This window comes from Chenopodium album, chromosome 9, assembly GCF_948465745.1.
Source record: "Chenopodium album chromosome 9, dcCheAlbu1.1, whole genome shotgun sequence".
In the NCBI taxonomy this organism is placed as follows: Eukaryota; Viridiplantae; Streptophyta; class Magnoliopsida; order Caryophyllales; family Amaranthaceae; genus Chenopodium; species Chenopodium album.
Genome location: NC_137842.1, coordinates 43088274 through 43160362, shown reverse-complemented (window position 1 = coordinate 43160362; position 72089 = coordinate 43088274).

Genomic DNA, 72089 nt, shown 5'->3' with positions numbered 1-72089 from the left:
TCCATAATGTTCTCCTGCTCCCACTCTGGGATACACCATGTTAAGTAATAAGGTTTTGATGATTGTAAACTAATGATGATTATCTATCTAACGTGTTTGTTAAGTTGTGCATAGAAAGAACAAGTTATACTTGGAATAGGATACAGGGAACCTGAGCAATGACAAGTATATAAGGAACTTAAGCAATATATGATAAGCAATAGAAGAACAAGAACAATGATGAGTGTTATGGTTGATAAGCATGATGATGGCTAAGGAACCATGAAGGTAACTATGTAAATAGGTGTTTGCATAAGTTAGATTCATGAGGTAAGTGCACTATGCATACATGAGTTGTATATGTGTAGGAGTATTTACATAAGCTTTAAGTTTAATTAGTTCTCTCACTTGAAGTTTGTTTATGACAAACAAACTTAAATCTAATGTTTCTCTTAAGTGTTTATGTGAAGACAAGAACTGACTTAGGTGAAGTCAATGGGTTGGAACATAGAAGACTTCAAGAGGAATAAGAGAGAATGAATGAACCTAAAGCAGGTTCTCCCATGAGAACCAAACCACGAAGGAACCTGAAGGTATTCTCTAACAAGATCCAGAAGGAACTTTCGGCAGGCTTTCCCACGAAAGACGGAGCATGTTCCCTAACAGGTACATGAAGAGTTCCATGTTCCCTAACAGGTACATGAAGAGTTCCCTAACAGGAACTTAGTTCTCTAACAAGAACTATCTAAGTTCCCTAACAGGAACGTTCCCTAACGGGAACTTAACGTTGCCCCGAGATCTAGAATAGATCAATACTACTACAAGATTCCAGAACAAGAGTTTCAAAGAAACAACATGAAGACGGAGAAATCGAAGTATATAGCTCTAGAATTCATGTAAGTATGTTGGACATAAAAGTCGGTCTGGAACTAGTCTAAAGAACCAAGGTGAACTCATGATAGTCAATGAAATTAGAGTTACTGACTTGTTAGGAACTCAGAGATTGTCAGAGTTTCGAAACCTAATAGGAACTTAGGTCTGCACATCGTTAAAGGTCGCAGGTCGAAATTAATAATATAAATATTTACCTAATACGTGCATATCTTTTAGGGATTTGATTTTACAGAATAAAGATATTTATTTTCTAATAAATCCCTATGGAAAAAGATAAGTTATTTTTGAAAAATATTTTCAGCAAAATAAGTTTTAAATAAAATCTAATTTTATGACAAGTATATCTTTTGTAAAAAGATATGGTAAGTATATCTTTTGTAAAAAGATATGGTAAGTATATCTTTTGTGAAAAGATATGGTAAGTATATATTTTGTAAAAAGATATATTAGTATATTTGGAAAATATATGATTTAGATAAAATCTTATTTTCTGGTAAATATATCTGTTTCGAGTGTACTTTGATGGGAATATCCGAACCACTGACTGCACTACTGGAGTCTTGGGCCGCCTGCTAGGGTCTCGGGCTGCCTGATGGGACCACGGGCTGAACCTCGGGAAACTTCGCCAGCACCACTAGAGGACCTACAAGAGAGAGAAATTAAACTGCCCTCGGGGGTGGTTTCGAGGAACCCCCCTTCCCCCCCCCCCCCTCCGATGGCTAAGTAAGTGTTTGGCTTTTGGGAGAGTATAAAGCTTAATATGCTTAAAAAGGGAGAGAGAGAGATTGATCAACCCCCTTTATGTGGCATATGCGGGGGTATTTATAGTGTATGATAACCCTAATTCTAGTGGTCAGCCTGTGGCCAACTTACTCTGTCGGGCTGGCAGCCGGGAGCCTGTAACCGACTTACTCTAGTCGGGCTGGCAGCCAGGAGCCTGGAGCCGACTCACCCTGGTCGGGCTGGCAGCCGGGAGCCTGGAGCCGACTCACTCTGGTCGGGTGATAGAGGAATAAACTAGTCGTTAATAGCCTATCCCAAAATTAATCAAACACTATTTATAAAATCCTAAACAAACCTAAAACAAGTATAGGTAAGTATAGGGTCGAACCCAAAGGAGTTAGTTGGTGTTATCTTTAGCCTAAATCAAGCTATTTCAGATATTAAAGAGAGAAAATGATTGGTGTTATGATAGCAAAATTAGACTAATCAAGTAATTCAAAAAGCTAAATGCTCGGGATATTGGTTCCACATGCTAATTCAATAATCGTGCTAATCGAAAATTTCTTCGTTTGATTCAGGCATTGCAAAAGACAGACAATAGTAGCAATCAAGAGAGTTCAAGAGCTATCTCCTAGAGGCCAAACTAGGGGTCACTATGAATGGCTAATCAAGGAAATTCACAATCAAACTCAATCAATTAACGCAATTCTCAAATTGATTGGTCATGTCATTAAGAAATGCAATGCAATCTAGATTAATCTTATAGGTTTATCATTCCTAATCTAATTAATCACATGCAAAACTATGTCAACCAATTTAATTGCAACAATTTAATCAATCAAAGATCATCAACTAGCACAAATTATCAATCAAGCATGCTTCCCCTTCTCCCTAACAACTAATCTACTCAATAATCATGGTGTAACTCAAGAACAAATCACTAGACTTCGCATTGATCATCATTCTAAACCAAAATCAAGAGAAAGCAATATCAACCACAATATCCAATTCAAATCCAAGCAATACAAACAATCAAAGATGAAACTAAATCAATCAAGTAAGAGATGAACTAGAAGGAGAAAATTTTACTAACATTAATGATTGAAAATGAAGAAATCCAAGCTCAATTGATCTAATGTTGAAATACAAATCCAATACCAAGAACTTCTCTCTCTAAAATTAAGCTAATAAAAATTATCTAAAAGTTATCTTCAAAAAAAGGAATTACAAGTGTATTTATAGGCAAAGAAGAAAAACGGGATTCCCATGCCCTCTCTAATAAACCCCGAATGGGTACGGAACCCATCAAAAATTTCGCGGGTTTCCTGGGCAACACCCGCACCCGCGGGTCTTCTAGCCCGCGCCCGCGGCAAAAGCACCCGCGCCCGCGGCGTAAGCGCGGTGAATCCTCTGCTCCCAAAGGATGATCAGAGGGTCGCGGTCTCTCTGGTACGAGCGGGCACTCCAATCTACCCGCGCCCGCGGCAAGCCCGCGGCCAGTCCGCGGAGAGTTCCTGGTCGAAATCTGCCACTTTTGTGTATATGAGCCCGCGCCCGCGGCAGACTGTTAGGGCTTGATGCCCTCTTCATGCCCTCTCTGAGCCCTCTCTAAGCCGATTATTTCCTCCTTGCTTAGTCAATATAGCCCATCTTGATTCCCTTGCAGAGACAAATCCTATGTACCTACAAAAAACAAACAACGAAAAGGAATAAAAGGGAAAAAGAACCAAATAAAAGGAAAACATGAAGAAAACACGAAAACACAAGGAAAGAAAGAAAGAAAGGAATTAAAGGAAAAAGGACCAAAAATAAGATAAGAAAGCATAAAAAGGAAGATGAAATCATCCTAAAAGACTACCCTATGAGTGCCATAAATGACACTCATCAAATTCCCCCAAGCTAGACTTTTGCTCGTCCCGAGCAAAACAAAGGCTAAAAAGGAAAAAGAAGGGCTTGTTCAAAATAAGAAAAGTAAAAGAAAGAGGTGAGAATATACACTAACTCACTTTCGTAGAAATCACGGTCAATTTTAGCAACAAAAGACAAGCCATTTAAACCCCTAGATCGCTCTAGAGGACGAGTGATGCTCTCGTAAAGGTTTCCTAGAGATAACCTATAACTCTTATTAAACAAAAAAAGAAGGAAAAATGAGGCAAAATACAAGAATAAAGAGCAAATAAAGAAAAACAAAATAAAAATAAAAATCTTTGTGAAATGGACTTTACAAAGTGACTATAGTTCAAATGAATAACAACCTTTCTAAAGAAAGTAATGGTATGCACATTATAAGATACCTAAGGTTGATTGAAGCATGAATATGCTAAGCATAGGAACTAGTTGTCACACTCCACTTTCACTCCACTTTCATCCCAAACGATCTTACCGCGTTCCCCCTACTAATCTCATATCTCTCCTTAGTGAGCGTCTCATAGATTCCACGAAGGAACCGGAAAAAGATTGAATTTTGTTTTACTCGACATCTTGACTTCGCATCCTCTTTCCTTAGGCGATAACCCATGATTCCCTCCACCGATGAGTGACTCAACCCCTAGGTTAAAAGGTCTTTCCAAAGGTTGTAACGTAAGGCAAAAAGGGTTAAGGTAGGCTAAATTTAAAATTTGGTGGTTAACCTAAATTGTGAAGCAAAGATTGCGCATTTCTTTACACCATAACCAAGTAATCACCAAACAAAAATACCAACACCCCCAAGCTTATTCAAAGCTAAGATCACAAACATATACACAAAAAGCGTGAGAACGTTTCCCCCCCAAGCTTAAATGGAGCATTGTCCTCAATGCTCAAAAAGGAAGAATACTCACATAAAAATATTTTTGCAATTTTCACTTTTTTTTTTTTTTTTGTTTTTCATATTTCATTATTAGTGTTTTGTCCTCGCCTCTTTTAACTTTGGACGGCTTTTTCAAATTTGCACTTGCCTTGTCCATACTTTTTTTCACTTTGGACGGCCTTTTTATTTGTTCACTTGCCATTATTCACAAAATATACACAACACAAACTTGCTTTCAAGAGAACCAAATATCCAAACTCCTCCACCACAAACTCCAACAATAATGAACAATTGCTTCACAAAAACCAAGAATGGAAACGAAAATGAAACAAAAGGCTCAAGATCTAGAGATGGGGCTTGAAAAGAAGGGAAAAAGGCTCCAAGGGTTAGCATGTAGGCAAATGTATCCCCAAACCCAAAAGTAAAAATAAGGAAACTATCCTAGAAAAAGGAAAAATACCTCCCCGAAAAGATGCCTTTGTCCTCCCTAGGTGGTTCGGTCTCGGTCTTAGGAATCATACGTTAAGATTCAAGATTAAGTTTGCGAAAGTCAAGGATCCATGCCGCTCATGCAAGAATATGTTGAAAGCTTAAAAAGTATGAATCTCACATGATTGTAGCAAAAACTCACTAAGGTTGTCAAATCAAAGATAGAAAGCAACTACCAACATGCCACAAACAAGTAGAATCCGGCTTCATGATCCCCCTAGTTCTAGACAACTACCCTAGCCTACTTTATCCTAGAATCAACCAAACGTATTCTCAAACCGTGCATACCATGACCACCTAGTAAGGTGATTATTCAAAAGCAAGAGTCCAATGTTTACAAGTCCAAGTCAAAAAAAAAAAAGAATGAAAGAATGAAAAATAAAGCCTCAAAAAGCTATGTACAAAACCAAGAGCAAAAAGAAGAGAAAGGAAAAGAAAATAAAATATGGAAAACCAAGATAAAGGAAAAGTTGGAGAACAAAGAAAAGGACAAAGATGCAATCATAACACGTATTTCCCAATCGACAAACAAGCGGTCAAATGGCCACATTGCCAAAGACCCCAAACACACTAGGTGTTATAATCATACATCCTCGAACCGTTCAACTCTTCTAAAACTAATCCTAATCTAAGCACCAAGAAAATTAAAGGAAGAAAAGTAAAGAGAAGCGTCCAAGCAATGCATCAATAATAAAGGAGCAAGAACGACCTCCTCTATGAAGCTTCGAAGACCAAAGCAGTGGCTATGAGCAAGGTGAGCAAAAGAAAAGAAAAGGACTATATACAAAATGAAATTGTTAGTAACTTCCAAACAAAAGCAAACAAAAGTAAACTTACGCGAAAACTATGTACAAAGAACAGAGGAACCATCATCATCATCATCAATAGAAGGGACCACAGAACGTCATCATAAAAACCAAAACAACAAGATAGACAACATACCAATGAGACTACTAAGAGCGAAACAAAAGAAATCCATTAAAGCCCTTTCAAACACATCCCCAAGAGTCCAAGGTGCCTCCCCACAAACCTACCCGGTAGTCATAATGACCGGACTCATCTGGGAAGTAACGCCTTGGCTCATCGGGGTTCTCAACCCCGGGCCAATATGGGTACGTGGGGAGGTTGTCACCACCCCTAGATGGCACCGGCCCTTGTTAGGGCGGCACATAAGGGTAGTTCTCCGGAGGGGTGACCTTCCCCCTACGCACACTAGCGTCATATAGGGCGCTAGTTTGAAAAGACAAAGTTTTATGGTTCGAATACATACCTTGCATGCTCAATTGCATGCGCTCCATATGCTCACGCATAGCATCCATCTCAAGGAGATATGCATCTCCTTGGTAGTCTTGTTGGTGATGTTGTTGTCTTCTTCTTCCTCTTTGTTGCGGTTGTTGTTGTTGTTTCTATTCTTCATGTTCACCACCTTCTCCTTCTCCACCCTCACCATCATGCTCATCATCATCATCATCGTCCTCATCACCATCATCCTCCTCCATAACATTCTCAACCCTCCAATTATCCTCGGGAATCCTCCAAACAATCTTAGCCTCTCGAGTGATTAAGGTGGCAGCTGGGTTTGGAAGCATACAATGGTGCACATTTCGCACTAGCCAAGAGTACCCACCATTTCCCTTAGTCTTAGAAATGAAGCGCAAGGTGTTAAGTTGCTTCATATCCAAATACATGTCTTCACTCTTTCCTATTGGAGTGCAAGACCTCAAGAAACGCTCTTGCTTGAAATAATACACCAATCTATTAATCATACCACCACAATGAATCTCACCCGTCTTCTTCCCAGTGGCGATCAACTTACAACAATTCATGAAAAGATACCCAAAATTCAACCTTGGCCCCAAATCCGACCTTGTAGCCATCCAAAGCACCAAGATCTCCTCCCTCGAAAGCTTCCCAAGATCTTGCTTACTAAACACTGTATACCCAAAAATCCGATGGAGAATACGAAGAGTCGGGTGAATGATCTCGCTAACAAGCGATTCCTTAGAGTCAAACGACCTCTTCCTATATATTGCTCTCCACCAAGCAACCTCATTGTAATCGGTCCTTTGAAGGGCAACCAAGGGCTCAAATATGTCGGTATTTGGGTTGAAACCAAGGGCTTTGTTGAATTCCGCAAGGTTCATTGTATGCTTGGAATTGAAAAGTTGAAAAGAGATGATGTAGTCGGTATCCCTCGTCATATTAAACTCAAAGGTGGAGAAAAATTCAATGCATGGTTCAAAATAAGTTTGGGGGGATGAATTTACAAACTCATCCAAACCAAGATTACGGAGCAAAATGTTAAGATCGGCATCAATACCCAATTTTACCATATCCTTGGGAAAATAGTTGCGGGACGGTCTAAATTTTCGGGATTTCATTTTATTATAGATAGGGGGTGTGTTTAGCCCGGTTATGAAATTTGAGAGCGGGTAAAGGAGGAGCTGAGGTGGGGCATTATCTTGAGTAGTTTGGTTTTGAGGGGGTTCGGTGTTTGAAGGTTGGCCACGAGAGGATTCCCCGGGGGATTGTTTTGAACTTCTCTTGCTACTCTTAACTCTTCTCAACAAATCCATAGTTTCAAGCTCAACCAATACAATGAATCACAAAGAAGACCCAAATTCAACACTACCACCAACGTGAACAAACCTCCGTTCACAAGACCACCCAAAACCACCACAAACTACAAAGTACCTGTTACAAGCATCAAACAACCAAAAATCCAACAACAACCAACAATATTAACAATCCATTACAAAAAAGAAGCACAAAAACATCCAAAATATTTCCAAAACCACCATACAAACAACCAAAAACATCATACTCAAGCTTAATCAAGGCCACTCACAACCAATGCATAAAAATCAATTGAAATTGACAAAAATAAAACAAAGGTGAGAAGTATACCAAGATTGAAGACTCAAAGCAAGCACAAAACCGAGTAGACTCAAAATTCCCGAAGAAAACCACGAGAAAGAAGAGCAAACTTGATGAAAATGGAGTATGAAGGAAGTTTGGATGGTAATTTAAGGGAAAATAAGGGTGAATTTGAGTAAAATTGAGTGAAAGATATGATTTGGGGGTTAGGGTTTGAGAGGAGGAAGAGAGAGAATGGGGAAAATTAAAAGTGAAAGGGAAAATAAGAGAGGAGAGAGAAAGAGAGAGGAACCGGGTTAATTAGAACTCAGAACCCCGCGCCCTCTCTCGACAAAGCCGCGCCCGCTCCTAAACTTCCGCGCCCGCGGAGAGACCGCGGAGACTTTCTGGAAAAATCCGGAAATAACATACCTGACCATGTGTCGCGCCCTCTCTAATTCGCCCGTGGCCGCTCCAAAATTGTCGCGCCCGCGAAGAGACCGCGGAGAGGCCGCGGAGAGTTCCTGATCCAATTTTAGAAATTGAGCCACGCCCTTTCTAAATTTTTCCCGCGCTCTCTCTAAGGCACCCGCGCCCGCGGGGAGCCCGCGGAGAGATTGCGGAGAGCTACTGATACGATTCCCACAATTGAAAGCAAGGGCACCCGAGGCCTCTCCAAGTGCCCTCTCCCCTACACTCTAAAACCTCTTATTACCCTCAACAAACACATTTAGTCCATATATGATGAATGAAGGCACCCTACAAAAAAAACCCAAAACACAAGGAAGGGTAAGAGCAAAAATCAACAAAAAATCAAAAATAAAAGAAAGAAAGGAAAAGAGAGTAAAGGTGAGAATCCGGGTTGCCTCCCGTTAGCGCTTTTCTTTAACGTCGTTAGCTCGACGTTTACCACCCCACTCAAAGTGGTTTGAAAAGAATCATTTTATGAATAAGGCCAACAAAGACTCCATCAAAATATTTCTTAAGCCGATGACTGTTAACCTTGAAAGAAGATGAGGAATCCAAAGGAGAAATCTCCACGGTGCCATTAGCAAAAACATCTTTCACCAAGAAAGGACCACTCCATTTTGACATGAGCTTTCTGGGAAATAACTTCATTCTCGAGTGGTAGAGGAGGACTTTATCACACACATAAAACTCCTTCTTTTCAATAAGCTTATCATGAGCTTCTTTGGAACGAGCTTTGTAGGTGCTAGCACAGTCGTAAGCATCAAGGCTTAGCTCCTCTAGCTCATGAAGGTCCAACCACCTTTTCTCCCCCGCACTTTCTAAATCAAAGTTTATCTTTTTGATTGCCCATAAAGCACGGTGTTCAAGCTCCACCGGGAGATGGCAAGACTTTACATAGACAAGGCGATATGGAGTGGTACCAATAGGCGTCTTGAAAGCCGTCCTATAAGCCCAAAGAGCATCATCTAATTTGTCTGACCAATCCTTTCTATTCCTTGCAACCGTCTTCTCAAGAATGAGCTTTATTTGACGATTGGAGACCTCGACTTGGCCACTCAATTGAGGATGATATGGAAGGTCGAACCGTTGATGCACTCCATGTTTCCTCAACATCTTTTGGAAGGCGTTGTGAACAAAATGAGATCCGTTATCGCTTATCACAGCCTTAGGTACGCCAAACCTTGGGAAGATGATTTTGTTGAACAACTTCAACACTACTTTGTGGTCATTAGTAGGAGAGGAAATGGCCTCAACCCATTTAGAAACATAGTCCATAGCCACAAGTATGAATTGATTACCATATGAAGATGGGAATGGTCCCATGAAGTCAATCCCCCAAACATCGAACACCTCTAACTCAAGAATGGGCTGTTGAGGCATTTCATTCCTCTTGGAGATATTCCCAACCCTTTGACATCGGTCGCATGACTTCACAAAGCCCCATGAATCTTTGAAGAGATGCGGCCACCACAAACCACATTGAAAAACCTTAGTGGCGGTTTTTGAAACGCCCATATGACCGCTACTTGGATCCGAATGGCACATCTTTAGAACACTTGGCACCTCTTCATTCGGGACACAACGCCGAAGCAAGCCATCCACCCCGCGTTTATTCAAGATTGGTTCATCCCACAAGTAATGTCTTCCCTCCCTCTTGAGCTTCTTCTTTTGGTTCTTGGAGAACGAAAGTGGAAACTCCCCACATGCTAGAAAGTTCACCAAGTCGGCATACCATGGGAGATCCTTAACCTTAATGGCATACAAGACATCATCAAGCATTCTATCTTCAATTGGTAGACCATCATCATGAATTTGATCACCCTCAAGGCGAGAAAGATGGTCCGCCACAACATTTTCCGCACCCTTCTTATCCCTAATCTCTATTTCAAAAGTTTGTAATTCAAGCACCCAACGAATCAACCTTGGCTTGGACTCTTTCTTGGCAAAGAGATACTTGAGAGCCGCATGATCCGTGAAGAAAATGGTCTTGGAACCCAACAAATAACACCGGAATTTCTCGAAAGAGTGAACAATGGCAAAGAATTCTTTTTCCGTTGTTGTGTAATTCTTTTGGGCCCCATTTAGTGTCTTGGACATATAGTAAATGACATAAAGCTTCTTGTCCACACGTTGTCCCTAAACTCCTCCAATTGCCCAATCACTAGCATCACACATCAATTCAAAGGGTAGATCCCATCTTGAGGCTTGAACAATGGGGGTAGAGATTAGGGCCTTCTTCAATCTATTAAATGCTTTCAAGCATTTATCATCAAAAACGAACTCAACATCTTTTTGAAGAAGATCATTAAGGGGCTTGGCAAGGAGTGAGAAATCCTTGATGAATCTTCTATAGAAACCCGCATGACCCAAAAATGATCTCACTCCCTTGACATTCACCGGAGGTGGAAGCTTCTCAATAACCTCAATTTTTGCCTTATCCACCTCTATTCCTTTATGAGAGATCTTATGCCCAAGCACTATCCCTTCCTCCACCATGAAATGGCATTTCTCCCAATTCAAGACAAGATTAACCTTTACACACCGAGCCAAACATTTCTCAAGATTAACTAGGCACTCTTCAAATGAAACCCCACCTACGGAGAAATCATCCATAAACACCTCCATTTCTTCCTCCAACATGTCTCCAAAAATGCTCATCATGCATCTTTGGAATGTTGCGGGGGCATTACAAAGGCCAAAGGGCATTCTCCTATAGGCAAAGGTCCCATAGGGACATGTAAATGTTGTCTTCTCTTGATCTTTGGGGTGGATTGGAATTTGGAAAAATCCCGAATAGCCATCAAGGAAGCAATATAACTTGTGCCTTGTTAGTCTCTCTAACATTTGATCAATGAATGAAGGGGAAAGTGATCCTTTTTGGTGGATGTATTTAGACGTCTATAGTCTATACACATCCTCCAACCGGTGACCGTCCTAGTTGGAATGAGCTCACCACTCTCATTCTTGACTACGGTCATACCCCCCTTCTTAGGAACGACATGAACGGGAGAAACCCACCTAGAGCTTGAGATGAGGAATATGATTCCCGCATCCAAGAGCTTGGTGATCTCTTTTTTCACCACCTCTCCCATTTGAGGGTGTAGCTTTCTTTGTCGTTCAACAGAAGGAAGGGTGCCTTCCTCAAGCGTTATGTGGTGCGTACACAAAGCGGGGCTTATACCTTTAAGATCATCGATAGTATAGCCCAAAGCACCTTGGTGCTTTCTCAAGACACAACATAACGCTTGAGCTTGGCTCTCGCTCAAGGATGCACTAACAATTACGGGGTAAGTGGAATTTGGGCCTAAGAATTCATACCTAAGGTGTGATGGTAGAGGTTTGAGCTCTACCATAGGAACACCTTTACCTTCTTTTGTTGCGGCCGCTTGCAAAGCTTCATGGCTTGAGATCTTCAAGCACAATTGTTCATCCACTTCCTCCATGCTTCCATTAAGCAATTCCTCATACAATGCTACCTCCTTGTATGGTACACCTAGCTTGTCTTTGTTCAACCAAACATTCTCAAGAGCATCGTTAGAGGTGAGAAAGTGCTCATCCATGGAAGACACAACATGATCAAGAGAGTCAATCATCACGCAATTTTCAAGAAAAGAACTTGGATATTTCATGCTTTCATTCAAATCGAATTCTATGACCTCATCTCCTACCTTAAGGGAAATCTTTGCACACTTTACATCTACCATAGCACCCGAGGTAGCAAGAAAGGGTCTACCTAGAATAATTGGAATGGTAGCATCTTCATCCATTTCCAAAACAACAAAATCCACCGGGAATACAAACTTCCCAACCCTCAATGGAACATCTTCCACTTTACCTTTTGGAAACTTGATTGACCTATCGGCTATTTGCAAGGTAATGTTAGAAGGTAAGAGTTTCCCCAGATCAAGTCTTTGATAAACCGAATATGGCATTAAGCTTACACTAGCTCCTAAGTCACATAAGGCATTATCAAATTGCATCTTGTTAATAGCACAAGGGATGGAAAAGTTTCCGGGGTCTTTCAACTTGGGTGGCATTTTGTTCATGATGATCGCACTACAATTTTCAGTCAAATTGATTGTCCCCACAACATCAAAAGTCCTCTTTCTGCTCAAAATGTCTTTGAGGAATTTGGCATAATTAGGCATTTGGTTGATCACATCGGTGAAAGGTAGAGAAAGGTGAAGTTGTTTGAGCATATCAATAAACCTCCCAAATTGCTCATCCAATTTGTGTCTCATGAATTTTTGGGGATAAGGGAGCTTGGGTTTCACAATCTCTTTCTCTACTCTCACCTCTCTTGGTGTCTCAACCACAACCTCATCTAAAGATGCTCTACTTCCCTCATTCTCAACCAAAACTTCCTTGGGGACCTCCTTGTTATCACTTCTCTTAGGAAATCTCTCCTCAAGAACCTTACCACTCCTTGTAACAATAGCATTCACGGGTTTCTTGGGATCTAGGCCTTGGGAGGGTAAAGAAGAAGGGGTTGCTTGGTCTTTCAAAGCACTATCAAGTTGAGAAATTTGGTTTTCGAGCATTTTGTTGTGGGTCATCATTTCATTGAACTTCTTGTCACTAACGGTCATATATGTGTTCAACAACTTGGTTTGATTTTCAATTATTTCCTCCAAATTGGTCCTAGAAGAAGAAGATTGTGAATAGGAATTTTCACCTTGAGTCTTTGGAACAAATCCGGGTGGGGACCTCTTTGAGAATTATTTTGAAAATTACCCCTACCTTGATTGTTCCAATTACCCCTATTTTGATTTTGACCATAACCTTGATTATGGTTTCCACTACCTTGGTTATGATTTCCATAACTTTGGTTTTGATTACCATAATTTTTGTTTTGATTTTGACAACTATAACCTTGATTATTATAGTTGCCACGAGAACTTTGGTTCCCTTGGTTCCTACAACCACCACCTTGGTTATAGTTGTCAAAATTACCTTAGTTTTGGTAATTCCTATTTCATTGACCTCTTTGATTATCAAACCTTTGCACATTATTATTTGACACATAATTCACATGCTCACTCTCACTATTATCAAAATCATCACCACATTCCGGAGAAGTATGAGGGCAATTACAAGAGTCATGATCATAAGATCCACATGCAACACAAAACAAGCAACCACTAGGCATATTATTTGAAGAGGGAGGGGTTGAGAGTTAGAAAAGGTACATTTCCCCTTAAATTGGGAGGGAGAATTCGAAGCTTGAGAAGGAAAGGTACCTTCCAACTTGGCCTTGATTGCGGTCATTTCTTTCCCCAAGTTTGTCATTTGTAAGGATAAGTTGTTTATCGCATTTAGATGGTCTATAGAGTACACCGAAGAACCACTCTTGGTAGTTGAATCCCTCTCACCATCTTGCCAATCTCTATAGTACTTAACCACGTCCTCTATAATGTCCAGCACTTCCTCTTCCGTCCGATTCATTATGGGACCTCCGGCACCCCCATCAAGGCATGATTTGCCTTGAGGACTTAGGCCACCATAGAAAATTTGGATGACTTGATAAGTTGGAATTCCGTTGTGGGGACATTCCCTTTGATACTCTTTATACCTCTCCCATGCTTCGTAGAGGCTTTCATTAGGTCTTTGCTTGAACCCTTGAATCAAAGCTCTAGCCTCCGCCGTTTTCTTTTGTGGGTAAAATCGGGACAAGAATTCCTTGGTGACTTCGTCCCATGTTCGAAGGGAATTTGGCTTTACCTCCTTATCCAACCACTCCAAGGCTCGGCCTATGAGAGAAAATGGAAACAACTTTAGCCGGATAAATTCTTGAGAAACTTCGTTCACTTTGATAGTGTTGCAATACTTTTCGAACTCCTTGAGATGGTTCAACGGACTCTCCTTCTTAGCTCCTCTATATTGTCTCCTTTCGATCAAAGCGATCATAGCCGGCCTAATTTTGAAGTCATTCACCGGTGTTGTAGGTGGAGCAATTCCACTCTCAAACTTGTACGCACCGGGAATTCCCAATTCCTTCAAAGCAACTCTTGGTTGATCTCCCATGCTTAGTTCCTCTTCAAATCCTTCTTCGCTTGAAGAACTAAATTCAAAGGATCAACTAGCAACTCTTCTCCTCGAAAGAGTTCTTTCGATTTCCGGGTCAAAAGGCACAATGGATCGATCACGAGCTCTATGCATGCAAAACTAAATGAAAATATTAGTAGCACGGCTACAAATGTAGCCTTAAGAAACAAAATTTGTTTTATTTTTTTTTCAATTAAAATGAAAAAGACACAACAACTAAAGCTCAGCACCAATTTCACTCCCCGGCAACGGCGCCATTTTGACGAGGGGAAAACTAGGTCGTTATCTAATCTTCCCTCGGTCAAACTAAATTTACAAACACTTAAAAAATCTAAATACGAGTATAGAGGCAAGTCAAGGGTCGAACCCAAAGGAACGGTAATGTTCAAGCACTTTCAATTATGCGCCTAAGCTAGGTCGTAGACGAAGATAAGAGAGAATAATAACAACTAACAAAACAAATAACCAAGGAAATAAAACACTAGGAACGGGGATCAACAAGTAATCATGTCAATTGCAACAACTTGGGAAGAGCATGTCAATCAAAGGTTGTGAAGACTAATGATAAGAACAATCAATTGGAATCAAAAAGCTATCTCTTAATTGTTAAGCTAGGGTTCACTATGAATAACAAACTAAGAGAATCACCATCAAAACCAATTGATAATTGCAATTCCTAAATCAATTGTTCATGTCCTTAGCAATTACAATGCAATCTAGCATAATTCTCAAGGCCTAATTGAATTACACACATGCAAACCTTCACTAATCACTTTAATCTCAACAATCAATCAACACAATTCCCAAATTAATCACAATTAATCAGTCATACAAGTTTCACCCAATTCATAGCCAAACAACTATTCAAGAATCATCATCTATCAACTAACAACTATGGAAATCAAGAATCAACAAAATATCAAGAACAATTACACTAATCAAGCATCAAACATCAAAATTAAACCAAACAAACATGAAATTAAACAAAGCAATAAGGTGAGATAGAGTTAACAATGCTCATTGATAATAGAGAAGATCTTGAACACAATTGTAACCCTTGTATCTTCAATCTCTCAATCACCATTGAAATCCTTCACTTTCTCTCTCTAAAACTACTCTTAATCTAGCCTAATCTAGAAAGAGAAGCTCTCAAACTAAGAGAGAAACTATTCTAAGCTAAGAATTATGTGAATGAATGATAATAAAAACCCCCAAAAACAATCTATAAACAAAAGGAGAAAAGAAACTTAAAATCGTAAAAGACCCAGAAGTCCGCGCCCTCAGAGAAATCGGTCGCGCCCGCGGAAACCCTAGAATTCGCGCTCGCGGCCAAAGACCGCGCCCGCGGGGAGCCCGCGGCCAGCCCGCGGAGAGTTACTGCCCAAAATCGGCAGAAATAGGTTGCGGCAGATTTGCAGGGCCAACTTTGGAAGGCTGTAACTCATGATCTAGGAATTGTATGAAGGCGTGCGACCTATCATTGGAAATATCTTCAAGTCTAGTTTCCAACCCAACTTGAATCACATCACTCCAATCTGTAGAACTCGAGATATGGCCGAAACAATGCACAAAGGTCCTTTTTGATACTTTGTAAGCCTTCATTTTTCTTTGTTTCTTGGATTGGCTTGACATGCGTGCTTGGATTCCCTAACTTGGCTCTGTTAAATTCCTTGAATGCACTTGAGCTCCCTCCTTGATGATTAAATCTCGAGAAGCTCGACACACCTATAAAACAAGTCAAACAAACGGAGAAGCAAGGGAAATAGCCGAGAAATGAATAAAATAATAAAAAAACCACTAAAAGCACGCATTTCTCTAAACTAACACACAAACACGTAAATCAAGCATTATTCCCTAAAAACACGACATAAACGACTAAAAACGAACATAGAAATATAAAGAAAACATAGCCTAAAGGTGCCATAAATGTCACGGATCAAACTAAATTTATAAACAATTAACAAACCTAAATACGAGTATAGAGGCAAGTCAAGGGTCGAACCCAAAGGAACGGTAATGTTCAAGCACTTTCAAGTATGCGCCTAAGCTAGGTCGAAGACGAAGGTAAGAGAGAATAATAACAACTAACAAAACAAATAACCAAGGAAATAAAACACTACGAACGGGGATCAACAAGTAATCATGTCTATTGCAACAACTTGGGAAGAGCATGCCAATCAAACGTTGTGAAGACTAATGATAAGAGCAATCAATTGGAATCAAAGAGTTATCTGATAATTGTTAAGCTAGGGTTCACTATGAATAACAAACTAAGAGAATCACAATCAAAACCAATTGATAATTGCAATTCCTAAATCAATTGTTCATGTCATTAGCAATTACAATGCAATCTAGCATAATTCTCAAGGCCTAATTGAATTACACACATGCAAACCTTCACTAATCACTTTAATTTCAACAATCAATCAACACAATTCCCAAATTAATCACAATTAATCAATCATACAAGTTTCACCCAATTCCTAGCCAAACAACTATTCAAGAATCATCATCTATCAACTAACAACTATGGAAATCAAGAATCAACAAAATATCAAGAACAATTACACTAATCAAGCATCAAACATCAAAATTAAACCAAACAAACATGAAATGAAACAAAGCAATAAGGTGAGATAGAGTTAAGAATGCTCATTGATAATAGAGAAGATCTTGAACACAATTGTCACCCTTGTATCATCAATCTCTTAATCACCATTGAAATCCTTCACTTTCTCTCTCTAAAACTACTCTTAATCTAGAGAGAAAAGCTCTCAACCTAAGAGAGAAACTATTCTAAGCTAAGAATTATGTGAATGAATAATAATAAAAACCCCCAAAAAACAATCTATAAACAAAAGGAGAAAAGAAACCTAAAATCGTAAAAGACCATGAAGTCCGTGCCCTCGGAGAAATCGGTCGCGCTCGCAGAAACCCCGAAGCCGCGCTCGCGGCCAAAGCCCCCGCCCGCGTGGCCAAGGCCCGCGCCCGCGGGGAGCTCGCGGCCAGCCCGCGAAGAGTTACTGCCCAAAATCGGCAGAAATAGGTGGCGGCAGATTTGTAGGGCCAACTTTGGAAGGTTGTAACTCACGATCTAGGAATCGTATGAAGGCGTGCGACCTATCATTGGAAAGATCTTCAAGTCTAGTTTCCATCCCAACTTTAATCACATCAATCTAATATGTAGAACTCGAGATATGGCCGAAACAATGCACAAAGGTCTTTTTTGATACTTTTTAAGCCTTCATTTTTCTTTGTTTCTTGGATTGGCTTGACATGCGTGCTTGGATTCCCTAACTTGGTTCCGTTAAATTCCTTGAATGCAATTGAGCTCCCTCCTTGATGATTAAATCTCGGGAAGCTCGACACACCTACAAAACAAGTCAAACAAACACAGAAGCGAGGGAAATAGCCGATAAATGAATAAAATAATAAGAAAACCACTAAAACCACGTATTTCTCTTAACTAACACACAAACACGCAAATCAAGCATTATTCCCTAAAAACACGACATAAACGACTAAAAACGAGCATAGAAATATAAAGAAAACATAGCTTAAAGATGCCATAAATGGCACGGATCAAATTCCCCCAAGCTAAACTTTTGCTCTTCCTCGAGCAAAATAAAATCCAACCTAAGGGAAAAATGATGAATTTATTCAAGCAAATAAAGAAACAAGAAAGATAGAGGATGAGAATATACACTAACTCACTTTCGTAGGAATCACGGACAATTTTAGCAAGTAAAGACAAGGTATTTAAACCCCTAGATCGCCCTAGAGGACGAGTGATGATCTCGTAAAGGTTTCCTAAGAGATTAACCCATAACTCTCATAATAATACAAACAAGGCAAAGCACAAAGAAGGAAATCAAAAGAAAAGAAGAGCAAACACATGTTCATGAAAGGACTTTTTAAAATGTACAAGCACAAATGAATGTAAATCTTTCTAAATAAGTAAGGGAGTGCACGCTCCAAGATACCTAAGGTTGATTGAAACATAAATATGCTAAGCATAGGAACTAATTATCACACTCCACTTTCATCCCAAACGGTCTTACCGCGTTCCCCCTTCTAATCTCATATCTCCCCTTAGTGAGCGTCTCATAGATTCCACGAAGGAACCGGAAAAAGATCAAATTTTTGGCTTACTCGACATCTTGACTTCGCATCCCCTTTCCTTAGGCTATAACCCATGATTCCCTTCACCAATGAATGACTCAACCCCTTGGTCAAAAGGTCTTCCCAAAGGTTGTAACGTAAGGCAAAAAGGGTTAAGGTAGGCTAAATTTAAAATTTGGTGGTTAACCTAAATTGTGAAGCAAAGATTGCGCATTTCTTTACACCATAACAAAGTAATCACCAAACAAAAATACCAACACCCCTAAGCTTATTCAAAGCTAAGATCACAAACATATACACAAAAAGCGTGAGAACACTTCCCCCCAAGCTTAAATGGAGCATTGTCCTCAATGCTCAAAAAGGAAGAATAGTCACAGAAAAATATTTTTGCATTTTTGCATTTTTCACTTTTTTTTTTATAATTCTTTATTAGTGCTTTGTCTCGCCTCTTTTTATTTTGGACGGCTTTTTCAACTTTGCACTTGCTTTGTCCTTGCCTTTTTTTTTTTTTTACTTTGGACGGCTTTTTACTAGACATATGCCATTATTCACAATGTATATACAACACAAACTTGCTCATAAACTTGAACCAAGTTCCAAACTTATAGACCACAATCTTCAACAACAATGACCATTGCTTCACAAAAACCAAAAATGAAAATGAAAATGAAACAAAAGGCTCAAGAGCTAAAGACGTGGCTTGAAAATAAGGGGAAAAGGCTCAAAGGGTTAGAAAGAAGGCAAATGTATCCCAAAAACCAAAAGTAAAAAGAAAGACACTATCCTAGTAAAAGGAAGAATACCTCCCCGAAAAGATGTCTTTGTCCTCCCTAGGTGGTTCGGTCTCGGTCTTAGGAATCATACGTCAAGATTCTAGATTAGGTCTGCAATAGTCAAGGATCCATGCCGCTCATGCAAGAATATGTTGAAAGCTTGAAAAAGTATGAATCTCACATGGTTGTAGCAAAAACTCACAAAGGTTGTCAAATCGAAGATAGGGAGCAACTACCAAACAAGCCACAAACAAGTAGAATCCGGTTTCATGATCCCCCTAGTTCTAGACAACTACCTTAGCATGCTTTATCCTAGAATCAACCAAACGTAATCTCAAACCGTGCATACCACTACCATTTAGGAATAAAAGCATTCAAGTTTACAAGTCCAAATGTTACTATGTCCAAAGCAAGAACAAAACAAAACACATTGCAAATTTGCCTTGATAAAAACAAAAATCTTTTTAGAGTTTTTCAAAATATGAGAACATGGAAAAGCATATATAAAGGTGCATGGCATATATGAATCAAAATTCCACCAAACATGATAGAATACCCCCCCCCCAAGCTTGAATGAGACTATACACTCAAACATAAATCAAATAATCCATGGGAGGGGAAAACAAGGAGATCAATCCAACCAACCAACATATGTCCAACATCGCATCAACCATTAGAGAAAGAGCAAGGAAGGATATTACCGGATTTTAGGTGGGTGTAAATACCCGCAAATGACCCAATTTTAACCTTTCAAAGCTAACAACCTCTAATATTGGATCTTGCCTTCTATATGCTAGCACATGTGGTGTCAATCTTCCTTGATTCTTGATCCAAATAGAAGCACCAAAGTATATCAAGTCATGTACCTAGCAAAAGGAACACAAACATTTCCATGAGAGAAAATCTATTCTAAAATGAAAAGAAAATGAAAGCAATAAAACACGGGTTACTTCCCGAGAAAGGCTTGCTTAAGGTCCAAGCTTGACCGCTCAAGAAAATAATAATTCAGCGCGCGCAAGAGCTTGTCAAATGCACTACTACACATTTCATATGAAAGCAAGTGTGCACATGACAAAAATAAGGCATGCAACAAGCTTAGTGCCCACCTATGAGGAGAGAGATTCCAAGAGAAGGAAGAACAATCAAAAGAAAACTCAACAAAATAAGAAAAGGAAAAGGAAAAAGAAGAAGAAGGCAAACTCTCCTCACAATATATTTGGGTGGCAACATCACCCTTTTCCTCAATTTGGGACAAATGAGCCACATACAAATCATCATAGACAAGAGGTTCCCCAATAGGCTCATTAACAAAGGAAGTGAGGGATATAGGAGTGTAGGAGATATGGTTGAATCTTCTTGAAAAAGGGGTATGAGAAAAGAGAAAAGGGGTTATGGTCTCACAAATGAACTTTTTCTCACCACCATGCCTCAAATCACCAATAAGAGCATGAAAATCAATCATAGAATCCTCAAAAGAAGAACACTCATGATATACATCTCCCTCAAACATCCAACCTCCAAGAGGAACAACATAATCCCCTCCATCACAACTATGAACAACAACTCCCTCAACAACTTTAAAGCCCAAGGTCTCAAAACCATGCATGAATGGATGCAAATTCATTTCAAACTAATCTCTCTCCCATGAAGCATCCTCAATGAACTCATTTAAAAGGTTATGGGTTTTCTTTTGACTCTCAAAGAATGCATTGGTCATAACCTCAATCGAGTCGAAATACTCATGGATAGAAGAGTCACAAACATGCACATGAGACTCATCAAGATGGGAAAGAGGATTAGAAATTTCAATATCAACATTCTCTTCATTCTCAACTCCTTCACCATCACTCAAATGCTCACCAATGGGATCCTCACACTCTCTTGGTTGCTCAAAATCACCATCATCATCCTCAACACATACATTAAATTGGGATTTATCACAAACAAGCATCAAGGATGACAATTGGCTTTCTAACTCTTCTCCTCTTCTCTTTTCCTCCTCAATACGCTCCTCATTCTTTTTCATTATCTCTAATTGACCTCTTATAGAATTAAGAATCATCTCCTTACTAGGGCCAAACTCATTATCAAGCTCAATGCGCCTAATTTGAAACTCAAATGTATCAACAAGAGATTCAAAAGATGTAGAAGGTTGAGGCTCAACAAGAGAAGAAGAAGTACAACCAAGATTAAAAGAATCAACATTAAGATCATGAGCATATACATCACATTGGGGAGGGGGGGCACAATTTATAACATGAGATTCATCATTAAGGGAATGAAGCACATCACAAGAAGGCATGGTAAATAATGAAGAATATTGAAACACACCATTAGCATCAACTTGAGCTTGCACTTTATTATCATGAACAAAAGGAGAAATAAAGTTGAAATCATGTGTTCTAGGTTCACTTAAGGGATCATGTGACAAATCATGGGAATTCATGCTAATATTAGAAGAATCAAGACATTGCATATCAATATTAGACTCATGATTACCCCTATCATAAACATCCCTAGCAAACCAAACATAAAAATCTCAAGCATCATCAATTGACAATGCTCTAAATTCACCATTATGCATACATTCAACTTCATCCCTAGTTTGCTCATTCAAACCAAAATAACAAATCTCACAAGCCTCCCAAATATTACAACAATTATAGTCCAAAAATCCCTCAAGTCTAATGAAATATTCACAAAAAGGCTCATTGCTATATTGAGGAAATGATAGAAATGCCATTTTTTTTTTCACAAAACAAACAAAAATCAAATAAAAGTAAAAAAAAATATACACAAAGACCTAGACTCAAGCAATCAAAAACACTCAAACATAGACACCGTTCCCCGGCAATGGCGCCATTTTGATAGAGGAATAAACTAGTCGTTAATAGTCTATCCGAAAATCAAACACTATTTATAAAATCCTAAACAAACCTAAAACAAGTATAGGTAAGTATAGGGTCGAACCCAAAGGAGTTAGTTGGTGTTATCTTTAGCCTAAATCAAGCTATTTCAGAGATTAAAGAGAGAAAATAATTGGTGTTATGATAGCAAAATTAGACTAATCAAGTAATTGAAAAGGCTAAATGCTAAGGATATTGGTTCCACATGCTAATTCAATAATCGTGCTAATCGACAATTTCTTCGTTTGATTCAGGCATTGCAAAGGAAAAACAATAGTAGCAATCAAGAGAGTTCAAGAGCTATCTCCTAGAGGCCAAACTAGGGGTCACTATGAATGGCTAATCAAGGAAATTCACAATCAAACTCAATCAATTAAAGCAATTCTCAAATTGATTGGTAATGTCATTAAGAAATGCAATGCAATCTAGATTAATCTTATAGGTTGATCATTCCTAATCTAATTAATCACATGCAAAACTATGTCAACCAATTTAATTGCAACAATTTAATCAATCAAAGATCATCAACTAGCACAAATTATCAATCAAGCATGCTTCCCCTTCTCCCTAACAACTAATCTACTCACTAATCATGGTGTAACTCAAGAACAAATCACTAGACTTAGCATTGATCATCATTCTAAACCAAAATCAAGAGAAAGCAATATCAACCACAATATCCAATTCAAATCCAAGCAATACAAACAATCAAAGATGAAACTAAATCAATCAAGTAAGAGATGAACTAGAAGGAGAAAATCTTACTAACATTAATGATTGAAAATGAAGAAATCCAAGCTCAATTGATCCAATGTTGAAATACAAATCCAATACCAAGAACTTCTCTCTAACTTCTCTCTAACTTCTCTCTCTAAAATTAAGCTAATGAAAATTATCTAAAAGATATCTTCAAAAAAAGGAATTACAAGTGTATTTATAGGCAAAGAAGAAAAACGGGATTCCCGCGCCCTCTCCAATAAACCCCGCGCCCGCGGAAAAATGGTTACGAAACCCATTAAAAATTCTGCGGACTTCCTGGGCAACACCCGCGCTCGCGGAAAAAGCACCCGCGCCCGCGGCATAAGCGCGGTGAATCTCCTGCTCCCAAAGGATGATCAGAGGGTCGCGGTCTCTCTGGTACGAGCGGGCTCTCCAATCTACCCGCGCCCGCGGCAAGCCCACGGCCAGACCGCGGAGAGTTCCTGGTCGAAATCTGCCACTTTTGTGTATATGAGCCCGCGCCCGCAGCCTTAGGCACCCACGCCCGCGGCAGACTGGCAGGGCTTGATGCCCTCTCCATGCCCTCTCTGAGCCCTCTCCAAGCCGATTATTTCCTCCTTGCTTAGTCAATAAAGCCCATCTTGATTCCCTTGCAGAGACAAATCCTATGTACCTACAAAAAACAAACAACGAAAAGGAATAAAAGGGAAAAAGAACCAAATAAAAGAAAAACACGAAGAAAACACGAAAAACACAAGGAAAGAAAGAAAGAAAGGAATTAAAGGAAAAAGGACCAAAAATAAGATAAGAAAGCATAAAAAGGAAGATGAAATCATCCTAAAAGACTACCCTATGAGTGCCATAAATGACACTCATCATCGGGCTGGCAGCCGGGAGCTTGGAGCTGACTCACCCTGGTCGGGCTGGCAGCCGGGAGCCTGGAGCTGACTCACTCTGGTCGAGCTAGCAGCCAGGAGCCTAGAGTAGACTCAACGGGCTCAAAATGGTACTCGAGGTGCGTCATCCTTAGAGGGGCTGAGAGTGGGAGATAGTTCATCGGGAACTACCCTATACAACTAGCCCCTTAGAGATGGTATGAGGTGACTCATGCCAACTCTCTTGGTCGTCCTTCATCTCTTGAGTAAGGCCGGAAACGAAGGAACAGCTCAGCAGGAGCTATCCCGTACAACTAGCCCCCCCTAGTGGTGGTATGAGGTTACTCATGCCAGCTCTTTTGAGGTTGTAACCTTATCGGTAATTACTCAATAGGTCGTCTGACTGAGGTCCTCCCATACAACTAGCCCCCCAAGTGTTAGGAGTGCTTCCGCGGTTCTAAGACTTAGAGAGATGCGTTGCCAAATGATAAAGTTGTCGTTTTTCACGCAAAGAACAGTAATTAGGAGCTTAAGCGAGGAATTTCTGTTACTCCCGTTGAAAACCGAGAAGTTACGGCCTGAATCAAGGAGCTTTGATTACTCTCACTCAATTTTGAGAAATTATGGGCTTGGGCAAGGAATTTCAATTACTCCTGCTGAAGTTGAAAAATTACGAGCTGAGCTTAGGCGAGGAATTTTGATTCCTCGCTGCTGAATGCTGAAAAATTACGAGCTGAACTTGAGCGAGAATTTTTTATCTTTCCCCACTAAATGCTTAAAAATTTTGAGTTGAACCTAGGCGAGGAATTTTAATCACTCCCCGCTGATTGCTGAAAAATTTTGAGCTGAACTTAGGCGAGGAATTTTGATCACTCCCCGCTGAATGCTGAAAAAATTCGAGCTGAACTTAGGCGAGGAATTTTGATCACTCCCCGCTGAATGCTGAAAAATTACGAGTTGAGCTAAGGTGAGGAATTTTGATTTCTCCCCGCTGAATGCTGAAAAATTACGAGCTGAACTTGAGCGAGAAATTTTTATCTTTCCCCGCTGAATGCTGAAAAATTTCGAGCTGAACCTAGGCGAGGAATTTTGATCACTCCCCGCTGAATGCTGAAAAATTTTGAGCTGAACTTAGGCGAGGAATTTTGATCACTCCCCGCTGAATGCTGAAAAATTTCGAGCTGAACTTAGGCGAGGAATTTTGATCACTCCCCGCTGAATGCTGAAAAATTACGAGCTGAGCTTAGGCGAGGAATTTTGATTACTCCCCGCTGAATGTTGAAAAATTTCGAGCTGAACTTAGGCGAGGAATTTTGATCACTCCCCGCTGAATGTTGAAAAATTTCGAGCTGAACTTAGGCGAGGAATTTTGATTACTCCCCGTTGAATGCTGAAAAATTACGAGCTGAGCTTAGGCGAGGAATTTTGATCACTCCTCGCTGAATGCTGAAAAATTTTGAGCTGAACTAAGGCGAGTAATTTTGATCACTCCCCGCTAAATGCTGAAAAATTTCGAGGTGAACTTAGGCGAGGAATTTTTATCTCTCCCCGCTGAATGCTGAAAAATTTTGAGCTGAACTTTGTCTTGGCTGTGACCTTTTGCGTATGCTCCTTACTATATTTATGTAAGGGCTTGTGCAATGGTCTTCTTTGAGTTTCTTTTTTTTTTTTTTTTTTTTTTTGTTGAGACCTTTTGCTTGTGCTCCTTACTTAAATTATGTAAGGGCTTATGCAATGGTCTTCTTTCAGTTTGTTTTGGTTGTGACCTTTTGCTTGTGCTCCTTACTTAAATTATGTAAGGGCTTATGCAATGGTCTTCCTTCAACCTTTTTTGGCTGACATGCTGAGGAATCGAGTGGAGCAGAACCAAGAGTGCCTTGGTACCATTCAACTCTATCCTTTTTGCCTGCAAGAGTGTCAAAGAGAAGTACCTAAGTGATCCTTGGTACCCCTCACTCATTCTCTGCGATGTGTGCCCGAACAGCTATCCTCCTGCTCGCACTTAGTTTAGGGAGCGAACTTTGAACTAGAGCTGACGAAACTAACAAGACATGACAACAGGACATGACCTAGACACGAAAAACCGGGTTAATTTAAAACATGGGTATGAATTGACACAACACGACACGACACTATTGTCAGCTCTAGAATATTCTTATCGTCCCCTTTACAGAAGCAAGAACAATGAGGAATTGTTGCTGCTTGTTGTTGTAGATTTCAATCTCTTAGCTTGACCTGGTTAAGACCAGGTCTTGGCTGCTGCTTTCAGTGTGACCTGGTTAAGACCATGTCTTGGCTGAATTTTGACCTGCTCATGCTGGACTTGGTTAAGACCAAGTCTTGGACGCTTTCTTCATTTTCAGCCTCATGTTGAGCTGGAAATTCTTTGGACCCCCACTTTGATGAGTAAGAATTGATATCATGTTCCTCACTTTGATCTATAGGGTTCCATATCAATTGTACCTTGACTTGGTGCTCTTTTCTGCACTATGTCACCAGTAATCCTTTATATCTGTTATACACAAATATTTGGCATAAAATAGCATTAGTGCAAATAAATTATAGAGAAGTCAATGAGCTCCTCTTTGAAGGAACTTTTAAGGGAAGAAATAGTTTTGTATAGCTCAAGCTATTCTTTTTTGAAGCAGAAGCAGTGTTTGGAGCAGGATCGCTTGTTGTGAGAACCGGATTTGTTAGTGAAATGACTCGTAGGGAGTCATCCCACATAACAGAACCCCCAAAAGATGGAGCACTGTAGAGTTGCTCCCTTACATCTAGCCCCCCCAAGTCTTAGAGGTGCTAGAGCGGTTCTAAGACTTAAAGGAGACTGATGATTCGCGGCAGCCTGGAGGTGCATTACGCTCTTCTTGCTAGTGCTGAGTTAGATGGCTTGGCGTACTTGGAAAATTCTGACTACATTGCTGAAAACTTTAGCTTTTGCTGAAAAGTCTAATTGGCTTGCTGAAGATTTTAACTTTCTAACTGAGGCACCAATTTGCTCTGCTGAGATTTTGATTTTTCTACTGAAAAATCTGAACTGCTTTGATGATAAACTTACATTCTTGCTACAGCATCGGAATATCTTGCTCGCTGAAAAAATTCTGATTTTTGCTGAAAATTTCGATTTCCCTGCTGAATTTTTTAATTTTTCTACTGAAAAAAATCTAGTTGACTTGCTGAAAAATCTGATTCTTCTTGCTGGGGAACTTTATTTCCTTGCAAAAATTTCATTTCTTCTTCTGAGAAGCCTACAACCTCGCTGAAATTCTTATTTCTCTGTTGGAAATGCTGACTCCTGCTGAAATTTTGCAAGGATATAGCTTTTTCTTCTTGAAAACCTTGTTGTTTTTTGAAACATTTGATTATCCTGCTTGCTAAAAAGTTCTGATTCCCCCTGGAAACTTCGATTTTCTTGCTGAAACTCTGACTGACTTGGTGAAAAATTGTGTTTCTCTGAGATATGCCTGATGATTTCTTTGAGCGTTCTCAAGGAACAAAAAGATGCTTCTTGTTCTCTTATCATCTAAGTCTTGTATGCTCCATTACGGATTTGTTGATAAATTGAGCTACTGCTCTTTCTCGAGATAACTTATTATCCTCTTGGCAACTTTTTATGAGAATTTGTCACTCTTTGCGCTTCTAGTTTCAGCCATACTGCTTATTATTAGCTGGTAGCTGCTTGAGCTTTTGAGTATACCGTCTCTTGCAGGCTTTCAGGCTAATTTCATGATACGATTGCAATCTTGCCTCTAACTGGGCTGCTGCAGTAACTGTTGCTAAACATCCTGCGCTGAACGCAAAGCTTCTCAAGCTGAAGGAGTGGCGATAAAATTTCTTGTACTTTTCACTCTGCCCAGCTTCATCGTCAAATATTTAGTTCTAGTTTTTCATTCCTGTCTGAAATGGATAGTCTTCAAATATTCGTCAAATCTCCCGTTCACATCATGTGGATCGACCTTCCCTTCATATTTCTTCTCATTCGGCCTCATTGCTTGTGCTATAAGTTCCACTACCTTTGAAATATGTGCCATAAATTTACAGATTCAGGTTGAGCTTGTTTTGGCAGCATTCCGAATTGCATTGTTATTGAAGACTAGTCTGGCCGTGTTTTTCTTCATAGACTACTTCGTGAGCTGACGCTTCAGTTAGCCTTTTACTCCATGCGTGGAATGTATTCACAAGTTCCGGCTGAGCTTTCAGATTTTTGCCTGCAGATGTCATGCACCGTTGTAGGTCAAGGCCAGGACATATAGTAGGCACTACTCTAAACCCAGTAATTGCACTACAAAAATCCTAGCTGCCGCGCTTTTGAATTTGCAAGTCACTCATCAATGTTATTATTACCTGAGCTAGCTGCTGCAGTTCTTAGCTGATCTGAAATCTTGTCAAATTGAAGAATTTGACTTTGAACTTATTGTCTTTTACCAGCTTATTAAATCGTGGGAGGTCTTTTGCTCTATCATCCTCTGCACAGGCTATAAAATTTTGCATCAAACCAGGCGACAACTCACAGCTGCGAAGCTAGACTTTGCGCTCCACAATATTATGCTGGCTGGCAGGAAAACACTTTGATCAGACTCATTTTGTCGATCAGAGTAGAGTAGGAGTCTTTACTTTCTTTGTACGTATGATCATGACATCCTAGAGGGGTCAGGTATCACTTTCACGTTATACCTAAACAATCATACTCTTTCTTCATCAGTAAAATCAAGGAGTTATAGCTTGTAGGCTTCAGGGTTTGCAAGCTTTATTAGTCACTCTTTGCTACTGCAGCTGCTCGTGTATGCTTCTCTTCGTTACCTGTCTATCCACGAGGTGTAGCGTGCTTGCTGTGCACTTGCTTGCTTGCTGTACACTTGCCTGCTTGCTGTCACACACCATGAAGCAGCTCCACCGGGTAGTTTTGAAGGTCTAAATATTTTTCAAACCTTTAGGTCTGAAATTGCTCTTGCCTTCCTACCTTTATACTGCTGACAAGACGACTAAGTAGCTTGTACTACCAGGTTGCAGAAATGACTTAAACATAGCGCTTTCAAAGTATTTGAGTCATTGCATTGTGATCTTATTTTATTTATAATCACTCGCTGCAGAACTTTTATCATATGAACTTGAGAAGGCACCACTCTAATACTTTATAGCCCTCCTCAAACTCCGAGCTCTAAACATAACATTACCACTCCTTTGCTGCTAAACAATTGCAGTCCCATTAAGAATGCGGTCATGCTTTCAAGAGTAAGCTGATGACGACACTCAAATAATAGGAAGTAATTACGCCCGTTCTCCCTCAAAAATGTAATTAATTTTTTATTTTGAAAGAGAATGGAGGCAGAAGAAGATGCCCAGGTTGCTTATGAGTTTTAGCTATGTTGAGCTTTCTTTCCTCGGCACCTCTTTGTGCCTTACCATTAACCATATGGTGGCTTGCGTATCCCGGATTGGAGAATTCCAACTACTCGTACTCTTTTAATTTGGATCCTTATGAAGATAAGAATACCTTGCTGAATATTTGACAGTTCACAGTCACTGGACACTTTACCAAAAGCTATGCTCTGCCTTGGTACTGCTCACACAGGTCTCGGTATCTAAAATTCTTTCATATGCACCAGTCTACTGCCTGAGGACAATATCCTTTGACTAAGCTTGCTGCAAGTTAAAACTCGCATTGGTTTGCAAATCTGTATATATGCGCTCCTCGATTGCCCTGCCATTTGCTGAACATAACAGTATAGTATACTTATACTCCCCCCCCCCTTTTTTTTTTTTTTTTTTTTTTTTGAAATTGTTGCGTGCCAGACCACTCAGCTTTATGGCGGTTTTCTTAATATTCGGCCGTTTATAGCTGCTAGACAAATTTTCTCGAGGCCCTTGTTTGTTGGTAATACCCCTTGTATTACCTACGCACTTGCTAGCATCAACAATTGTAAAGCTCTTTCATATGCACAAGTTTGTTGTAGCATACTCATGCTTACACTCATATTCTGAACCTGGTGTAGCATACAAAAGGTGAGCTTCAGTGACTTTTTTTTTTTTTTTTTTTTTCCGTACTCCTAGCTCTAAGCATATGACTAGTCCTCTCACGCTGATCACACCAACTCCATTGTGGTACGATCAGGTCTTTATCTTGGTGGCTTATAGACTTTCATACCCCGCGAACTATTGAGTTCACTAGTGGCTTGATGAGTGAGCTTTATTTTTAATGCCTCAACAATACAAACTGCAGTAACAACGCTGCTCTCAGGCTGCTGGGCGAAGCAGCGAACTAGATGCATAGCGTAATCAGCTCTTTGCTCAGGAATTGGTCTCACCGCAACCATATCAACAACATCGCTCAGCTTACATTTATTTTTACCATTAACAAAAGCCATAGATAAAGGACTGGACATGAAAATAGCTCTGAGTATTTACTGCTGAAACAGGACATTTAATAGGTACAACTTATTTGCTTTGCCTCGCAGCTATTGGATGTCTGCAAGAGTATTTAAGTCTTTGCTACATGATCAAATTGTAGCGATAATCAATATATTCAGGTCTTGCTTCACACAAAGTGTCACGCACAGGGTATTTCATCACCTGTTTCTACTGCAAGTCATAGGACAGCACTTGTAAAAACTCCTGCTATCTAACATAAGGGTCCATTTCATGTCAGCTCCAGCTACGGTAATATGCTCTAATTCCAGTCATGGTCTGACTAATCGCTTAGGTTGACCGGAAGACTCGTAAGCCATGCTTATTTCTAACACTCCGCTCTGTGATGTCTCTTGGGCATTTTATCAAACACCTATCATGCGTATTTAATTCCTTCTATTTCATGAGTGCTTTGTAATAAGCAATTACCCACATAGTGCTCTGGTTATCCCATTATCCCTGGTCTTATCAAAGGTTGTCTTCTCAAATAAAACGTATGCTCCCAAGAGTGACACCAACTACAATTAACCATGATCAAAATTGTGATAGCTTATAACTCTTAATCATGCAGTTCATATATAACGCAGATTTAATTAAATTTGCTATCACATCATCATGACTTATGACACTCCCTTCCCATATTTGTACATTATACTATATTTTTCTTTCAATGATTTACACAAAGTGCAGCAAGTATGGTGCTCAAATTTGTGCTTTTATGAATAATAACCAAATGAAGTATATGAGGATGGGGAACTTTGCCTGGTTTTATGGTTTGGAGTTGATGAGGAATTGCGGGACCTCTCCATGTTGAAAACGATCGTTGTTGACATGGAGAAAATTAAGACGCCCAGATTTAGCCCTTCAACTAGCCTCACCTGCCTTCCTTGGCTTTGTACTAGTGATTTTGTGCTAGATCTAGATGAATACGAGGTTGAATTTAGTGATCTAATTTCGACCACCACCTTGGTTGGCGGCGGGTTAAGCTTATCCTTCGCTCTCTCACTTGTTGGCCTTTAAAACTCAGCTGGCTAGTGCTTCAAGGTCAGATTGGTCCCCTCCTTCTAGCGTCAATTGTTTCGGGTGTACTCCGATGGGAATATCCGAACCACTGATTGCACTGCTGGAGTCTCGGGCCGCCTGCTGGGGTCTCGGGCCGCCTGCTGGGGTCTCGGGCTGCCTGATGGGACCACGGGCTGAACCTCGGGAAACTCCATAAGCACCATTGGAGGACCTAAAAGAGAGAGAACGTAAACTGCCCTCGGGGGTGGTTTCGAGGAACCCCCCTCCGATGGCTAAGTAAGTGTTTGCCTTTTGGGAGAGTATAAAGCTTAATATGCTTAATAAGGGAGAGAGAGAGAGAGAGAAAGAGATTTATCAACCCCCTTTATGTGGCATATGCGGGGGTATTTATAGTGTATGATAACCCTAATTTCAGTGGTCAGCTTGTAGCCGACTTACTCTGTCGGGCTAGCAGCTAGGAGCCTGCGACCGACTTACTCTAGTCGGGCTAGCAGCAGGAGCCTGGAGCCGACTCACAATGGTCGGGCTGGTAGCCGGGAGCCTAGAGTCGACTCACTCTGGTCTGGCTGGCAGCTGGGAGCTTGGAGCTGACTCACCCTGGTCGGGCTGGCAGCCGGGAGCCTGGAGCTGACTCACTCTGGTCAAGCTGGCAGCCGCGAGCCTGGAGTAGACTCAACGGGCTCAAAATGGTACTCGAGGTGCGTCATCCTTAGAGGGGCTAAGAGTGGGAGATAGTTCATCAGGAACTACCCTATACAACTAGCCCCTTAAAGATGGTATGAGGTGACTCATGCCAACTCTCTTGGTTGTCCTTCATCCCTTGAGTAAGGCCGGAAGCGAAGGAACAGCTCAGCAGGAGCTATCCCGTACAACTAGCCCCCCAAGTAGTGGTATGAGGTTACTCATGCCAGCTCTTTTGAGGTTGTAACCTTATCGGTAATTACTCAATAGGTCGTCTGACTGAGGTCCTCCCATACAATATCTTTTTATTATTGATAGAATATATTCTTAACAAAAGATATATTTTTGGAAAACTTATTTTTGGAAAATATCTTTTATTTCTATCTTTTAATAAAACTTATCTTTTACGAAAAGAATAATTTGAGTGTACTATAAATATGCTCATATGTATTCATTCAAAGTCAAAGTTGACAAAGTGCAGTGGTCGTGCTTAATTGTTTCATCCTTCACCACGAAACTAAGTCAAACCTCCAGATCAAAGTTCCAGTTAGGTTCCGGTTACAGTTCGTCCAGTAAGTTCCAGACAGATCTCAAGTGTTCAGCATATTAGTTTTATCTCTTTATTCATTGGTATGTATTTAGAGTTATTCTTTGAAATCTTGTAATTGGGAAAAAGGGTTTTGAGTGTTTTATGTATTGGGGTGTGAAAGTTCGTGAGGATTCTCGTTATAGTTGTATTGTAAGAGTGAAATGTGTGAGCTTCTAGGAAGAAGCCGATTGAGCTTCTAGTGTGAAGCCGAGTGGGTAGTACTTTGGTAGTACGAGTGAATCTAAGTGTGGTACTTAGATTGGGTAGGATAGGGTCCTATCAAGTAGCAAGTGTGGAACATTTAAAGGTATGTGTTAATAGGTTGTAACTTGGTGTTTGCCCTATTATAGTAAAGTGGTTTGTGTTTGAAATCCCTAAGGTAGGGTCGAGGTTTTACTTCCATCTGGGCCCTGGATGGTTTCCTCGTAAAATCCGCTTTGCATTGTCTAAGTTCCTAACAGCAATTAGTTTTATATTCCGCGAAAAGTAGGCACAAGGAACATACTACAATTCACCCCCCCTCTTGTAGTATATCATCCGAAATAACAATTGGTATCAAAGCCAATGCTCTTGATAAACCGGGCAACCCCGAGGAGCAAGTTCCAGGCTAGGATGGATATCTACGAGGAATAAAGCGATTGGAACTCAGACCCAAAATGTTCCCTACACCACATGAAGACCAAAATCTTCTTGTAAAGAAAAAGTAATTCAAAGATTAACATATTAGAGGTAAGTGTCTCGTGTTTGAATTCTTTGTTATATGCATGTTATTATGTTTGCGAGTTCCTTGTAGTATTTCTAGTTAAATTGTTGATTTTATTGTTAATGTTTTAAAATCAATTTTGTGTAACCTCAAATCTGATTTATAGTGTGAAAAGATTTTTCAGATTTACAAATTGATTAACTTTCAGTTTACTAGAAATAGTTCAAGGAACTTATTGTGTAGAGTTATGCATATTTGGTCTCTTGGAACCTGGCATAACCCTGAATGGAAACTTAACTCTTTGGGCAAGGTAATGAACGTATATTTTGAATATTTTCCAAAGAATGACCTTATCATGTGTCCTTATTATTCTGATTATTTATTATGTAGACACATGATGTTAATTGTTAGTAAAGATAGTTGGTTTAACCGTATTTGTTTTAATTATGGATTATTGACGTCTATTACTAACATGAAGGTACCCAATATATATTGGGTAACCAAAGACAAAAGGTGACCGATTTTGCAGGCTATGTGAGTGGAGACAACTTATTACTAACGATGATTTTTGGTTGTTTGTAAATATATGGAATTATATGTGAGTTCCTCTTACTACAAATCCTTTGTAAGAGGTTTGTAGTAGGTGAAGCGATAATATGGATAAGTGTGTAAGTCACCTATACATTTCTCTATTAATATTGGTCATGTGCTTTTGGTATGTATTGATCCTTCACAAATTCCTATTAAAATTCAATTCCCCATTTCTATGAAGGTTATTAGTGAATGGATGTAAAAGAGAAGTTGTTTTGAAGCTTATAACATATATCATGACAAACTAACTTCTCTTCTAGTTTTGTGCTGGTTATTAATGATTGTTTTATAGGTGTGTCCATTGAGATAAATCGGTGCATTAAAAGTTTGTTCCGTTAGGAACTTGGTGCTTAATTAGTTGGAACTTGATGAACTTGAATTGATAAAACAGATTTAGGATACAGGAATAACAAAGCTTCTATATCAAGGTTCTATAGGAGTTAGTGTACAAGTTCTTGTTCAACTTTTTATGAAGGTTCCAGTCAAGTTCCTATTGTTCAAAGTTTTTTGGAACCAAGCATAAATTCCTGCAGCAGACTCTTATGAAGGATGATGAGTTAAGATGATTATCTTTGACTACGTGTTGGAGATCCATAATTTCGTTTATGGAACGACATCCAAAAGGGAGTATTCTTACTGGAACTTTATGTTTCAATACTTTTATGCTTTAGGTTTTATCTATCTCTTTTGACTAACCTATTAACCTTTTGAAATCACAAAAGAATTCTCTTGGGTTTTGATCTTTCAGGTTATATCTTCAGAATGAATATTTGAGGAACTTTGACAAGGTGTTGAAGAACTTGAGATTAAAGCAACACGTTCATCTACCCAAGATACAATGGTCAAAAGGACTAGAAGGACATGTTCCAACCTGATATCAATAGGAACATGAAAAGTTTAAGGTGCATAGTAGGAAGGAACTCGTAGTATCTCGACAGCGAGGTTCCAAAGGGATGATGATTGTCAAATCAAGATATCTCCTGATATAAACCTATAATGGAAGAACCATGACTTATAAGACTAACATAAAAGGTAAAAGTGTTGCATAACAGGTGGTTAGTAAGTCAAGTTCCTATACCATTGTGAACATTTTTCTTGTCGAGTTTTTGATGCACATTTTGGTGTTTAAATGCTTGTAACTCTAGATGTTTGAAATAATTCTATGCATCAAACTGTAAACATGTTAATCTTTTTATGCTTGATAATCCTAGTAGGAACTCGATAATAGGTATATGTATACGTAAGTTCCAAACAAGTTAAGATCGAGAAGCATGAGAATCAAACGCATGTAATATTCTCTTTCAACACCGGGTATATGATAAGCAACACTAATCCATTGGATCTTAGTGATATGGATTTGTTTATCATGTGATACTTAAACACTAATTGAAAGAGATGTCTTGTTTATAAGTAATGAACGCAAATGGACACTTGGTTACTTTTCTTAATAAAAGAGATGATGAATTGTTTGTTGAAAGTCTTTTCTATCACAGGGATTGTGGCTAAATATTCATCCTTTATGAAGTTATGGATATAACAATGGAACCTAGTTCCAGTCATGTTTGATGTTTTGTGTAGGAACACAGGATTGATAACAAGTTTCCTACTTTGAATCATAAAAGACATGAAGAGAACAAAGTTATATGCTAATGGTTTTTGCAGGTTCTTTGGAATAGTTTTCAATGTCTCTTACTACATCATCAACACTGAAGCATTAGATTTTTGATTAACAAGACACCCTATGTTCCACTTAGGGATGTTTGATGATAGAAGGGCCAAGGCGATTTACCCATAAACGCCTAGATCAGTAAAACATAAAGAGTTTACACTATCATGTTTAATGTGCAATATGTGAACATATTTTTAGACTAACAGGTTTGTTCTCATTAAGCAGGTTATAAAAGATGAACTCACAAGTTATTGTAGAACTAACTGAGTTCCTAGTAAAGAAATATTTCACTAAGGATAACAGCATGGGCTAGATACACATGTTGAGGAACTTTTAGATGTTAAGTTCCAACTCATGCAGCAAAGTTCAATGAACTCAATACAAGAAAGCAAGTTCTGACAAAGTTCCAGAGATGAGATAATATTTGTTCCGACCAGCAAAATCTCAACAAAAGGAACTATAGTGTCTTTCATGCATATGTAACCAAGGCCGAGCCTCACGACATTATTGAAGCATTTAAGGATGTAGCTTGAAGGTTAGATGTGCAATAGGAACTCAATGAGCTTAAAAGGAAGAAGGTGTTTGTTACATCCTGAACCTATTCTAGAGCACCTAAAAAAGGGTTGGAGAGTAAAAAGGGTGTTCTAGAGAAAGCTTGTTGAGTAAGGCACGAAAAAGGAACAAGGCCAGGTTGGTTCTTAACGGAAACAACTAATATAAAGGTACGAATTGTTTTTAGGGAACTTGTTGCTCGTGTAGCTAGACTTGAAGATAATTGAATATTATTTGTTCTTGTTGTTTATATGGGATTAGAGTTGTACCACATGGATTTCTTGTATGTTTTTGATATAAATCTTTATATACGTCTATGTGGAACATACTTTAGGATAGATTGCTATCCAAGTTCCTTCTTGAAAATTGAGCTTTAAAATTGTCAATTTTAGTTTTCAAGAGGGACTTGGTTATTAGTTGTACTTGTTTACATTGATTATATTTTTGGTAAAACTAACGAGCCATTGTGCATTGGTTTTTGATGATTCTATGATGAGAAAATATATTTGTAAGCATTAACCACTGACAATGGAACTTGAGTTAGAAGTGAAAGTTCATATTAGATTTGAGATCATCAAGGAATAGAACAATCACTTCAAAAGAACTCCAAGGTAAGCCATCATATCAAACAATGTTTTAAAAGTTATATTTTTACTGGTAAGAGACTACATAAGATATAAGTTCCTTTTCACATTATATCTATATATGAATTGAATTGATATAATTTTTGTAGAAATAATGTAATATGTGAAGTTGTGAATTGATTATTTTATGGTTCTGTCTTGACTTGTAATATTCTTGTATATTGCTTAATGGAACAAGACTTGATGAAACATAACATGAGTATAAAGTATTTTTCCCTTTAGTTATGTCAAGTTGGGGTTCCTATACATGTTAAACTTGAAATAAAGTATGTGCTCTTATTGTTAATGTGTCACACTTAGTTCTTGTGTTGTAAAAGACATACTCACTTGCCTAAGAGTATTAGAGGTCTCATAATAGAATATGGGTGCTGTCAAACACGAAGTGCCTAAGTTTCCAAAAGAACAATGAAAGAAACTTTGATGAAACAAGAAAGGTAAGTTCCTAGACCGTTTGTACCTCACTTGTTTAAATTTCAGAGGGAACTAACCTATCTTTTAGCCAATTTTCAAGCATCCACACCTTATTTCTTCGAATGCAGCATTATTTTACAACTTTTAGTTGTGTCTCCGTGTTGCGCTATACTTATTTTATATTTTCATATATTTGAAGATTCTGTCGACCCTATTTCCTTATATTTTCATATAGCCATACTTCTTATTTTTAATTCCCATGTGCTCTAAGTTTGTTCATCATCTTTTTATGGATCAATGAAACGTGAAGAATGGTTATTACATGTTGAGGGGGAAGTTGAAGAAAAATAAAATAAGTAAGCACTTGAAAAGGAAGAAGAATGGTAAGGAACTCAGGGGAATAAGGTAGGAACCAAGAAATCAAAATGGTTCAAAGCTGGTTGTGGAACTCAAGTGTATGAGTAAGTATTATCTTCATTGATTTAAAATGTGTTATTCTAGGAAAGCATTCGAAATCTGTGTAATGACACCCTATGTTAAAAAAAAAAAAAAAAAAAAAAAAAGAAGAAGAAGAAGAAGAAGAAGAATAAGGGTGATCAGGTATTTAATTTCCTAGATATCTAAATATGAAGAATATCGACTATGTTGATGTCGTGTACTCGTATACTTGGTAAGATAGCTAGTGAAGGAACAACATTAAACGTTGAAGGAACTTGACTATGAAGCTGAAATCTATTTAAGTTCCAGTAAGCAAATTGTTCCTCAAAGAAGTTGGTAGTTGAAGTAAGGGAACTTGGTTATCAATTAGCAAGATGAATATGTGTTGTGTTTAGCAGGAGGTTTAAGAGTATGAAGTGAAGAACAAATGCGGGGGAACCTCATCTCAAAAGGTCTAAGCGAAGAGCACAAATTCCACTTCATGTTCCCTCTACTTATATGGTTCCATATGTTTCTTTATTTATCCTTTGAACTTACGCTTTCATTTGCCTATTCATGCAATCCATTTCTAACTTTTTAGCTCCGATCCTTAATTTATTTTTAACTTCTTATTTTTCAAGTTCATCAATTAAGGGTTTTGAAGTTGGGCTTTTGGATTGTGAGTTGGAAATTAGTGTGAAAATGGTATTTGTGTTTGAAAAGTGAGTACCTTGAGGCTTTTAGGAACAACAAGTGTTTAACCGTTATATATTTACTTATTATATGGTGGTAGGTGTGACATATGACTTTACGTGTGTATAATTTACGGAAATCAAACGTGTGGAACAATACCCTTTTTGATAATGACAAAAGGGGGAAGAATATTTATGATGCTTATGGTATATAGTAGTCTAAAGATCTTACATCATGATCGTTGAAATTATATATACATATATATATATATATATACATATATATATATATATACATATACATATATATATATATATATATATATATATATATATATATATATATATATATATATATATATATTGATAATGATGTGTACTACTAAGTTTCTAACTATGTGAAGTTCTTGTGTATGTTCCTAACCTGTTCTAAATGTTATTTCCTTGAAGAACTAAGGGGGAATAAATGTACAACGATTGTCCTTTAATGTGTGATAAGCATCATTAGTTTGTCATCATCAAAAAGGGGGAAATTGATGAGTAATAAGGTTTTTATGATTGTAAACTAATGATGATTATCTATCTAACGTGTTTGTTAAGTTGTGCATAGAAAGGACAAGTTATACTTGGAACAGGATACAAGGAACCTGAGCAATGACAAGTATATAAGGAACTTAAGCAATAAATGATAAGCAATAGAAGAACAAGAACAACGATGAGTGTTATGGTTGATAAGCATGATGATGGCTAAGGAACCATATGTAAATAGGTGTTTTGATAAGTTAGCTTCATGAGGTAAGTACACTATGCATACATGAGTCATATATGTGTAGGAGTATTTACATAAGCTTTAAGTTTAATTAGTTCTCTCACATGAAGTTTGTTTATGACAAACAAACTTCAATCTAATGTTTCTCTTAAGTGTTTATGTGAAGACAGGAACTGACTTAGGTGAAGTCAATGGGTTAGAACATAGAAGACTTCAAGAGCAATAAGAGAGAATGAATGAACCTAAAGCAGGTCCTCCCATGAGAACCAAACCACGAAGGAACCTGAAGGTATTCTCTAAGAAGATCCAGAAGGAACTTTCGGCAGGCTTTCCCACGAAAGTCGGAGCATGTTCCCTAACAGGTACATGAAGAGTTCCATGTTCCCTAACAGGTACATGAAGAGTTCCCTAACAGGAACTTAGTTCTCTAACAAGAACTATCTAAGTTCCCTAACAGAAACGTTCCCTAACGGGAACTTAACGTTGCCCCGAGATCTAGAATACATCAATACTACAAGATTCTAGAACAAGAGTTTCAAAGAAAAAACATGAAGACGGAGAAATCGAAGTATATAGCTCTAGAATTCATGTAAGTATGTTGGACATAAAAGTCAGTCTGGAACTAGTCTAAAGAACCAAGGTGAACTCATGATAGTCAATGAAATTAGAGTTACTGACTTGTTAGGAACTCAAAGACTGTCAGAGTTCCGAAACCTAATAGGAACTTAGGTCTGCACATTGTTAAAGGTCGCAGGTCGAAATTAAATATAAATATTTACCTAATACGTGCATATCTTTTAGGGATTTGATTTTACAGAATAAAGATATTTATTTTCTAATAAATCCTTTTGGAAAACGATAAGTTATTTTTGAAAAATATTTTCAGCAAAATAAGTTTTAAATAAAATCTAATTTTATGGCAAGTATATCTTTTGTAAAAAGATATGGTAAGTATATCTTTTGTGAAAAGATATGGTAAGTATATATTTTGTAAAAAGATATATTAGTATATTTGGAAAATATAAGATTTAGATAAAATCTTATTTTATGGTAAATATATCTTTTTATTATTGATAGAATATATTCTTAACAAAAGATATATTTTTGGAAAACTTATTTTTGGAAAATATCTTTTATTTCTATCTTTTAATAAAACTTATCTTTTATGAAGAGAATAATTTGGGTGTACTATAAATATGCTCATATATATTCATTCAAAGTCGGAGTTGACGAAGTGCAGTGGTCGTGCTTAATGGTTTCATCCTTCACCACGAAGCTAAGTCAATCCTCCACGTCGAAGTTCCAGTCAGGTTTCGGTTACAGTTCGTCCAGTAAGTTCCAGACAGATCTCGAGTGTTCAGCATATTAGTTTTATCTCTTTATTCATTGGTATGTATTTAGAGTTATTCTTTGAGATCTTGTAATTGGGAAAAAGGGTTTTGAGTGTTTTATGTATTGGGGTGTGAGAGTTCGTTAGGATTCTCGTTATAGTTGTATTGTAAGAGTGCAATGTGTGAGGTTCTAGGAAGAAGTCAATTGAGCTTCTAGTGTGAAGCCGAGTGGGTAGTACTTTGGTAGTACGAGTGAATATAAGTGTGGTACTTAGATTGGGTAGGATAGGGTCCTATCGAGTAGCAAGTGTGGAACTTGTAAAGGTCTATGTTAATAGGTTGTAACTTGGTGTTTGCCCTATTATAGTGAACTGGTTTGTGTTTGAAATCCCTAAGGTAGGGTTGAGGTTTTACTTCCAGCTGGGCCCTGGATGGTTTCCACGTAAAATCCGCTTTGCATTGTCTAAGTTCCTAACAGCAATCAGTTTTATATTCCGCGAAAAGTAGGCACTAGGAACATACTACAATTCACCCCCCCTCTGTTGTAGTATATCATCCGAAATAACGCACCTCAATATTGGTTTTAAGAAGCCCTTCTTGTTAAGCTCCCCATTCATTACCACGTACCAATTGGCGTCTTTATTTACCTTCTTAGCTTGCACTTTGTCGTCTGGTAGCAAGCCATGAACTTTGTACGCCAGAATGTCTGTGAACCAAGCTCGCTTCTGCCCAATGCAGTTCACCTGCTTCTTTTTCAGCGATACTGCTTTCTTCAAGGACTTCCACTATCACCGTCCTCGTGAGGCTTTGCAGGGTAGAACTGGATAACTTTGAAAAGGCGTCAGCATGGGAGTTTCCCGCTCTGGGGACCAAGTCTATCTGGAAGTGAACTAGCTGGGCTGCCAATTCCTTTACTTTAGTTACATATTTCAACATGGTGGGCTCCCTAATCTCATACGCCCGTTTCAGTTGACTGGTAACAAGCTGGGAGTCAGTTTGCAGATGGACTTTCCTGGCTCCGGCTACGATACTCATACGCAGGCCTGCCAGCGTTGCCTCATACTCTGCCTCGTTGTTTGATGCTTTGAATTTGAACTTTATGGCGTACTTAAATACATTTCCTTCTGGGATGTCGTTATGATTCCTGCTCCGCTCTCTATTTTGGCTGAGGATCCATCTACTTCTACCTTCCAGATCCCAACGTCGTCTTCCTTCTCCTCATAAGAGGCTTCCACGATGAAATCTGCTAAGGCTTGTGCCTTGATGGCTGCCCTAGGTTTGAACTCCAACTCATACTCAGAAAGCTCGATGTCCCATTTTAAGAGTCTGCCTGATGTGTCCATTTTTTGCAACGCTTTTTCCAGCGGGTGATTTAAGAGGATTTGTTTTATGTGCGCGTCAAAATACAATTTCAACTTCCTTGCTATTGTTACCACTACGAAGGCCAGTTTCTCTACCTATGGGTACCGTTGTTCTGCCTCAAACAATACGTGGCTCACGAAGTATATTGGCCTTTGCAGTTTTTGTCTTTCTACCAAGAGGACGGCTGCGATTGTCTAAGTTGACGCAGAAATGTACAGCTACAATTTTTTCCTAAGCTCCGGGCTAATCATTGTTGGAAGCTTAGTCAGATGCTCCTTAATACCCTCAAAAGCTTCTCTTTCTGCGGCTCCCCACTTAAATTCCCTGTTCCCTTTCAACAGCTGGTAGAACGATAAACCTTTGTCTGCTGACTTGCTGATGAACCTGGTCAGTGCGGCCATTCTGCCTGTCAATCGCTTGATGTCCTTGATACACTAGGCTTAGGTAGGCTTAGAACTGCCTCAACCTTCTCCGGATTTGCGTTTATTCCTCTTTTGCTGATTAGGAAGCCTAAGAACTTTCATGAACTCACCCCGAAGACACATTTCTTCGGATTGAGTTTGATGTTGTATTTGTTCAGAGTGGCAAATGTTTCTTCTAAATCCATAATATGCCCTGCCTGCGTGAGGCTCTTGACAATTGAGTCGTCCACATATACTTCCACATTTCTACCCTTCTGGTGCAAGAACACTCTATCCATTGTCTTCTGAAAAGTTTCTCCTGCATTCTTCAACCCGAAGGGCATAGCTATGTAATTGTACACTCCCCCTTCAGTGATGAATGTAGTTTTCTGTCTGTCTGGGTTGTGCAGGCAGATCTGATGGTATCCTAAGAAGGTGTCCATGAAGCTCAGCAGGGCATGCCCACTGGTTGAATCTACAAGCTAATCTATTCCTGGCAGCAAGTAACAGTCCTTCGGGCATGCTTTGTTGAGGTTGGTGAAATCAACACACATCCTCCACTAACCATTCGCCTTCTTGACCATGACTACATTGGCTAACCACTCTAGATAATCACAAGGCTCAATGAATCCTGCTTCCAAAAGTTTTTCTTTTTCTTCTTGGATGGCCTGGTTTTTCTCCGTGGAGAAGCTTCATTTCTTCTGCCTTACTGGCTTGATATCTTCTCTCACGTTCAGCCTGTGGACCATGACTGAGAGGTCAATTCCAAGCATCTCATCTGCTGAAAACGTGAAGATATCTTTGTTCTTTCTCAACAGTTCTATGAGGTGTACCCCTACAACTGGATCAATGGCCTTCCCAATTTTCACTGTTCTTGAAGGGTCACCCTCAGTGAGGTCAATTGTAACGTGCTCCCCGCTGGGAAGTGGCCTGGCCATTTCCTTCTTTGCAGGCTCAAAATTTTCCACGGCCAGCTTTTGGTTATCCTTTTCCTTATGGTATTCTTCGCGCTTCCTTTTTCTTGCCTTTCTCTCAGGCTGCTCAAGGGATCTTTGCTCTGAGATCGGCTGCTGCCTGATCCTGACGGGCTGCTTTAAAGTAGTTATGTAGCATTGTTGAGCCGTCTTTTGGCTTCTCCTGAGCTTAGCTGATCACCCTTCATTAGTTGTGTAAGCCATGGAGAGGTGGTAGGTGGAAACCACTCCGCCGATCTTGTGAATGAGCGGCCTTCCCATGATCACATTGTAAGGTGAAGGAGAGTCTATCACCAGGAACTCTGCCCGAACATCACGTCTTTTTTACCTTTCCCCTACTCGAGCTGAGAGCTCAATTATGACTTCCGAGGTCAATCCGGATCCGTTGAACCCGGTGACTTCATAACTCACCCTTTTTAGATCTTTCTTGTCTAACTTCAACTCTTTGAACGCGCTGATGTATATGATGTTGGATGAGCTGCCCCCATCTATGAGTATTCGATCCACTTCCCAATTTGCTATTCTCATTGTTAGGATAGATTATGCCTTCTTGATCGTTTTCATCAATTGTAGCTCGCGGCTGCGGGGGAAGTGGTGGCCATCTGCGCTTCTCATTGTAATTTATCTGATGTATCATTGCCCGAGGGTCTGCTCGTGCCTTGTTCACTGTTCCCCCGTGCACTAGTCCTCCATTAATCACATACACTCTGCCTTCTGGCTTACTGTCTCTGTCTTCAGCGGGACCCCTGTGACCTCCTCTACAGTCACGACCTGTTCTATCTTAATCCCTTCTTTTAGGAGGATTATCGTGCTGCTTGAACTGATTCAGGTATCCTCTCCTAACTAGATCTTCTATGTTATCCTTTAAATGCGTGCACTCATCAGTGGTTTGGCCATGGTCCCCATGAAAGTCACACCACTTGCTGGGATCACGGTTCCTATTAACCATTCTCGGGGGTCTCTGCCATTTATCATCAGCTTTGTTCACACTGAAGATGTGAGACCTCGAGTGGGTTAGTGGGGTATATTGATCGAACCTTCCTGGCCTTCCTCCTATCTTCGGATCTGACCTTCTTACCCCCACAACTCCGTCCGCCTCTCTGCGAACTTGTTCATCTCTGCTTGGCTGGTAAGCCCTGGCTACATTTTTTGTCCGGGTGACTTCTGCCCGCTTAACTGGGTCGCCTGGCGCCTTCTGGCTCAACATTTCTCTGTCAATTTCGTCTTCCTTGATGAACTCGTGCGGTTTAGCCAGCGCCTCAGCCAGCGTTTTAAGGCTCTTACGCCCCATATACGCTCTGAACGGTGAGCCTGGCAGCAAGCCGCTCTACATGGCCAGCAGTGCTACCTCCTAGCTCATATTCAGGATGGTTGTTGCCTCCTTGTTGAATCTGGTGATGAACTCCCTCAAGGGCTCATCCTTCCCCTGACCTAGTGACATCAGCTCAGTTGTCATCTTAGTTCGATATACCAAGGTTATGAAATGCTTCATGAACATCCTCTTCAGCTGATTTTACGAGTATACGGAACCTTTAGAGATGGCCCCACACCACTCCGCAGCTAACCCCTCTAGGGTTGGTGGGAACGCTTTGCACCAAACCAAATCCTTCATAGTATAGAGCACCATGTGGTTCTCAAAGGCTGATATGTGGCTCTTATGGTTTGTGGTTCCATTGTATCTATAGCTCGGCATCTTTAATTTCTCCATCGATTCCTCCAAAATCTCCCAACAAAATGGGGAATCATCTGGAATAACCTAGATCCGCTCTCGCTTGTCTCTGTCCGGGCTGGGTCCCCGCTCTAAGGCTTGTGACCTACTGCGGGGAACTCGCCTCTCCGGGCTTATCCCAACCTGGGCAATTTCCTCCACACTCCATTCTCGGTTTAGATTGCGAGCTTCCAACTCCAATACCTTCTTCCTCAGCTGAACGAGCTCCTTCTGCTCGGGGGTGAGGATTAGGGGTGTTGGCTTCTTTACTGTTGGCTCCGCTGCTGCCGCTGTCGGTGACAAGCTCGCTCCCTAACCCATATTAGCAAGGACAGCCGTCATTGCTGCCAGCTGTTTCTTACTTCACTTAGAGAGGTTCTACAGGATGGCTGACATGTTTACGGGCTGCGGTTTTTGGGATATGGGTGCTGAAACAACGGGTTCATTGTTCGCGCCTGTCAACGGCATTTCGTATTTGATAATGGAACTGGATCCTGTCAGATCGACAGGTTTCAATGCTGATTTAGCTGCAGCTGACGTCAATCCGATGGGGTTGGATTTTTGTGAGATGGTTGATTTGGGTTTTTCGGCGGATCCTTTGGGATCGACAGTTGCTGCTGGTGTTTTTTGTGGTGTTTGGTTGGTGTCGTTGGCTTTGGGTATAGGTGTTTTTACAACTTCCTCCCCGGCCATGGTGGTTTGTCAACAAGTCCCTAGCTTAGTTGGTGAACCTCAGGTTAGATGATCCCTCCCCTCCTTCTAGCGCCAATTGTTTTAGGTGTGGATTCAACGGTTCTGCTGGGAAAGCTGGGTCCCGTCGACAACCTACACACGACAGCACACGTGAACTGCCCTCGAGGGTGGCTCGAGGAACCCTCCTCCGAAGCCTAAGTTAGAGAGTGTTTAGAAAGAGAAAGTGTACATAGAGAGATAAAGAAAGTATATTAACTTTAGTGTCTGACCTCTTTTCCATTGTACTTTATCCTCTATTTATAGGTGTACGATATCCTTCGTGGAGAGTTCAGCATGGTCAGCTCTGCGAGCTGACTCCTTCGGGCTGGTGAGCCCTTCACAGTTGGTATCTCGGTAATGAGCACGCACCCCGAGGAGCTGGGCGATAGTTCATCGGGAGCTATCCTATACAATTATAGTAATTATTAATATTAAAAATAATTTTAATAATTATTAATATTTATAATAATTAGTATTTATTAATCATAATAATAATTAATAATAATAATTATCAATAATAATATTAGATATTTCAATCCATTAAGAATTAATATTCATTATTATTATTAATAAGTAATTTCTAATAATTTTAACAATTCTTTCAAAACAATAATAATAATAATAATAATAATAATAATAATAATAATAATCATAATAATTTTAATAATAATAATATTTTTAATAATAATAATATTTATAATAATAATAATATTTATAATAATAATAATAATAGTGTTAATAATAATAATAATAATAATAAATAATAATAGTATTAATTATAATAATAAGAATGAGAATGAGAATAATAATAATAATAATAATAATAATAATAATAATAATAATAATAATAATAATAATAATAATAATTATAATTATAATGTTGGAATCTGCTCTGCTCGGCTATGCTCTGCTTTGCTATCCTGGAATCTGCTTTGCTCTACTCTGTTGAAATTTAATCTACTCTGCTCTATTGACCCCTGCTCTACTCTGCCCAGAACCTCAAAAGAACAGGGCCATATTTAATCTATATTCGTGAAAAGAACAAAAATAAACAAGATTCGTCTTGGCTTAAGTGATCAAATCAACAATTAATTACTCAATTCTATTCTTTATTTAACGAAAGATACTATGTGAAATTAATTAATTAAAAGCTCGTTTATAGTGATTAAACAACAGTTATTAATTAATTAAACAAGAAAATAAGGTGATTGATCTAAGTGATCGGGAATTTTCCACTTCTCTTTGCTATATCTTTGTTTAGAACACTTATGGACTCCTTCTTGTTCGGGAATCTCCACCTTAGTAACAAGTGTTTTAAGGTTTTTTGTACGTACCCGAGTGTAGAGCGTGTATGTCCCACGGGAGATAGATTCGCAATGCAACAGTCGAACAACTTGGTCACTTGAAAAACAACCCAACCCTGGTGTGCCGGCGGTCCGCCTCTAATGATTAAGTTAATGACCGGAAGATTGTATTTTAGGGAATGGAAGTAGAGAAAAGGGAGAGTAATTGTGGGGGTCATTGCCCTTGGAGGATAAATTGGATCCCTTGAAAGTGGTGTAAAGGTCAGTATTTTAATGCATTGGGACATGTACCTTTTAGGTTATTTAACCTAAATAGATTGGTTTCCCACCGTTTTACGGTTTCTAGGGTTATGGGCTTAGAGCCTATTTTTACACTTCTATCATTGAATGACACGTGTCATGCTCTAATTGGCTCACTGAGCACTGAGCTTGCAGACACGTGTCTCTATGGTATTGGTCCACATATTGAGGGTATTTTTACCCTAAACATTAGCCCCTCGGAAGAGGTAATTTCTCTTTCAAAAGGAATTTCTCCTTTCGAATTTAAGGCTTTATTTGCCGCTTGCTCAAAAGCTCTTTGGTCGGCATATGTCTAGTTCAATAAAAGAGAGATTTCATTAACTTGGAAATTTTGATACCTTAAATGGTATGACATTTTCTAAGTTAATCAATCATAATAATGATTGCCGCTTGAACTAGACATATGACGATTTTCATTTCTTTTAGCCCACTATGTTGGTCATATGACCTTTGGGTGACTTATAATATTTTTAAGACGTTTGATATCCCATAAAGCATGAGGAGAATGGCCGCCTGACAAGATAGGAGGCAAATGACCGCTTGCCAATTCATAGCGCATGAGGCAAATGGCCGCTTGACAGGACAGGAGGCAAATGGCCACTTGACATTTCATAGGGCGTGAGGCAAACGGCCTCCTGACATTTCATAGGGCAGGAGGCAAATGGTCTTCTGGGGGAAATAGGCAAATGGCCGCCTGCCAGGACCGGAGGCAAATGGCCACCTAACATTTCATAGGACATGAGGCAAATTGCCTCCTAGGAGCAGGAGGCAAATGGCTGCCTTACATTTCATAGGACAGGAGGCAAATGGTCGCATAGGGGCAGGAGGAAAATTGCCGCCTAACAGGACATGAGGCAAATGGTTGCCTTACATTTCATAGTGCGGGGGCAAATGGCCACTTGGAGGTAGGAGGCAAATGGTCGGCAAATGGCCACCTAACATTTCATAGGACATGAGGCAAATGGCTGCCTAGGGGCAGGAGGCAAATGGCTGCCTTACATTTCATAGGGCAGGAGGCAAATGGTCGCATAGGGGCAGGAGGCAAATTACCGCCTAACAGAACATGAGGCAAATGGTTGCCTAACATTTCATAGTGCGGGGGAAAATGGCCGCTTGGAGATAGGAGGCAAATGGTCGCCTAATAGGATAGGAGGCAAATGGCTGCCTGACATTTCATAAGGTAGGATGCAAATGGTCGCATGGGGGTAGGAGGCGAATGGCTGCCTGACAAGATAGGAGGGAAATGGTTGCCTAGGGTGTTTGTGATCCAATTATACATTCAATTTCCTTTTACCTCAATGGGTAGACTTGTATAATTTCGGAAAGTAATCTAGGTTAGAACTTCGGCCGGTCACTGGCCGATGTCTTTAGACATCCGGTTCCCATAGACTTAGTCGTTCTATAGATTACCCAGGTCAAACGGCTATGAGTTGAACAATTAGGCCGTTAAATCTTTGCCGCCTGCATGTGGTTGTAGAGCACTGTGTCACCCGGATGGGAGTTACTCCCTGCGACGTTTCTACCCGGATGGGCGTCGCCGGACGCCTTACTTATGTTTGAGCAGACAAATTTATAAAATATATTACCATCAGGTCATTGGCCTCATGTCTTTTTAAGACGGTTGTATCGCCACTACGTTTTTAACTTAGTTTATTATCCGGGCATTAGCCTTATTTCACTTGGAAATTAGTTTAGCTACTAAGTCTTTAACTTAGTTTATTATCCGGCACTCGGCCTCTCATCACTTGGACGTTGGTTTAGCTACTAAGTTTTTAACTTAGTTTATTCAATTATTGAATCAATATTTAATAATAATAATAATAATAATAATAATAATAATAATAATAATAATAATAATAATAATAATAATAATAATAATAATAATAATAATAATAATAATAATAATAATAATAATAATAATAATAATAATAATAATGATTATAATAATAATAATAATAATAATAATAATAATAATAATAATAATAATAATAATAATAATAATAATAATAATAATAAAGATGATGAAAACTCAATATTATTTTAATGCGTCAACATTATCAATAGAGGATAATCAATAATTATTATACTGTTACCTCAAATATTCAATGCTCAATGCTTAACCTATGTAGTTGGGTAGCTTAGCCCTTTTAATGGCAGGCGACTTGAGAGCTTTGACCAAATACGAAGAACATCTAGGTATCTTCAAGCTTTTACCGTCTTACTTGAAGGACCTTAAAAAGCCAGCTGCCGAGCTTAACCAAATTCGAAGGTTGCTTGACATTAATGCTGCCTGACCATTATACTCCCAAAGAGTCGATCTCACATATATACATGCGGCTTCTCACACATACATGTACATGCGGCTCCACGCCACTTAAGTGAACTTGCAGCTCATAATAATGCTGCTAGCCGACTGGACTCCTTAAGGTGAGCCGACATATATGCCACTTGGAGCATAGACAATGACGGCCGGATTTGGAATTGCTTTAAATGCTTAATAATCGGAGCCTAAGATATTTCAACTCCTTTCTAGAGTGTCATGCAGCATCTGCCGCTTGCTTTTAATTTATTTTGTCTTCTATGCTAACTCATACAAGCTAGGACACAAGTTCTCAAAGATTAATCGACTTTGGCAGCCGTTTGATTTTTTGATGTTCTTCTCCCATTTGCGGCTTCTTGGGGGTAAATTTTACAAAGAGGTGAGCCTCTTTGCTACTTTAGAGGTCGAGCGTCTCCATGGTTACCGAGTGAGCTCAACAAATGAGATATGGAAGGTTGCTGCTAGAACAATCTTGGTAGCCGGCTCTTGCTGTTGAATTATATCACCTTGTTTGAGCTTGCTCCCAAAACCGTATTCATATGGAGCTTCTCTTGGGAAGATATATTGGAGCTTTGTCACTTATATATTTATATATGTATAAATATTTATTTAACAAGCTCATAATTTCCGTCTGAGACATGGAGTAATTATTCTCCTTTTATGTGTATTTTATTTTTGACAAAAAGAGCTAATAAAAACTATAAACGAACACAAAGCTAAAGTCTACAACGAGCAAGGCCCACCGTAAAATAAGCATATCCTATCTTCCGTCGGGAAACTTTCTGAATATCAAACTTTGAGAAGGTTAGAACAATCTGGCGAATCCCCCTAAGAATCCAAATAATCGAAACAGCATCCGTAAGTTGACCCCGAAGAAAGGACTGGACCAAACAACTATCAGAATAAACCTGAACACTAGAGTAGCCTTTTCTATTTACATGACGTAAACCCAGTAAACAGGCCAACAATTCAGAGTGCAAAGCCAAAGAAGTAAACCCTACCTGGGCTCCCCCCCCCAATAGCAGGGAAGGAAAGGGCTGAGAAAAGGAACCAACCCATGCCTCCACGTTGATCTGTAGCATTCCAATCCCCATCAAAAGAAAGAAAGATGTCATAGGGACGAGAAGATATATTTTGCATTTGATGGAAGAAAGATAAACCAAAAAAGGATAAGAAAGAGAAGAGAGGACCCTAGCATTCAAGCTACGGTCGATCCAAGCATTAGCCACAGCCAGAATCCCAACCAGAGAATAAACCTCCGAACGAAAACGTAGATTATTTCTGGTTAGCCAAACAGCCCACATGAATGCCACTAGGGCATCCAAGCACTTCCAATCTTTAGAAACCCCAAATTGACTAATAGTAGTAGCCAACAAGGAATCTAAATTATCAATGAAAGGCAAGTTCCAAAACACATCCAGATGATACAAAGGCAAGATTGACCTAACAAAAGAACACTAACAGAACAGATGAGACACTGTCTCAGGAGACTGGTGGAAAAAACCACACAGTAAATCAACCGAAACCCCTTTGAGGAAAAGAACATCCGCAATAGGAAGTGCATTGTGAAGAATTCTCCAAAAAAAGAGTTTCCATTTAGGAAGAATAGGAAAACCCTAGAGTTTCCTCCACCTACTAAGAAGAATAGAAGAGGAAGAGACACTCGAATGGCCCTGAAGAAGCAAAAGAGCATAAGCTGATTTAGTAGTAAACAAACCATCACGAGTAAACATCCAGTAAAAAAAATCATCCATCTTCTCCTTAGGTCTATCTAAACCAAAATAAGGTTTGTAGTAGAAGACGAAAACAACTGGCGGATACGTGTACTATCCCATTCTTGTGAACGGGAGTCAATGAGATCCGACACAAGGGAAGGTTGGTCATTTGGAGGAATCAAATCCTTAAATCGAACTGATATTCCAGGAACCCATTGATCCGCCACAATATTAATTTGAGAACCAAATCCTACCTTCCACATAATACCCTGAGATAGAACGCGAGCTCCTTCCAATAAACTCCTACAGCCCCAAGAAGGACAGGCCGCAGAGATGGACGCCTTATAGTTTAAAAGTCGAGGATATTTAGCCTGAAATATCCTTGAAACAAGCAATTGTGGATGATGAATAAACCGCCACAATTGCTTTCCCAGTAAAGTCGAGTTAAAGGAGGGAATATGACAAATACCCAAACCTCCTAAACCTCGGGGAAGATGAATCAGAGAGGAGGGGGCTAAGCTCAAACCCTTAGTAGAATTGCTGGACTTCCACACGAAACGTGTCAATAGGTTGTCAATCCGATCAGAGATAGTGACCGGTAATTAAAAAATCGGAAGAACATTATTTATTTATATGCTAAATGCATATAAAAATATACTAGCTGCATGCCCCCTTGTTTTTTTACCAAAATTGTATATACATACAAAATGGTAGGTGGCTGTAGACACCCAATTGTGTCTCCCCAAAAATCAAACCCAGTGATGAATGCTTTTCACGTCGCTTGATTATCGAATAAGGTGAAAGTGTGAAAAGTCTAGTGATGTGTTTGTTTTAATAAAAATCTTTCTTTCTTTTTTTGAAAAGAACTCTTATTTTATGAAAATAGCCAGTCCAATCAATTTAGCTTGGTCCATGATAAGAGTCTATTAATAGTGTAATTGGGCGGACTCGTAAAAGAGCTTTCCAATGATATATTATAAGCCCAATTCCGATGAATAATGAGGAAGTTATGGTCCAAGTACTAATTTGGGTCTGAAATGGTTTTATGGCCCACTGATCTAGTGGAGGGCCTATTAATTATTATTCTTACAATTATTAGGATCGATTATAATCTTCTAGAATAGTCTAGAAGGTTATTTTTGAGTTCTAATAGAATTAGGATTAATAATTAATATTTTAGAAAAATAATGAATTTGGTTTGGAATAAAACAAGTGTTTTATTATGATAAATCTTATTTAAAATTGATAAAACGGGGTTTTTATCGCTTAATTATATTAAGAAAAGGATTTCGTACAAAAGCGTGTTTAGCTTTTAAATTGTCGCATAACGACAAGCCTGTCGCCATACGTGATTCCTGTCGCATGGCAACAGGCAACATTTTTATTCCATCAATCTAAATTCTGATTTGTTTCTTTCAATTCCGGATTATTTTCTTATAAATAAGGGTCGTATCTCCCCGTTTTTATTCATCAACAATCAACAATCATCTCTCTATTTTCTCTCTAAAGCTGGAAGCTTATTCTCTCTGTATTCTTTTTCTAAACCTTCCCTCTTACAAAATTCTACATTCACAAGTTCTAGGTATGTACACCTAGCCAAGTTCGAAGTTGTCTTCGCCCTAGACGTGAAAGGTTGATAATTTCTGAGGTTATGGTATCAAATTCTTATTTCAATTATTTAATTTAATTGTTAATATTTTCCTTGAAGTTAATAACGCGTGTATTTTGTTATTAGAAATAGATTCGAGGAATCCAAGTAAGTAATTTAATTTTTATTATTTTGATATAGAAAGCATGCTTAGATTGTTTAAATTTCTAGTATCATGTTAGGATGTTTTTATTGCTTTCTAGTATGATGTTTAGGGTAATAACTAAGATTTCTAATATCATGTATGTTTCTAGTATTTTGGGATGCTTTCTATTTATTTTTAATATCATGTTAGTATCATGTTAGGGTTAAAGTTTTTATCTTTATTGTTTATTGACATCCTAGGATTTGTTATAAATCTTGTTAGTATCATGTCTAGGATCTTGCTAATATTATCATGCTTTATTGAGGATATTATGATGATGGTTATGTTGCTTGATATTTATTGTTATTGCTTGATCACGTCTTTTATGCATGTATAAAGGGAATTTGTACTTGTGATCATGCTTAATACGATAATTAATAATCTTATTTAGGCTAATATGATTATAATTCAAGTGATTGTCAATAATGATTTGCTTGTGCATTAATATTCAACCAACATGGAATAAACAGGTTTAGGGTTAACTTATTGATTGTATGTTAGTCAGAAAGCGCACATGAATACGAGAAGAACAAAGTAGAGGCCTATTTTTAGGGTAGGTTCAATCTCTTTTAGGTTGGATTGGTACTTTCATCCCCGAATATCCAGTCATGGTTCCAAACCACTATGGAGTTAGCAATCTCCTGGATCGTTAAGGGGTGTAACCTTCACCCTGTGAACGGTTTACTAGTCCTAAAACTTGTTGGCGACTCTTTTACTCTAGCTTCCTTCCCTTTGGACGCCATCATGCTTAAGTGTATGATCTTAGTGGGGATCAAGTGTGGGATGCTTGAAATATTCCCTACAGCGGTATTTTTTTTCACTAATTTTATAATAAAAATTAGTATATACTTTCTCCATTTTGTTAATATTGCAACAAGGAGGAAATTACACATCCCAAAATACATTTTATATGCTAAATATCTATAATTGTGTAAGAGTAAAAATTATAAAAAGTTATGTGAAAGTATTATATGAGACGAATCAAAAAAGATCCCCTTGACTATATTTTGCTTAACGTATAACTCATATTATATGGTCAAACAAAAGTGATGAATTGTGCAAAAAGTCCTTTGTTGTAATATTAATAGAATGGATGAACGGAGGAAGTATACAATTATAATAATGATGCCTTAAATTGAACGACTTATTCAGCATTCTTGCTATGTTTAGAGCTGAACACTCGATACCGTCCAACTTATTCAGAAATGTTGCTTAAGCATGACATTTTAAATGAGTTGTTCAAACGGTGCTCGCAAGTTCCTGCTAAGAATCAGCTCAACCTGTAAACAAATTCACACACAACCAGAAATCAAAAGAAAGAGGAAGGGATAGAATGTATTGATGATCAGCAAAATTCAACCAATACACCTTTCTTTCGAGAGGAAAGGACTCTCCCACTAAGCAAAGCTTAACAAAATTCTTAGCATGTTTATTACAACTGATATTCCCTCCTTAAATAGACTTAGCCAGCTAATCCCAAGCTAAAAGATTCTTTCCTATCCATAATAAACTTCTCATAACAGAATTATAAAAATAATGGACTCTTGCCCTTCAAATCAGTTGCTGATGCTACCCTTGCCATGCTTCTTCCTTGCATAGGTGAATATCACAGGAGGCCTAGAAGGATCTCTAGCAATACCCCCCAACAAGTTTCACCTTGTCCTCAAGGTGGAATTCTGGGAATCTGGCAGCAATATCCTCAAAGGGTTCCCAGGTGGCCTCTAAATCAGGCAGGTGCTGCCACTTGATGAGAACCTCTGCCACAGTCAGGTTGCCATGATGAACATTTTTGACACCCAACACCCTCTCAGGCAACACTTGAAGGACCAAGTCAGAGGACAACTTAGCAGGTAATGGAGAAGGAACATGACCCTGACCAATCGACTTTTTAAGCTGGGAGCAATGAAAAACAGGGTGAATTCTAGCCCCATCTGGCAGCAGGAGTTTATAGGCTACCTCCCCTACCCTCTGAAGAATCGGATATGGCCCATAGTATCTCGGAAACAATTTCTCATTAGTCCTTTTACCCACTGATTGCTGACGGTAAGGCTGGAGTTTCAAGAATACCAGATCTCCTACCTCAAAGTGTCCCATCCTTCTGCCTCTGTCCTCATAATGGCGCATAGACTCTTGGGCCCTGACCAGGTGAAATTTCAAGTCATCCAGCACCGCATCCCGCTCCAATAACTAGTATTCCACCGATGCCACTGAAGTGTCACCCAAGGAATATCGGACCTTAAAGGGAGTGTAGTTTGTAGCTGTGTGGAAAGAAGTGTTGTAGCAGTATTCAGCCCATGGAATCCAGGTGGACCACGACCTTAGTTTTCCATTGGCAAAACAACGAAGATATGCCTCTACCCCCTCTGTTTGCCCGTCCGATTGCGGGTGATATGCCGTACTTGTAGCCAATTGGGAGCCTTGCAGCCGAAAGAGCTCATTCCAGAAAATGTTGAGGAACACCTTATCTCTGTCCGACACAATAGTGGAAGGAACACCATGTAAACGCATTACTTCCTGAACAAAGGCTTGGTCCACCATTGGGGCAGTGAAGGGATGCTTGAGGAGAATAAAGTGCCCGTACTTCGAGAGTCAGTCAACGACCACTAATATGATGTCCCAACCGGCTTATTTCGGAAGGCCTTCAATGAAGTCCATCAAGATGTCCTCCCAAACCTTGTCGGGGATGGGGAGAGGTTGCAAAAGTCCCATCGGGCTGACTGTAGAGGCCTTGTTTTGCTGACATGTAAGGCAAGCTTGAACATAGAGGGAAACATCTTTCCGCATTCCCATCCAATACCACTCCGCGGATAGCCTCTAGTAAGTATTAAAGTCCCCTGCGTGAACCCCCAACGGAGAGTCATGATACTCTCTGAGTAAGGCGGAAGTGAGAACTGAGACCTTGGGAATGACCAATCTCCCTTTGTACTTGAGGACCTCGTTGTCAAGAGTAAACCATTTAGGAACTTTTTCCCCTTTCCTGATGTTGCTGGAAAGTTTGCTAATCAGGGGGTCCTTCTGGATGTGAAAAGTAGCCCACGACACCCCACAAGAAGACACTAAAGTGGCACACGAAACGGAAGGTACCAATTCCCGAGACAAAGCATCAGCCACAGCATTACTCAAGCCGGGGTTATATTGGATATCAAAAGTGTATCCTAATAGTTTACCAACCCACTTTTGATAAGCCTGACCAACCTCACGTTGTTTTAGCAGGAACTTCAAACTTTTCTAGTCAGTCCGCACAATGAAATGATGTCCCAGCAAGTAGTGGCGCCATTTCTCAACCGTAAACACAATAGCCATTAGCTCTTTTTCATAAATCGGTTTACTTGAAGCACGAGTACCCAATAGCTTGCTAAAATAAGCTATAGGGTGTCCGGACTGAAGAAGCACAACCCCAACTCCCTGTCCACAAGCGTCCGTCTCCAAGATGAACGGTTGAGAGAAATCGGGCATAGCGAGAATAGGTGCCTTGGTCATGGCTACCCTGAGAATGTCAAAAGCATACGTGGCAGCCTCACTCCACCCAAAGCTATCTTTCTTCAACTGGTCAGCTAAAGGATGAGCAAGTTGAGCAAAATTTTTGATGAATTTCCGGTATTACCCTGTCAACCCCAAGAAACCCCGTAATTCCTTGGTTGCGGCCAAGCCAACATAGCTTGCACTTTGCTCTGGTCCACCTCCACCCCATGACCTGAGATGACGTGACCCAAATATGCCACCCGTTCTTGCCCGAATTCACACTTTTTCCGGTTGGCATATAATTTATGAGATTGTAGTACCCTCAAAACCTCAGTCAGGTGACTCGTATGCTCCTCAAAAGACTTACTATAAACCAGCACATCCTAAAAAAAACCAGCACAAATTTACGGAGAAATGGCCTGAAAACCGAGTTCATTAAAGACTGAAAAGTAGCAGGAGCATTTGTTAAGCCGAAGGGCATTACGAGAAATTCGTAAGGTCCTTTGTGTGCGCGGAATACTGTCTTATGTACACCATTGTCCCTGACCCAAATCTGGTGATAACCTGATTTCAATTCTAGTTTAGAAAAAACACAGGCACCAAACAATTCGTCTAACTGTTCATCAATGACAGGGATGGGAAATTTATCAGGCACCGTGCATTTATTTAAGGCCCTATAGTCTACACAGAAACGCCAAGACCCATCACGCTTTCAAACCAACAACACGGGACTTGAATAAGTGGTGGAATAAGGTTGGATAATAACTGCTGTCAGCATGTCTTGAACCAAGCGTTCGATCTCATCCTTTTGGCTCTGTGGGTATCTATAAGGGCGGACACTTACCGGATTAGTGCCCTCCTTTAAGACAATAGCATGCTCAATGGGTCGACGAGGTGGCAGTCCCACCGGCATGTCAAACACTTCCTTGAAATCCTTCAAAAGCTGCTGTAAACACCAAGGAGTTTCACCCAAGTGATTGTCCTGCTCCGATCCTACCAGGTGGTTTTGCTCCACCAAGTATCCCTGTTTCTCCCTCCAAAGTGATTTGATCATGGCTTTGAGTGAGACCCCTGTCCGGCCCAGAGATTGATTTCCATTAAGGTCACCGAGGTGTAGCCCAACTAGAATTTCATCATTTGAGTTTTCCAGTTGGTAACAATAGTACCCAACTTCTCGAGCCATTGAATGCCCAAGATCAAATCGGAGCTTCCTAGAGGAAGTATGAGGAAATCCTCGATTATGGTAACGCCCTGCAACTCCAACACCACCCCCTTACATAAACCTTCCCCTTGCACCGCCTCGCCGGTGCCCAAGGTCACCGCAAAATTTTTTGAAACCGAGAGAAGTACGCCTAACTTCTGAGAGGACGAGGTGGATATGAAATTGTGTTTCGCACCAGGGTCAATCATCACCACCACGGGCTGTCCGTTCACCGTTCCGGCCATTCCCATCGTCTTTGGGCTAGTAAGCCCCATCACCGAGCTGAGAGAAACAACAGGGGTGGCGTCTCCCAGCGAAGCTTCCACCAGACCACCGTTGGCCTGTGTCTAAACCAAAGAACATTTCCCGGTGGCCGAGTCACCGGTGATCTCCTCGTCATCATCCTCATCGACGGTTAAAAGGACACTTAACCTGCGCCTCAGACAACGGTGGTTGAAGGTCCACTTTTCGTCACAACGAAAACACAGGCCCTGCTCGCGTTTCTGTTGTAATTTCGACTCCGACAGACGCCTTATCTCTCCGATGGGTTTGGTGGGTAGGCGGTTTGTGTTTGGCTGGGTAGTGGGCGAATTTGAGTGAGCTGGGTTCGTGTTTGAGAATGGAAGATTCTAGGTTTGGGTAGTGGGGTTAAATCGGGTTGTTGGATTTGGGGTTCTCCAAGTGGGCAAGTGTCCAGTAGACTTGGGCCGTGGGCCCAAACGAAGCTTCTCTTCAATTCTCATGGACAGATCCATGGCATGATCCAAAGAAACCGGGTCCAAGATCCGAACCTCAACTTTTATCTCCTCCCTTAACCCTTTTATATACTGACTTTTGGCAATCTCCTCTGGCACCCCCTCAATCGGAGCAAGCAGCTTAATAAATCGGCGTTGATAATCCGCCACCGCACCTATTTGCCGGTAAGCCAGCCACTGCTCATGGAGCGTACCGGTGGCGATGGTGCGAAACCTTCTGAGGACCAACTTCTTCATTGCTTCCCACGTCAACACTGGTTGACGCCTATGCTTTCATTGATACCAAAGCAAGGCGTCTCCCTCAAGCGCGACGATCGCCGCCTCCAACTGGTCGTCAGCCGACAACCTGTAAAAGTGGAAGAAACGCTCCGCACGGAGGATCCATCCGTCAGGGTTGTTGCCATCAAAAGAGGAAGATCGAGCTTCCTCAAACGCCAGTTCGACTGATCTTTATGTCCACCACCTTCTGTTTTGGGGTTTTTATCCTTTGGGAGAGTTACAACACTGAGACTGGATTCATTAAAGGGCGCCTATACTTGCAAAGCAAACGGACCGCCGGATGGTCGGTGGTCCGCCTCCGAATATTAAGTTAGTAAGTATTCGGAGTAAAACGTGCGGAAATAAAGTTATCTGCTCGGATTCTAAGCTCAGGTAAGGTGTTGTCTGTTCCTTGAAAACGACAGCTCTATAATAAATGTGAAAGTGATGTGTTGTCTCGTATTGCGTGTATTCCTGTCATAAATGTAGGAATTGTCCCTATTTATAAGGTCTTTTTGAAAAGTGTGCCCTCCCTAGGAGCTGGTGACCTAGGGATTAGGTCACGCCGTAAAACGGCGCCTCAAGGTTTGGGCCCTTGAAGGCCGCCATTCCATAAGCAATGCTTGAGTGACGCGTGTCACTGAGCCCAAAAGGCTTCTGGGCATCTCTTAGGGTGACACGTGTCGCCCTCTTAATGGTCCATGTTGGATCATCAATCATCTCAGAACGGGGGAATGTCTGCCTACCACGTGTCACCATCTCAAAGGTCTAGATGGCACCCCTTCTAATGACACGTGGCGGCTTCCGATTGGGCCACCTGGCCGGGTATAAAAATACCCAAATCATTTGCCCCTCACAGGGGTCACGTGCATTGCACATGACACCTGTGACAGGTGTCATCATCCAACTGGTCGGATTTTCAAATTACATTTTGGGGGGAAAAATTAGGGTTTACCCTTTCTATAAATAGGAGGGTTTGACTCCCCTTTTGTTTTCACACCTTTGCGAATCTTGGAGAATCTCTGGACTTTTGACTTTTAAAGACTCTCAATTACCTAAACCTGTCAAGCATCCGACGCTCGGCTTTCTGTCCGTCTGTTTCAGCAAACCAGGCGTCTCGTAATATCTTCTTCTAAGGTAACCACCTGCTCTCTTCTTTTACTTATTCTTTCTTGCATTTTTTCTTTATGAAATGGTTCCCCAAACGCACACGGCACGGCCTAGGTTAGCGATCAGCCAGTCACTGAGGACGGCTGAATCTAGAACTAGGAGTGTCGAATGCTCGTTCGAGAACTTTCCTTTAAGTACATCTCCAAATCCGACAGTGTCTGTGCATCTGTAGGACACGATGGTCAGAACAAAGCAGATAACGCGGAGATATAGGGCGGATGGTTCCTTTTACCATTCGGACAGTGAGACTGTCAACTCTGATGGCTCCATTAGGGTGCTTGCTAGTGAAATTTCTGAGCACCCCCCAAACCCTTCTTCTGACTTTCCCCAAACTCCAACCTATTACTCTTCCCCTTCTTCAAGCAACACTCTAGTGATACTATACTGCGGGAAGCCGACATTCAATATCAGGCCGAGCCTTCGGAACAGGCGTCGGAGGAGAGTCTAGGGGAGGACCCTGCTGGCCCCAACCGGCAGTCCCCTAGCTCTAGGGAGAGCTCTGATGACGATTCGGCCTTGTCATCTTCTGAAAAATGCCTCCGTTACTTCAGAGGAGGCCCGAGCAAAGATAAGCACTGCAAGGGAATCCTTATTAGTGGAAAAGGGGGAAGGGTGGGCGGAGCCGATTGCTTCTAGGCGCTTGGAACGCGCCCCCCTACTATCACCATGTCCCGCAAAGCAAGCGGACTTCTATGACATCCGGTCTTGCCAATTTCAAGCGCAAGACCGTAATGGGTCATGGCTTTTCCTTGTCCGTTCCCAACAAGGATGATACGATAACCTGTCTGACCTTGGCCAGTTATAAGGACCAAGCATTCGGCTGCTACGAGGCGGTCCTCCAGGCTGGTCTACGCTTCCTTCTCCATCCGGCCGTGGAGAGAATACTGGGCGGATACCAACTGGGTATCTGGCAACTTGTCCCGAATTCATGGATTAATATAATCGGGTACGTTGCCGCATGTGAAATGCTGGAGGTGGATCCCAGCTTTGAGGCATTCGCCCACATGCATTATCTCAGCCGAGCGCCTGCTAAGGGCGGCGAAGGCTGGTACACCTTGTCCACCTGCAAGGGGTACATGATGGCAGTCGACAAGGAAAATAAGTGGAAGGACTGGAGAACAAAGTTCTACATAGTCCATTCCTCTGATAGCCGACTGAACCAAAAATACAATAGGTGGAACAAGGATCCACCCCTCCTAGCTGGTAAGAATGCCTTGCCCCTCTCCCTAGGCGGGCCTAGGAGGAAATTTTTGATTGGGGTTCGTTCAAAGTGTCCGTTAGAACAAATGAGCAGGGGGAGAAAATAGTCGACCCCCAGAGCTACATTCCCCATTACAAGTGGTTGGAAGATGGGGTGTTCTTGGCCTCTTGTGGGCTAAGCTCTGAGATGCCGAGAGGTAGTCGGCCGTCTGATTTTATGCAACCTTTAAATTGCTTTTCAATGTTTGTTTATAAAGTCTAACTCCTGCTTTTGGTGCAGACAAAGCTATGGAAAAGGTCTCGACAACAAGGAAGTCGGCTGTTGTCTCTACAACAAAATATCGCTCGAACGTCCTTAATTGGGCGAGTGACGAGCAGAAAACAGTCGGGACTCCCAAGGTAGCTATTTATAACACTTGGTATATTTTTCAACAAAGGTTAATTTTTGCCCGCCTGTTTTTCTGACGCCTTTCTTTTTGCTCATGTAGAGTGGTTCCACCAGGCCCTCTCCCTCCAAGCAATCCCATCCCAAAATTCAGAAATCTGGGGCTGGTGATATGAGTGCATCCGGCAAGAACCGGAAGCACATTGCTCACAAGCCCAAGAAAGGGGACGGCTCTACTCTCGAAGCTGAAAGGGAGGTTAGCAAACCGGATGCTACTCAGGCATCGAAGGGTGGCTTTAAGCAACCCTGTACTGCTGTCGGCTCAGCAGGAGAGAAGAGGCGTCACGAGAAGGAGGAGGAGGTTCAGTCGGACGGTATAAACCGCGTCTTTGTTGAATTTCTACATCAAGATAGTTTCTTAGAATTTCCTTGACCAACTTTTTTTTGCAGCTACTGTGCAAAGGCCGACTGTCGTCTAGATGGCCAAGGAGATGCTGAGGGCGCTTGACCCAGAGGACAAGGCGTCCGTAAGAGGAGTAGGCACCCTTAACTTGGATGCCATCTTGGGGAACCTCTGTGAGGTAAAAAGATAGCTTAATTTTCTTATTATTTAAGCACATATCCGACTGGTCTTGACCATCGACTCTTTTCTCATTTTCAGGCTATGCTGCACATCCAGGGGCTAAGAAGGCCAATCAAGGAGAAGTCTAAAGAGGTAACAGTCGCTAAAGCTCGAGCCGAGTCCGCCTTAGACCTAGCTCAATTTGAAATTGCTCAAAATGAGCTTCTGACCCTTGATGTGATGTATTCCCAGGCGGATGCCAACCTGCAGGTAAAGAAGGACCTGGATTCGGCTCGCTCCAAAATCATTGACCTTAAGGCTGAAATTAAAGGTCTTAAGGAAAAGCTTGAGCCTCTTCAAGAGGCCAAGAAAAAGGCCGAGAGGGCCAAGGAGCGGGTTGGCCGCCTAGAGGTGCGCCTGGCGAACCAGGAAAAGCAGCTGAAGTCCAAGTTCAAGTCCCGAGCTGAGGAGGAGAAGGAGGCCCTTGTCAAACAAATGATGGAGGACTATGAGGCCATCATGCGGATGGAATGGGAGGCGGTACAGCCAGGTGCTGACTATAGCACCTGGAAATCCAAGTTTGATCAAGCAAACGAGGATTTCAATGCTGAACTTCTTCGCCAATCTGAAGAGGAGGCGAACAAGGTTTATGCTGAGGGCAAAGAGGTCGGCTCCTCATCAGGCTCTTCTGGGGACTAGGAGGGGGACGAGGAGAATGATGAAAATGTGGAGCAGCCGGCAGGTGATGATGCGGCTGCCAATGTTGATAACTCCTCTGCCCCTTAAGCTTTTTATAAGTTCTTTCTGCGGCCGAATGGCCATTTATCTAATCTTTCGGCTTGCGTGCCGAGTAAATGTGTATCTTTACCGACCGAGGGTTCGGGTAAATTAACAATTTCTCTGGCTTTGGCAGCAAACAATCTTACCTAGTCATCTAGTGGCGATTGGGCTTTTTAATTTGAAATCATTTGGCCGTTTGAATGAAGTTATTCATATTATTGTTCTTTAAATTTTTTCATTGCATGTTTTTTTGGCTAAGTATTATAACCTGTATACCATGCGAATGGTCTTGCCCCTGGACGGATGTCAAGTGGTTTCGGTTGAGTGGATTTATTGACTTAGAAATTATTGATACTTAGAAGAGTATGCATGGTTCCTAATTCAATCAATCACTATGGTTATTGCCCAAAACCACGTGACAGACGGCCATCCAGAGTTAATGAATAGTTGTTTTCATTCGGCCATTGGCACAAACGGAATACAAAATTCTTGACTTAACAAATTTGCTAAAAAGAAAACCTTCGCCTGTTTTGCCCCAAGAGCTAAAAGCAGGCGCATCCGGCCATAGGCCTCGTCGAGATAAGATGCTAAGTTTTAACTTAGTCTTAATTTTACTTAAGAAGAATAATCCGCCTGTCTTGCCCCAAGAGCAAAGGACAGGAACATCCGACCCACAGGTCTCTTTTTTTGTATTCTAGCTCATTTTTTTCGTAAGTAATAGTCCGCCTGCCCTTCGTTTGGGTAGAAACAGGCGTATCTGGCCAAAGGCCTCATAAGTCAACTTAACTTGTAGATTAGTAAAAATTTTCCGCCTATCTTGCCCTGAGCAAAAACAGGCGCATTCGGCCTAATGCCTCAATAGCCTCTACTTATGAGACAGTGACCCTTTTCCGACTGTGCTATAATAGTTAGAAAATCCTGGCCTTTTAGAGTTCACTTTCGATTAAATCAAACGACTGCGAATGCTGCCTTAGCATTCGGTTGGGCCGCTTGATGTATTTGTAGAGCAATGTGCCACTCAAATGGGAGATGCTTCTCCTCGACGAATTCGCCCGAATGGACGTCACCGGTTATCTGACTCATGTTGGAGCAGATAGTCATACTCATGTTGGAGCAGACTGTGACCATTCGGCCTCTATTTGTTTTTTTAATATCCGGCCATTGGCTTCATAATGATTTTATCTAGCCTTAGGCCTTTTAAAGAATTAAGCAAATATTCGTTAAGTGTTAGCATAAACTTAAAGAATTTTGTAGGAACGACTGCTTTAAAATACATTGGCCGTCTGTATTTTGTACAAGCGACACTAATAAAAAAGACAAGATGGGAAATGAAGGCATATTCTCATTAGCAAAATTTGAAATGACAAAATTTGAGGTATTTACATTCGTACTTAGAAATAGTACTTTTTCAAGTTGTCTACATTCCAAGTTCTAGGCAGCTGCCTGCTGTCTGGTTCTTCCAGGCGGTAGGTGCCGTCTCTTACTTCCTCATATATTCGATAGGGGCCTTCCCAATTTTGGGTTAGCTTTCCCTGCTCATTCGCCCTACCGACTGCCTCCATTTTCCGTTGCACAAAGTCCCCCACTTTGAGAGGACGCTTGTGTACTCTTTTGCTGTAAGCCCGCGTCATTCTCAGACGGTAAATCTCATGGCGCAAGGCAGCATTGCCCCTGCGCTCTGGAAGTGAGTCCAATGCCAGCCGCATGGCCTCCCAGTTTACTTCTTCGTCATATAACATGACTCGAAGAGTAGGTTCATAGTGTTCAATGGGCAGGACAACTTCTGCACCATACACCATGAGGAATGGGGTTTCTCTAGTCGCCCCTTTAGCAGTCGTTCTGATGGACCAGAGGACGTGTGGTAATTCATCGGCCCAAAGGCCACCAGCCCGTTCAATTTTCTTTTTAATCCCGTCTGAGATTAGCTTGTTGAATGCTTCGACCTGGCCGTTTGCTTGAGGTCGGCCGAATGATGCAAAGAAGCTTGAGACCCCTTGGTCTCCCAGCCAAGTCTTGAGTTGAGGCGTCTCAACTTGAGGACCATTGTCAAAAACCATAGACATGGGCACCCAAAACGAGTGATAATATTCCTCCAGATGAGGGAAATGACATCTTTTGTCTTGATATTTTTGACCGCCTCCGCCTCTACCCACTTGGTAAGGTAATCCACAGCTACCAATATGTAGCGCTTGACGCCTGGTGCTGCTGTGTAAGGCCCAAGTATGTCCATGCCCCATTTGGCAAAGGGTATTGGGTTGTAGATGGCCGTCACGTCTGTGGCCGGACAATGGATTAACTTGCCAAACTTTTGGCACTTGTCACATTTTTTGACCATTTCCATGGCATCCGACTCCAGAGTAGGCCTGAAATAGAGTCGCCTGGCCTTGGCAGCTAAAGACCTGCCGCCTATATAGGAGGCGAAGAAACCCGCATGCAAATATTCGAGGTTTCTTTACCCTTCTCTGGGGTAACACACTTCAACAGGGGTTTCAAGAAACCAGTTTTGAAGAGTTCTCCTTGTCTCAACTCGAAGTTTGCCGCTTTCTTCTTTAGAACAGTCGCCTCCTGGGGTGAATCAGGGAGCGTGCCGTCTGCAAGATAAGCCCAGATGCTGTCCATCCAGGTAGAGCTTCGGTCGAGAATTCCAATGAGGTCTTCATTAGATATACTTCTCTTTTCCATGACCTCCTAGAAAACCGACCGAGGCGTTTCATAGGAGGCGGATGATGCTAGTTTTGACAGAGCATCCGCCTGATGTTTGAAGATCTAGGCACCTGAGTTAGATGGAACTCCTCAAGTGTCCCAACTTCACTTTTGACCGCCTGCAAATATTTTATCATGGCCGGATGAGTGGCCTCGTACGTTCCATTGACCTGGAGTACGACCAGTTGAGAATCGGAGCAGGCGTCAATTTTCTTTGCCCCTACCGCCTTACAATACCGAATGCCGGCTAGCAGGGCCTCATACTCGGCCTCATTATTAGAGACTTGGAACTTGAACCGTAGTGCATATTCGTACTTATCTCCCTCAGGAGATTGACAGATAATCCCTGCACCACAGCCGTTCGCAGTGGAGCTCCCGTCCACATACACTTTCCAAACTTGGTCAGTATTGTCCGGTGCAACCGACCTTGTCATTTCAACAATAAAGTCGGCGAATGCTTGCCCCTTTATTGCCTTCCATGGTTTGTAAGTGATTTCTAATCCTTCCATTTCAATCGCCCATTTAAGCATTCGTCCAGAAGACTCCAAGGTTGTGAGTGGCCGCTTGATCCGTTGGTCAGTATAGACCTCTACCGCATGTGCCAAGAAGTAGGATTTTAGCTTCTTGACGGGCATGTAAAGGGCAAGGCCAAATTTTTCAACCATGGGGTACCGAAGCTCTGCGTTTCTGAGAACATGGCTAATGAAATACACCGGGAGCTGGATGCCGTCTCTTTCTGCTAAGAGAATGGCGCTGAGGGCATGATCAGAGACGGCTAAATACATGAATAGCTTCTCTTTGGGCAAAGGGCTAACAAGCCTCGGCAAAGAGTGCAGATGAGTTTTCAGCTTTTGAAAGGCCGCCTCTGCATCATCCCCCCATTCAAAGTTGGTCTTCTTTTGATTGCCTGGAAGAAGTAGAGACACTTGTCGCCTGACCGACTGAGGAATCTCCCCAAGGCCGCCAGGCAACCTGTTAACCTTTGCACTTCCTTCACAGTACGGGGCGACTGCATGTCGATTACCGCCTGTATTTTCTCAAGGTTGGTCTCTATTCCCCTTTGGCCAATCAAAAATCCGAGAAACTTCCCAAACTCAACGCCGAAGACACACTTTTTTGGGTTTAGCATGACCTTGTGCCGCCTGAGTGTGGCGAATATTTCTCGGAGATCAGCAAGATGATACACCTGTTGTTTGGATTTGACTATCATGTCATCAATGTACACCTCTACATTGCTTCCGATTTGATTAATGAAGACCGTATTAATCATTTGTTGGAAAGTAGTAGGCGCATTCTTTAAACCAAACGGCATCACCGTATAACAGAACAACCCCTGATTAGTGACGAATGCCGTCTTTTCTTGATCTTTTTTCCACAGGGGGATCTGATGGAAACCTGAATAAGCGTCCATAAAACTCATCAGGGCATGTCCGGCTGTTGAATCGACCAGGCTGTCGATCTTAGGAAGTGGATAGCTATATTTTGGACATGCCTGGTTGAGGTTTGTGTAATCAACACACATGCGCCAAGTCCCATTCAGCTCTTTTACTTACACAACGTTAGCTACCCACTCAAGGAAATTGCACGGCCGAATGAACTTGGCGTCCAGCAGATTTTTAACTTCGGCAGCTGCCGCCTGACTTCTTTCCTCGTCATGGTTTCTTTTCTTTTGCTGGATGGGCTTCTTTTTAGGATCCACGGCGAGTTTGTGGACAACGAGATCCGGGCTGATGCCTGACATCTCTTCCACTTCAAAGGCAAAGATGTCTTTGAATTCTCTCAACAGCTGGTGCAGGCTCTCACCCATCTTTGCAAATGCAACCGTCCCCACCTTAACCGTCCGCTCTAGGCGGCTGTCGTCCAGAGGGATATCAATGTGTTCGCCAGCAGGCTGGGGACGGAGATCATCCGACCATTCCCCGGTCAGTGATTGCTATTGTTTTTCTTCTTTGACCACCACCAGCTGATCAGTCTTTCTTTTCTTTCCGGCTGGTGGGGCCGACTGTTCTTCCTCGACATCTTCGAGGTCGATCATTTGCTTGTCCCGGCCGGATGCTGCGGCCGTGGGCTTAACGTTCGAGAGATAACACTCTCGAGCCATCTTTTGGTCCCCATTGAGGGAACTGAATATTCCATCATCCTTCTCATACTTGAGCAGCATGAGAGCAGGGATGATGACGGCCTTACACTAATTTAGAGTGGGTCGGCCAAAGATGAGGTTGTAAGCTGTGAGCTCTTCAACCACTAGGAAACGGATGGTCATGTGCCGACCGTCTCCCCTGTTCCCCAGGCGGACAGGTAAGTCAATTCGTCCGACTGGGTGCACAAGTCCTCCCCCAAACCCAACAAGGGTGTAGGAGACCTCCATCATGCTATCCGGTTTGTACTTGAGATTGGATAAGCATTTGAGGCTGATGAGGTCCGAGGAGCTTCCTATGTCAATCAAAATTCGACCAACTAGCTGTGTGGCCACCATGCATTCAATGACCACAGGATCATCACGCGGCCGACGAACTTTGCCTCTGTCCTGCTCGGTGATGACAACTTTAGGGAAGGCGGATGTGCCTGCCGCCTCTCCTTCTTCAACAGAGTTGACCATCTTTCTCAGATGGTCCTTGGTGCCCCAAATGGTCGGGCCACAACCGGCAAATCCGCCTGCTATGGTGTATACCGGATCTTCATCAGTTTCGGCACTCACAGCAGGCTGGGGAGTCTTTTTCTTGGACTGCCCCGGATTTGCCTTTGAAGTAACTTTGGACTTCACATAGGACTTCAGCTGTCCTTTGTCGGCCAGACGGTCGAGCTCCCGCTTGAGACTGAAGCAGTCGTTTGTGTCATGACCGACATCCTCATGGAAATGGCAATGCTTGTTTTTGTTCCGATTTTCAGCGGAACCTTTCATAGGGGTCGGCTTCTCAAGAGTCAGCCAATCCTTAATTTCCAAGAGGATGGAGCAGCAGTCCTTGTGGAACTCGTACCTTGGTACGTACGGTTTCCACTCTTTTTTCTTCTTCTGGGCCGGTTGATCAGAGTTATCAATGGCCCAGATTTGTTTTTTCTTTTTGCTCTCTTCTGGCTTAGGAGCCGGCTGAGCAGGCCGACTCTCCATCTGTCGGTCGGAAAGCAACGACACCATGCGGCATCATCCAAACCCTGTAAATACATGAGGTGGGTGTATGCTAGCAGGTGGTGTTCTGGGTTAGAGGTCCCATCATAGGTTCCAACCAGAACATTTTTAACCTTGGCAGGCTGTTCGGCTTCGGTTATTTCCCTAGAGAAGGATGAGGGTTGATCTCCAAGGTGTTGCAGCCTGAGCTGCCAGTCCATCGACTGATAGCCGTATGCCGCCTGGCCTCCAAAGAGGGCAGGCTGTAAGTAAGGTAAAGCCGACGACTGGTACAATGGCGGAGCCATGTACTGGGCCGACTAGATCACATGAGGACCAGACTGAACCCGTGGGCTGCTTGCTGGGGTCTCATGTAAAGACTGGGAATACCTCACAGAGGTATTTTGAAAGCTATCATGGTAGGTCGACGTTGAAGCCGACTCTGATAGCTGGGTCTGCTTCTGCTCAATGTATTATCGAGCATCAGAGAATGTTTTCTTGCTACCATCCGGATGTATATGCCGGATGGCCTTTCTTGTGCCCGTTTCTGGAAAACGGAGCCTGGTGAGGTCAAATTGGGGCCGAGCCTTCTCCGTAGGGGCTGGATGAGGAGTCGGCTGACGGTCCCTGACCGACTTCTGTTTGCCCGCTAGGGTTGGCTTTTTGGCCGACTGCTCCTTTCTAGGAGTAGGCGACTTCTTGGAGGTGAGTTGTTTGATTTCACCCCTGAGACTGCTCAGGAGTTTCATGAGTTCATCTCGAGTGACGAGAGTCCATCATGCCGCCTGGGAAGGATCACCCGTCCGCACCGAGGTCTTTTTTGGCTGACCAGCAGTTTTGCTTGGCCCCGCCTGATCAGTGTGACGCTCCCGCTTTTCCCTACTGTGGATGCGTCTTGAGATGAGGGACCTGTTAGGATCCACATAGGTTTCGACGTCAGCGTCGTCCCCTGAGTCATGGTCCGTCTGGACAACTATGTCTTCTAGAGACCGATTGGTCTCAGGATTCGGTACAGGGACTTGTGAAGCCATTTCAGAGGTACTCTCCCCACAGACGGCGCCAAATGTTTCGGGGGTTTTTGTCCCTTGGGAGAGTTACAACACTAAGACTGGATTCAGCAAAGGGCGCATGTACCTGCAAAGCAAACGGACCGCCGGATGGTCGGTGGTCCGCCTCCGAAGATTAAGTTAGTAAGTATTCGGAGTAAAACGTGCGGAAATAAAGTTATCTGCTCGGATTCCAAGATCAGGTAAGGTGTTGTCTGTTCCTTGAAAACGACAGCTCTGTAATAAATGTGAAAGTGACGTGTTGTCTCGTATTGCGTGTATTCTTGTCATAAATGTAGGAATTGTCCCTATTTATAGGGTCTTTTTAAAAAGTGTGCCCTCCCTAGGATCTGGTGACCTAGGGATTAGGTCACGCCGTAAAACGACGCCTCAAGGTTTGGGCCCTTGAAGGCCGCCATTCCATAAGCAATGCCGGAGTGACGCGTGTCACTGAGCCCAAAAGGCTTTTGGGCATCTCTTAGGGTGACACGTGTCACCCTCTTAATGGTCCATGATGGATCATCAATCATCTCAGAACGGGGGAATGTCTGTCTACCACGTGTCACCACCTTAAAGGTCCAGATGGCACCCCTTCTAATGACATGGGCGGCTTCCGATTGGGCCACCTGGCCGGGTATAAAAATACCCAAGTAACCTTCTACCGCCGCCGGCTGGGGATGGGTTCCGGCGAATGGATTATCCCAGTGTTGGGGTGAATCGTTAGCGGCGGCGCGCGGCTCAGATCGATTTCTCTCTGGCGCAGCAGCGAGCTGGACGGAGAGATCAGTCTTAAACGCTGCCAAAACCGAGGACACCTCCTGCGCAATCCGGGTTGAGACATCGGTGATCTCCTGTTCCATTAAATCCAGCCATTGAGCATGATTTAGTCGGGCCATCGTACTCCGGCAGAACCGCGGTTGCTCTGATACCAACTGCTAAGAATCAGCTCAACCTGTAAATAAATTAACACACAACCAGAAATCAAAAGGAAGAGAAAGGGATAGAATGTATTGATGATCAGCAAAATGCAACCAATACACCTTTCTTTCGAGAGGAAAGGACTCTCACACTAAGCAAAGCTTAACAAAATTCTTAGCATGTTTATTACAACTGATATTCCCTCCTTAAATAGACTTAGCCATCTAATCCCAAGCTAAAAGATTCTTTCTATCCATAACAAACTTCTCATAACAGAATTATAAAAGTAATGGACTCTTCTGCCCTTCAAATCAGTTACTGATGCTACCCTTGCCATGCTTCTTCCTTGCATAGGTGAATATCATAGGAGGCCTAGAAGGATCTCTAGCACTTCCCTCAAATGGAGCTATGCCTCCTATGTTAATAGGGAGAAGCTTATCAAAGTAATATTGGAGTAGCTCAATAGTGCTGGCCATCAAGACAGTTAATGGCTTGGCTTGTTTACACACAGCCGACTTTCTTGATATGTTGGTACACCAAATCACCATTGCGGCATTGCCGGATGCTAATACTCGACAACCACTTTCGAACAAGAAATTGAGGGAGCATGCTTTAACAAGCTTTAAAGATCACTCGGTTCCATTTATCCTCAAGCGGAGACCTTGGTTTTGCTGTTTAAACACGAGCTATAAATCTTGCATATTAATAGCCACAACCGCTTGACTAAGCTTGTATATTAATAGCCACAACCGTTTGACTAAGCTTGTATATTAATATGTAATGTCAGCTGGGCTTGATTGATTGATTGAAATTAAGAGCCGATGCCACAACCAGGCTAGATTGGTTACAATCCAATGCCACAGCTGCTTATATACTTCGAGTAATATGTAATGTCAGCCGCTTGAACCAAGCAGCCCCTACAGCCGGTAGGTGCGGCTGGGTTTAATTGATGAGCGAAGCAGCCGCATTTAATTGGTGAACAAAGCAGCCACACAGCCAGATTTAATTGGTGAACAAAGCAAAACAACAACAGCCCCTGCAATCGGCTTGATTGATTAACAAAACAGGCCCTGCAGCCAGGCTTGATTGAGGAACAGAGCAGGCAGCGGGGAGGCATGAGAATTAATTGATTGATTACAATACAGCCGGTTTGGAGTCAGCTTGAGCTCAATGAGCTAATGCCGCAGCCGGGCTGACACCATTGATAATGGTAACCGGCTGGCCCTATTGATACTCACAACCGTTTTCCTTGATATTATTTCTTAAGCCAAGCACACACCATACGCCTCTTGCCGAATATATCACATTACCAGAACTTGCTCCAAAAGCTTAATGAATAATAAGCTGCTCGTGGAAATCCATATTGAAGCTTTCACTTAGCTAATATTATTTATTTATTCAATGAACTCACAAATGCCGCCTGACTCATGTTCGGCTCACTAAGAGATGTATAATAATGGAGTAGCTCTCCTTTTATATGTATTTTTATATATGCTAATATGCATATATAAATATCTAAAATTCTAGCGTAGTCGTCGACTACGGGCGACTACGGACGACTATGGTCGACTACGATTATAATTTAAATCTAAATCGTTGATACATTATTTGTCTAATCCCAGCCGTCCAATTCAACACATATGTTACACAGTCAACAAGGGATTGTTTCGTTATTGTTTTTTGATTTTACACACATTATTTATTTATTTTAGTTAAAATTGATTTTTTTTTTAATTTTTTTTTTAACATTATTAATTACTATCGTGATTCATCTCTATTATGAACCTCCATTGTCAACATTAACATTGAACCTCAA